At 36.3% G+C, this 72,089-nt stretch overlaps 1 protein-coding gene and 1 long non-coding RNA gene across 4 annotated transcripts; both read left to right on the top strand.

The window, feature by feature from the left end:
• The first annotated feature begins 39,996 nt into the window (after positions 1–39,996).
• Positions 39,997–43,639, top strand: LOC113338927 (protein UPSTREAM OF FLC-like). Of its 3 annotated transcripts, none has more exons than XM_026584321.1 (7): positions 39,997–40,212; positions 40,592–40,801; positions 40,887–40,956; positions 41,064–41,179; positions 41,296–42,184; positions 42,449–42,955; positions 43,069–43,639. In XM_026584321.1, the coding sequence occupies exons 2-7, from the start codon at positions 40,603–40,605 to the stop codon at positions 43,139–43,141; spliced, it is 1,854 nt and encodes a 617-aa protein (XP_026440106.1). In that variant the 5' UTR covers positions 39,997–40,212; positions 40,592–40,602; the 3' UTR covers positions 43,142–43,639. The 3 variants fall into 3 exon arrangements, with proteins under 3 accessions (XP_026440106.1, XP_026440107.1, XP_026440105.1); XM_026584322.1 differs by having other exon boundaries at positions 40,582–40,801; positions 42,449–42,954; positions 43,066–43,639; XM_026584320.1 differs by having other exon boundaries at positions 40,582–40,801.
• A 9,949-nt stretch (positions 43,640–53,588) lies between these two features.
• LOC113338409 lies at positions 53,589–54,581 on the top strand. Its single transcript, XR_003354765.1, has 3 exons — positions 53,589–53,613; positions 54,306–54,457; positions 54,559–54,581. It is a non-coding gene; the product is annotated as an uncharacterized LOC113338409 (long non-coding RNA).
• Positions 54,582–72,089: the final 17,508 nt, after the last annotated feature.

The following is a 72,089-nucleotide window of genomic DNA, read 5'->3' as shown; positions in this document are numbered from 1 at the left end:
GGGGCTTGATCAACATACAAGCTCAGCAAACGATACTATTACCTGATCTTCAAGCCCATGGGACAATAAATGAGTGGGGACTAAGGTGGACTTGTTGTTTGCTGACTCGTAAGTTGTACGTATCCAACTCATTTGTGTATGGCATGTGACCCAAATTTGATTTTCTTGGTGACCAAATTTGATTTATTAATAACTATGTAGAGATTATATGAAGGTATGCTTTATCGATAAGTAATCTATTACAATTTGATTAATACGGGATGGAGTTGTGTAGTCCCATGTCGATGAGCAAAGTAATCGAAATCGCTTTTCGGCCCTACTCAATTGGAAAGCTTGGAGCGAGGAGCAATGAGTTCGGACTTGAAAGTTGCTAAAACTCGAATTAATAATCAAAACCTATTTATTACAGGCTTATATATTTCTACTTATAAGTCGTGACTTGTACCTAATTAAAACTAAAATTTTAATACTATCGTGTAATTAAGTGTGTAATGTTGAACCTATTTATCATGTTTTTAGAGGTTTCTACATTTGATAAATATCACCTGAAGGGCTGTGAAAATACTTTCTTTTTTAATTTTGGTGCACGTAAGGCCAAATTGCAGAAATCGCCAACTTGTTTTGCTGAAAAATCGGTACAAATCGGAAAAACCGGCTACCTTGGTCGCTAAAATCTGAAAGAGAGATTTCAACCGCATCGGTCATGTAGTGAGTAGCGATCACTCGGCGAGTAATCGGTCTTGGAGAGCGATTTTGACTGCACTTGTTGAGAGATTTCCCCGTTGGATGGTATTTGCAGCAAGACTCGCTAACCCGCCGACCGCTTGATTTCCTTCATTGTAGTTGTGCTGGATGGTGCATTGTTGGATTTGGCTCATGTTCAGCTTGATTTCGCCGATCATTCCCGAGATGTACCATGGTGGTTTAGCGTATGAAGTTAGGAAACAAAATGGGTTTTCCGAGTCAGTTTCAAAATTGTACTTTTGGCCTACTCCGTTCTTTTGTTGTCTTTGACACTATGAGCATGACCTAAGATTCAGTTGTTAAGCAGTGGTGATTCCTGATGGTTGTGATACCACTAACAGATTCTAGTTGTCTCATCTCTACATATAAAACATGCTCTTACTATTCTAGGGTGTCATTGCGTTGTTCCGTCCATGTTGATCTTGATCTAATCTAAGTTAGGTTTGATCAGCCCACCAAGATTGTTGTAGACGTTTATGTCTCATTTTCAGGGTTTATGTGAGCTTGCATTCCATGTAACACATGAGGGAGGTTTTCTTGCGCCCAGGAAAATTCTTGTTAAAGACTAAGAATCATTTGTTCTATGTTTCCTAGGTTTGGCTTCTTTTGATGATATATAAATTCATTCCTGGCTATCCATAAGGACCAAAAAAAAAACAGTATTGATAATGGACTGTAGCTTTTATTTGTAGAAATTATGAGATTACTCTAAGAGGCCAGAATGTTGGGGAAATTCTAGAAAGTGTTTGGGTAGTCTCGTTAGAAGTATATTCCATGAGGCTACAATGACTTGACAGTGAAGGATTATGTGACCAGCAGTTTCCGGAACAGAGTTGAATTATAGGAAAATATTGGAGTTGCTGAGGTGGATATGGTGTAGAATGTCGAGTGTCGCGAGGCCTTCGTTGATTGCTTTCCAAAAAAAAAGTCGTACTTTTTGGGAACAGGAAAGTGTCCAGAGGAACTTATATGTTTGTAAGGAATTTCGATGTGATTGATATGAAGTGTTGGTTAAGTATTTGTATCCAGATGATGTGGTGTATTTTCTAGATTTGGTGAAAGGCCATATGATTCTATCGGTGGGGTTGTTTTGGGGAAGGTGGATGTTATGTCATGTGATTCTATCGATGAGCATTATATCATGTGGCCAAAGGAAAAATTGAAGAAGGGCATTAAAAAATAATAATCTCTTATAAACGGGTGACGAGTATGTTTGTTTTTCATACCAAGTTCTCAGAAATATCCGATGACCAAAGTATATCATGTGACTATAAATTTGCTAAATGACACATAATATGCCTTCTGATTCAAATTTATCCTGAAAAGCTACCCCGTAACTCTATAACTTGATCTTAAATAAATAAATAAATTTCATTGTAACATAAAGTTTTATTTTATTTATTTTCTGAAAGCAAAAGGGAAAAAAGGGAAAATTCAATTAAAAACAGAGCTTCATCAGAAGGTTACAAAAGATGGATGTTTAGCTAATTGTTACCAACAACAGCCTCCCAATTACAGATTAAGGTACTCAAAGAGTAACCTTCAAACAACTTTGAATTTAAAAACCAATTACAAAAAGTACATTTGATGAGGTGATAAGCTAATCCAAGTTCCTGAAATATCCCCTATAAAGGCGATTGTTACGTTCATTCTATACAGTCCACCAAATCGCAAAAGCCAAGATACTCCATAGTTGTTGCATGAAAACCAAGCTCTTGTTTCTTGACCATTCCCATATGTTTTCCTTAACCGACTCCAGGAAAACCCACTGATAATTGAAGTTGTCAAGAAAATAATGCCATAATTTTCTTGTTTCAACACAATGCAGAAATAAATGATTATGGGTTTCCTGAGTAGCTGAACAGAAAATACATTGACTACGTTGCACATATCCAGCTCTCTGCAGCATATCAAGAGTTAGATCTCCATCATGGCAAATTGTCCAAACAAGAAATGTAACTTTTAATGGAACCTTTGGGTTCCAAACTTGTTTGTGAGGAAAAGTAAGCAAGCCATCAATATCCAGGGCTTCATAGCAATTAGCAACTGTAAATTCAGGTCCATAAACCCATTTTCTACAGTCTTCCATTGTATTTTCTTGCGAGACAAATATATCTCCTAGAGCATGTATCACATCAGCCACATCACCCACTTCTTGTTCATTCAAAGGTCGTTTAAAATTGAGATTTCACTCTCCATTCCCAGTCATAACTTCATTGATAGTTGCAGTTTTAGATCTCGATAAACCATAAATTCTTGGATATCTATCTTTCAAAACATCATCACCTACCTATTTATCTGTCCAAAATCAAATTCTCCCTCCATTTTTAACAATCAGATTTACTTCATCCTTAACAAATCGTCTAGCTTTTAATATTCCAGACCAAAGACTCCTCCCACAAATTTACTAGATACATTAGGAAAGAAACAAGAATGCATATCTCCAAATCCACTTGCAATGTAGAGCCTTATTGACAATCTTCAGCTTATTAATACCAATGCCCCCTCTAGTCTTTGACAAAACAACTTTAGACCACGATACCCAACTGAAAAAGCAGGGTGTCTAATAACCACATCCAATATTTCGTTCGGCAATCTGTATAGAATAACTCCAATATAATTCCAACAGAATCAACTAGACAGTCAGACTCAATCAAGGAAAAACATCCAAGAGTTGTATCTCAGTTTCTCAATATAATCTGCAATCGAACAGATGCAAATCTGTAATCCTAATTGATATGATAAACAACTTGAGTGGTATCAAAAATGAATGTTCAAGTGTCAAACAATGTCAATCAACAACCAAAGGTCGGATTTACCAATTGATTGAACTACACACAATCTGTGAACTTTCAATTATATAGAAAATATAATGCGGAAAAGAAATAACATAGACACCAGAAGTTTTGTTAACGAGGAAACCGCAAATGCAAAAAAGCTCGGGGACCTAGTCCATATTTGAACACCACACTGTATTAAGCCGCTATAGGCACTATCCTACTACAAGTTAACTTCAGACTGGAGTGTAGTTGATCCCTAACCAAGTCTCACACCGGTTAAGGTACATTCGCGTTTCTTACGCCTCTGAATCCCACCAGGACTCTACGCACTTGATTCCCTTAGCTTATCTCACCCACAACTAAGAGATGCTACGATCTAAAGTCGAAGACTTGATAAACAAATATGTCTCACACAGATAAGTCTATTCTAGATAAATCTGTATATGAAGTTTTGTTCTGTATTTTGATAAATCGAGGTGAACAGTAACCAATTGATAACCCGGTCTTATATTCCAAAAGAACAACTTATAAATATCAATCACCTCACAATAGCTTAACTATATGGTAGTAGGACAAGTTATTGTGGAATCACAAAGAATGAGACGAGGAGCTTTGTGATTACTTTTTTTTATCATACCTATCGCAGATAAATCTCGAGAAAATCTTAAAGAAGATAGTACTCAATACGATACAACAAGTAAGATCAGAACACGTAACTACAGAGAAAATAGTTGGGTCTGGATTTAGAATCCCAATGAACTCTTTAAGTCGTTAACCTATAATGGTTTTAGAAAAAACCTAGGTTAAAGGAGAATCGACTCTAGTCGCAATTAGAATCACACAGGAGGTGTGAGGATTAGGTTTTCCAGTTTCTAGAGTTCTCCCTTATATAGTTTTCAAATCAGGGTTTGATAGCTTTGAAAAAAAGCAATCAATATTCACCGTTATATGAAATCCTGATTTAAGATTCAAGCTAAGTTTGCTTAAAACAAAAGCAGTATCTCTAGATGTTGTTAGCTTGTTACACACAAATGAAATATACCTTCATTTAGATATGGGTAAACGTACCTAAATGTGTATATTGAGTTGGCTCAATAACATTTAGCCGAAGTTAGCCATATGAACACTTTTGTATTAACCACATTCATCTTAACACTTATAGATAAAATGATAATCAAATGAATCTAATTGTGTTACTCATAGAGGAGTTCAATTGTTTATATTCTCATAGAAGTATACAAGACACAATTGAAACAAAATCGGATTAGATTCAAGAGAATCAATTCATGAACATTAATCCACGGTTTGGAAAGATTACATTCCTTAATATATATATATATGTATGTATTTATTCATGAGTATGAAATCATACTTCACCGATTTTAGAACTTAAACCAACTTAGTTTGCAAATGGGTACGCAAACATAAGTTCCGAACATTGGTCTTGTACGACAGTTTGCAAACGGGTATGCATATTGTCGTATCGGACCGCAACTCAGGTGAAACCGTTTGCAAACTGGTATCCGAACTTGGTTCCCATACTTTGACAGTAAAAACCGTTCGCATACTAGTATGCATACTTGGTTCCCGGACCTGAATCACACTACAATTTGCATAATGGTATGCATACTATGCTATATCCAGACAATGGTTATTTGTTTTTAACTCCCATTTCAATCATTGAAACATACTTAGCAGAAGACAACAAATGTCTCACACAAACTATTATCTTATAAGTAATTTTCAAGTAATCGAATGATCAATACGAAACATTCCGAGTCTACATCAAATGACTGTCTCACACAAATCATGTAAGATGTTTCAAGGCAATTTTCACATGATCATCTTTTGACTCATTATTTAGTTTCCAATAAATAAATCGTTTCCAACTAAACTCGTCAAGAATAATGATGAACGTAGTTAAGGCAAAAAGCTTTCCAACACATATTTCGAGAAGATATAAGCGAGTTAAACTCAACTCAAAATATCAAATGTGTATAATGTAAAGTCTATATAACTATACTACTTAGTCTCAATAGGAGATAAAATAAAATAAACTTCTAAGTGATAGATAAGTTTTAGTCTCCATATACCTTTTGTTGATGAAGTTCCTCCAATCTCTCCTGAGTAGATTTTCGTCTTCAATCGATGAACGCCGTGATGTCTAAATCTCAACTACACATTCTATGCTAGTCCGAGACATAGCCATAAGTAGACTAAAAATCAAGACTTATAGTTTTGATCAACTAAACTTGACAAACAAGCTTGGGATAGCAACGCTTGTGAGTTCGACCGAGCAGTGCTCTAACAATCTCCCCCTTTGTCAATTTTAGTGACAAAATTATCAATACATATGGATTAAAAAAAAATTGTAGCTTCTCATCCAACATGCTTGATTTCTTTGGTTCTTCAACGTTCTTTGAATTCTTCGTCACTCCAAGTACTCCAGTGATTCTGAACGTGTTCAATTTAGCATAATTGTTTTTGAAGATATGTATCCATAACAAAAAGAAAACATACGTTCTCAATTATTGTTATACAGTGTCATAGTATTATTACACAACACCAAAGTTTAATTGTATCACAACTTTGACAATAATACTACGGTGATATGTATCAGTCCCTCTTAGTTAATACTTCATCTACAATGAAAACCATTCACCCTTACATAATGATCCGTAAACCATATGTATGTAGTGTGAACTACAAAATAATTCTCCCCCTTTTTGTCAATATAAATTGGCAAATGTACGAAAATTAACGGGATCATAATGAAATTCTCATAGAGATACTTCATGACTAAAAGAGAACATATCAACTTTGTTTCGATGATTTCACATAGTCGAAACTTAGTGTATTCATCAAGGAGTTTATAAAGATACAAGATAACTCCTACAATATTCCACAACCGCACTTCCCACAAAGATTTGGCAATTAAGCAAAAGTTCAATTAAGAACTTTCCCCCATAAAATGTCATTCCCGAAAGAACAACAAGAGCGACCTTACTTTTATGAGAAAAGAAGGATTTCTTTGGACATTAACAAATCACATGAAACATGAATTTGTATCCAGAAAAACTCAAATAAATTAACCACAAGAGAACCTTAATTATTAATTTAATTAGAAATGCTCAACATAAGAGAACTTACGAAGCCATACAGTAATTTCACATAGAAGTGAATCAGGGAAAGATCAATACTAAGGAATATACAAAAGTTCATTCTATCTTTTATCAATATTTTCATAAAGACATAATAGACTTAACTTTTTTCATATGAGATAATCATAGTTCACGGACGTAAACATACATATCCGGTAAAAAGTTTTGCAATATATAAAACCATAAAGATTAATACTGCAAAATCATCTTCCAAATAACTTAGAATTTAAATAAATAAATCTAAAACATTACAAGATAAAAATCATTGGCAATAGGTATGTGTAATCACAATATTTTCTATTAGTTATCCTTCTTAAAACACAAGAATAAATTCTCATAAGAAGTTTCCTGGTTATTATTTAAGCAAGAAACAAAACATAATTTCACTCACTTTGAAGGTTATTCTCATATTCCCTATAATCATCAAGCTCATCTTCGATTAAATCAATTCTGTATTCGAGATTATCCATCTTGTCCTCAAGTCTTTTGGTTGAAGATTCGAGTTCACTCTTCAAAGCACATACTTGTTCCAAGACGAGATTCATGGTTAATGAGAGTTTATCAAAATGAGATACAGTGGGATTCACACCATAAGAGGAATCACGTTTGTCATGACACATCTCATTATCAGACGAATCAAAACCAACTTTCTTAGAGGGAAAGAGAACGGTCCAGACATCATCTTCTTTACTGGAAAGACTTGATGAGGACATGATATAAGAAGATAAATGAAATGCTTTCTTAGAGGAAATAACTCGTCCAACTTAAAAGGAGGAACATATGTGATAAATTTCCAAATTGACCTTTGGCCAAAACCTTAATAGAATTTTGGATATCCCAAAAAGGACATTATTAGATAAACCGTTTATATATAGGAATGGTTCTTGGCTCAATAACAGAAACTAGAGCACAAGAAGGAAAAACAGAAACAAGTCAGCAGAGAAGTAACAAAAATCTTTTCACATCCCTCTTGAAGATTATGGTTCCAAGGGAAAACAACAACACTTCTAAATCTTATTACAAATTGTAATTTCTCCAATCCAATAAAGGATCGGGTGGATTTTTATGAGGAGAGGATAATTTCGTTATTCCTTGTTTCTGATTTCTTTTTATGGGGGAAGGATCAAGAGTAGACGTCTTCCTTTCCTGCAACGTTCTGAAAAACCCGTTTATCGATGTTTGCAAACTACGAATGGTTCTGAATATCTCTTTCGAAAGTGATGTAGATTTTCTTTTCACCTTCTTGTAACGTAAACTAATATAAGAAGTTTTTTCAAGAACCTTTGTGCAAATCATCTCTTGGTGATCCTGGATTTAATACAAGGGTGACAAATTATTTGTCGTGTCATTGCCATGTCTTTCTCGTTACAAGAGAGGTTTGAAAAAGACATGATTTCAGGAGTAATATGTTGAATGGGTTTAAAAGAATTTGTCAAAGATAAACTATTCTTCTTCTTAAAACCACGGTTGCGAGATGTCGCATTTTCTTGTCTCAATTTTTTCAGTTGACATTCCAGATCATCAATCCTTTTAATCCATGCTTCCTTCTCCAGTTGAAACATACTCTTCATTGAGTACATATCTTTGGTCAAAAGATCAATTTTCTATTCTGAGGAAGTTAGATTGTTTATCGTGGAACAATCAGAGCTGTTAGAAGGAGAAGGGTGATTATCAGCAAAGTAGGTAAGAGAACTTTCACAGACTTGTTCCCCATGACAGTAGTCAAGAGTTGCCATACATGCTTTGGTTAACTCACTAACCTCCTTATTAGGATAACCAGAGAAATAATGAATACTTTTATAGCACTTGGAACAAGTCCCATTATCATAGTCTTTGTGAACTTTTCCATCCTTCTTATTGATTGATGACAAAAAAATTTGAGACTTTCTTTTTCTCTGTCTAAGAGTTTTCTTTAATTGTTGTACAAACAGTGAAAGGGTTGAATTAAAGAAATTCTCATCCTTCGAATCAATCAATTCAGGACATAGAGACTTTACATCATATGTAGCAACAGGATTGCAAGACATGTGAAGTTTTTCTCTTTTACTCAGTTCAAGATCAAAGTCTTTGGTTTTCCAACAAGAGTGAATCTGGAAAGAGTTTATTTCCTTCAAAAATGGCATGTTTCTTAGAATCGTATATAGGTGGAAACGACCTGAGAATTTTGATCACAATATCCTTTTCAGGAATGGTCTTACATAATGCAAAAGATGCATTAACAATTTCAGATACTTTGTGATTAAATTCATCAAATGAATCTTCATCATCCATACGAAGGTTTTCCCAATCAGAATTTAGGTTTTGAAGCCTACCTTCATTTTCAGAGGTATTCCCTTCAAATACTGTTTCTAAGATACCCCAAGCATATTTATATCGTGCATGTAGTCACATGGTGCTGAAGATCCGAGGTAATGGCATGTATGATAGAATTTAAGCCATCAGAATTTTTCCTTGCGACGAGAATCTCGTCAGGCTCATACCTACCAATATCCTTTGCAACAGTTACAACGTCTATTGTAACCATTGGAAAATCAAAGCCATTAACAACACGAATCCATGATTGAAAATCACGCGCTTGAAGAAAGGCACGCATAGCAATTTTCCACCATAAGTAATTTGATCCATTGAAGACTGGAGGTACGTTTACAGAGATAGCGCTTCTGTCCATAAAGTCAGATTGCTACAAACATAGACTTATGGGGTCTTAGCATGTTTGCCTGCTCGGATACCAATTGAAAAAGCGGGGGTCTAATAACCACACCTAATATTTCGATCGTCAATCTGTATGGACTAACTCCAATATAATTCCAAGAGAATCAACTAGACAGTCAGACTGAATCAAAGAAAAACATCGAAGAGTTATATCTCAATTTCTCAATATAATCTGCAATCGAATAGATAGAAATTTGTGAGCCTGATTGATATGATAAATAACTTGAACGGTATCAAAAACCAATATTCAAGTGTCAATCAATTTCAATCAACAACCAAAGGTCAGATTTACCAATTGATTGAACTATGCACAACCTGTGATATTTCAATTATATAGAAAATATAATGTGGAAAAGAAATAACACAGACACCAGAAGTTTTGTTATTGAGGAAACCGCAAATGCAGAAAAACCCCGGGACCTAGTCTAGGTTTGAACACCACACTGTATTAATCCTCTACAGACACTAGCATATTACAAGTTAACTTCAGACTGGAATGTAGTCGCGCCCTAACCAAGTACCGATTAAGGTACAGTCGCGTTCCTTACGCCTCTGAATCCCAGTAAGGCTCTACGCAATTGATTCCCTTAGCTGATCTCACCCACAACTAAGAGTTGCTAAGACCCAAAGTCAAAGATTTGAGAAACAAATTTGTCTCACACAGATAAGTCTATTCTGATAGATAAATATGTCTCCCACATAAATAAAGATGAATTTTTGTTCTGTCTTTTGATAAATCAAGGTGAACAGGAAACAATTGATAATCCGGTCTTATATTCCCGATAAACATCCTAGAAATATCAATAACCTCACAATAACTTAACTATATGGTAGTTGAACAAGTTATTGTGGAATCATAAAGAATGAGACGAAGAGCTTTGTGATTACTTTTTATATCTTACCTATCGGAGAAAACCTTAGAGAAGATAAGACTCAATAGGATAGAAAAAGTAAGATCAGAACACACAACTACAGAGAAAATAATTGGGTCTGGCTTCAGAATCCCAATGAAGTCTTTAAGTCGTTAACCTATAATGATTTAAGGAAAAACCTAGGTTAAAGGAGAATCGACTCTAGTCGCAACTAGTATCACACATGAGGTGTAGCGATTAGGTTTCCCAGTTTCTAGAGTTCTCCCTTATATAGTCTTCAAATCAGGGTTTGATAACTTTGAAACAAAGCAATCAATATTCACTGTTAGATGAAAACCTGATTTAAGATTCAAGCTAAGTTTGCTTAAAACCAACGCTATTAGAGCACTGCTCGGTCGAACTCGCATGCGTTGCTATCTCAATCATGTTTGTCAATGTTAGTGATCAAAACTATAAGTGTTGATTTCTAGTCTACTATAGCTAAGTCTCGGACTAGGATAGAAAGTGTAGTTGAGCTCAAGAACTCCATGGCGATCATCATACAAGACGAAGAACTACTCAAGGAATTGGTGGAACTTCATAGACTAAAAGGTACTTGGAGACTTGAACTTATCTATCACTCAAAAGTCTATCTCTATCTCCTATCTTGAGACAAAAGTCGTTTTGCTATATAGACTTTGATTATACACATTTGATATTTCGAGACGAGTTTATCTCGCTTATCTATTTCTCGAAATATGTGTTGGTAAGATTTCGCTTTGGCCAAGTTCATCTTTACCTAGTGAAGAAAGTCATGATAAGTTTCAATCACTTGAAAATGGCTTTGACGAAAAATGGTTTGTGAATAACAACTATATAATGTCCTCTAAGAATGTTTCAATGATTGAAATGAGAGTTTAGATTATATAAACAATGTTGGATATAAGCATTATGTGGCAACATATATATGTATAAGTCCTTATTCCTTGAACCAAAGTATGCGTACTTTGTTGATCAGGAAAACCGAAACAAGAGTCCGCGAACCCAGTCCGCGAACGGTCGGAGGTTCTCACCCCGAGAAAATCTGCTGGAGTTTTTAAACTCCATCCGGGTACTTAAGTCTGCGAACTTAGTCCGCGTACTCGAGATGGTTATTTCTAAAGACGATTATTTGTGAACTTATACTTATATAAACTAAGGAATGCAATTTGCAAACTGTGGCTATAAAGTTCATGAATCGATTCGAGTGAATCAAATCGTTTTTGCTTCGATTGGGTCTTGTATACTTCTATAAGATCTAAGCAATTGAACAAATCTCTAACTAGTTCATTTGAGTCATTTGAACTAGTTATGGTGAAGAAGAATATGGTTGATATGAAAGTGCTCATATGGCTAACCATTTGGTTAACTATTGTTGAACCAACAAATGTACATGTTTGGGTACGGTTACACAAACCTAAAACGTGCATTTTATTTGTGTGTAACAAGCTAAGTTTTTGATCTAACGGTTGAAAGATATTAGCTTGAATCTAATCAGGTTTTCATCTAACGGTGAATATTGAATGCTTTGTTACCAAGCTAACATTGATTGCAAACCCTGTTTTGAAAGACTATATAAGGGAGAACTCTAGCAACTAGGAACCCTAATCCCCACACCTCCTGTGTGATACTAGTTGTATAAGCTAGAGTCGGTTCTCCTTTAACCTAAGGTTCGAGACCATGTAGGTTAACGACTTGTAAACTTTATTGGGATTGTGAATCCAGACCGTAACTACTTTCTCGTAGTTGTGTGATCTGATCTTGTTGTTTCTATCGTACGAGTACAATCGTAAAGATTGACTTGAGATTGATGTCTCTGATAGGAAAGATATAAAAGTAATCACAAACATCTTCGTCTCATCATTTGTGATTCCACAATATTTTTTTTCTACGCGTCAATTAATATTATTGTGAGGTGATTGATAATACTGAGCTGTTCTTCGGGAATATAAGTCTGGTTTATCAATTGGTTCATGTTCACCTTTATTTATCAAAAGACGGAACAAAACTCGTAGGTATTTCTGTGGGAGACAGATTTATCTATTACCGTAGAATTTTTGTGAGATACAAATTTGCTTATTAAAGTCTTCGACTTTAGGTCGTAGCAACTTTTAGTTGTGGGTGAGATCAGCTAAGGGAATCAAGTACGTAGCATCCTGCTGGGATCAGAGACGTAGAATCATAACCGTACCTTGGATCAGTGTGAGATTTTTTGGGGTTCAACTACAGTCCACACCGAAGTTAGTTTGTAGTAGGCTAGTGTCTGTAGCGGCTTAATACAATGTGTGTTCAATCTGTACTAGGTCCCGGGGTTTTTCTGCATTTGCGGTTTCCTCGTTAACAAAACTTCCGGTGTTTGTGTTATTTCTTTTCCGCATTATATTTTGTTATATAATTGAAATATCACAGGTTGTGCGTTTGAATCAATCAATTAGAATATCCAACCTTTGGTTGTTGATTTACATCGATTGATACTTGAACATTGGTCTTTGGTACCGTTCAAGTGATTTCTCTTGAATTCAATTAGACTCACAGATTTCTATTTGCTTGAGTAAGAATTGAATCGAGAAAGAGAGATATAACTCTTTGATATACTTTATTAATATTGAGTCTAGTTGATTCTCTTGAAAGTATATTGGAATTTGTCCATACATATTGTTAATCGAAATATTGGGTGTGGTTGTCGTATACTGGTATGCATACTTGGTTCCCGGACCTGAATCACACTATAACAGTTTGCATACGGGTATGCATACTGTGCTATATCCAGACAATGGTTATTTGTTCTAAATTCCCATTTCAATCATTGAAACATCCTTAGAAGACGACAATAGCTGCCTCACACAAACTATTAGCGTGTAAGTAATCTTCAAGTGATCGGATGATTAATACGAAACATTCAGAGTCTACATCAAATGATTGTCTCACAATAATCATGTAAGATATTTCAAAGAAATTTTCACATGATCATCTTTTGAGTCATTATTTAGTTTCCAACAAATAAATCGTTTCCAACTAAACTCGTCAAGAATAATGATGAACGCAATTAAAGCAAAAATCTTTCCAAATATAAGTTTTCCACATATTTCGAGAAAGATATAAGCGAGTTAAAATCAGCTCGAAATATCAAATATTTATAATGTAAAGTTTATATAGCTATACGACTTAGTCTCAATAGGAGATAAAATAGAATAATATAGACTTCTGAGTGATAGATAAGTTTTAGTATCCACATACCTTTTGTTGATGAAGTTCCTCCAAGCTCTCCTCAGTAGATCTTCGTCTTCAATCAATGAACGCTGTGAAGTCTATAGCTCAACTACACATTCTATCCTAGTTCCAGACATAGCTATAAGTAGACTAGAAATCAAGATTTATAGTTTTGATCACCTAAACTTGACAAACAAGCTTGAGATAGCAACCCTTGCGAGTTCGGCCGAGCAGTACTCTAACACCAACTCATTTTCTTTTGTGTATTTGAAGACCCCCATAAAAAATTGCCAATGATTTTCTCTAGTTCTTTGACAACGGATGCATGCATATGAAACATAGACAAATAATATATTAACAAGCTTTCCAAAACACTATTTATTAAGATAAGTCTTTTCCCCTTTGAAAGATATCTTCGTCTCCAAGTGGACAACCTCTGTTGACATTTCCGGATTATTACATCCCAAACTACTCTACATTTTGACTTGCTTCCCAAAGGTATTCCCAAGTAGTTAATAGGAATCAACTAGTTGGCAACCAAAAACATTAGCGCAAATAACATCATTATGAGATCCAATACCAACTACTGCACTTTTCCGAAAATTCACCTTCAAACTAGCAACCAGCTCGAAAGCAAATAAGACATTCTTCAGATTAACTACTTTGTCCTCAGAATCGTCTAAAAAGACCACTAAATCATCAGCAAACTGTAAAAGATTGACAATAATACCATTTTCTGCCACTTGGATTCCAGAAATTAATCTTGTTTTTGTCTCCTTTTGAATCATTAAAGAAAGTAATTCAACAACCAAAATAAACAAAAAAGATGATATTGGGTCTCCATGTCTGATTCCCTTTTGACTTCTAAACATGGTTGTTCCTTCACCATTTATCAAAATTGAGAACCTTGCATAAGAGATGCTCCATTTAACCGAGCTCCTCCAAACCAAACCAAAACTAAATCTCTCAATTAAAACATCTAAGAAGTTCCAGTTCATGTTGTCGAACGCCTTTTCAAAATCCACTTTGCATGCGATGCTAGATTTATTAACCCTTATCCTAGAGTCAATCAGCTCCGCCACAATCAGAACCCCATCATTTATCTGCCTTCCATGAACAAAACCTCATTGATAACTAGATATAATAGAAGGAAACACTACTTTCATTCTCTCGGGTAAAAGCTTGGAGATAATTTTGTATACTCTACCAGTAAGGCTTATACACATAAAATTATGCAAGAAAACAACACTATTTTTTTTGGGATGAGCTTCAAGGTTGTGCAATTCAATCTCCTATCTAAGGAGGCTGTACCTTCAAATTCCTTAACCACCTTCATCAAATCATCCTTAATAATCTCCCAAACAGCTTTAAAAAACTTCACTGTGAACCCATCATACCCTAGTGATTTGTTGGTTCTAAAATTCCAGATTTCATTCTTAACTTCAACTTTTGTAAAAGGTTTCTCCAAATCAATTATATCGGCTACAGAGATTGAAGGGAGAATAATGTCATCAAATCCAGGCCTAACAACATGCTCTTCAGAGAAAAGGGAAGAATAAAAATATTTGGCTTCAGCTGAGATTACATCTTTATCATAACACATTGCATCACCTATGAGAAGGAAGTTAATGTTGCTGCAAGAGTACTTGTAAGAACCAAGTTGATGATGATATTTTGAGTTCTTTTCAGCATCCTTGGCCCAATCCTCCTTTGCTCTCTGACCCCACTTCCTTGCTAAATTAAGAGTTGGAGAGGCGTGAACAACTTTTGCTTCTTCTCTAGCAACAACATCATCATTTGATAAAATTAAATCATCCTCCTCTTGTAAATCAATATTCTTGGGATATTTCTGGAATATTTCTGAAACGAATTGTAAGAGAGAAAGCATCCACCAAATATTCTTCCATCTGAAGCACTCCATCTTTCCACATGATTATTATACCTCCAGAGGCACCCATTGAAGGTTGAAATAGAATATTACAATTCACATTTCCCCACAGAGAACGAATCAATTAATCATCCACAACTTCCTTTTTTGTTTCCTGAATTGCGCATAAAGTTACATTATTTCTTCTAATTGAGTTTCTGATTGCCACAATTGTATTGTCTTGCCCAAGGCCTCTAATATTCCAGCTCAAAATTCTATGACCCATAAGCAATTAATGAAACCTTAGAAATCTCAATTGAATTTAATCCCTCCATGTCTAAGGAATCATTTAAAATTAAACCGGTAACAACTTCAATCCGACCCTCCTCCAGCAAATCAAGTTGCTCATGCACTTCGTCATCTTGATCAAACAAGCCCAAACCATCATCATCAGCATAATCTGGAATCTCCATATATATTTTGATTCATAGATCTCTTAAGAATTATACTTCGACATAATCCCCTCATATTTGGGTGACTGGAAGGAATACCCAATTCTTTGTTAAACTGAATATGATTATCAATAGTGCTTCCATCTCCCTATCGTCTACTTCTCGGTTCTGTTCGACAGAGCTGATAGTCTTTGGAGTAGAGAATGAATTTTCAGGACAAGATTCAGAATCTAAAGGAGAAAAGGATCAGAATCTAACGGAGAAAAGGATCAGAATCTAACGGAGAAAAGGAATTAGATATAGTAAATTATTTCGATGAAATATCTAATGGCCTTGGAAAAGGACCAGAACTGTAACCCATATCGCTTTTACTTCTTACTGTAATCCAAGGGTATACGTAGCCTCATAACCCGACCCAAAAGCAATCGAACCAGAAGAAGTGTCCCTTAACCGTAACTTAGGTATCTTATCCCAAACCCTATTTAAATCTTTTACCACCGAGTTATCAGAGGAATTCAAATTTGAATTTGAAATACTTTGTGAGGAAGTAAAATGCCAGAAACTAGGGAGATGAGTGAAAGACGGACCTGACTCCGAGCAATTTACACCAGAATGCAATGGTTTAGGAGATGGATAATTGTCACTAGGGAGATGACTGACAACAGCTGGCCGAATTGATTTAACATGAGGGATTGGATGGTCAGGAATGAAATTTTGAATCCAATCAACACTAAGCAAAACTCTTTCATATTTGACTTCGGCTGGAATCATATCAAGTCCATAACGGACCAATAATGTGCATATATTTAGCCTTGTGAGTTATGAGTAGAGCCATGAACTTATACAACCTTTCCCCACGGCCTACAAATTTTGTCAAAAAAATTTGATTCCAAAAAATGGGTTAACAAACCTCCAATTCCAATCCAGTAATGCCTATCAGAATCAGATGCCTTGATAACGAGGGAGTCTTATGGTTTCCAATGACATAAGGACATTTTTGACTTTCCAATCCTGAAAGATAATTCCTTCTTGAACAGATTAGAAATCTCTACCGATTTGGCCATGAAAAAAGCCATCTTCCCATTAATGTTACGAAAACCTAGATCACTATCCCAGTTAAACTTCTTTGAGATCTCATTAGCAATCGTACTCCAACCATTATTGGAGTTTAGGATCTCAACTGCTATACCCAAAGAATAAGAATCATACATTTCCATCATTTCATTACGAGCAGCTAGAGACGGAAAATCCCTGGCAGTTGGAACTTGTTTAGATTTGGAGATAGGCTTAACATAAATTGAAGACTAAAAAGAATTCCAGATAGAACCCTTATTACCACTAGGTATACAGACGTACCTTTGCCTAGAATCTTTAGAAGAGTCAAAAGTAGATATTCTATGAAAATCACAATAATAATTTGAAAGCATTTCCATTAAAATGACTACCTGGTTAAATCGACGTGACCAGGTCATGCGCTCAGAAACACGAGAAGAAACAACTTCAGAAGTAGAATGATATATCCACGTCATAATATCCTCGGGGAGAAAAATCCAGTTACTGGCTCCTTTAACCTTTCCAAAACTTTGAGTTTCCTAGATTTACCAAATGCAACCCAAGAGAGCTCAAAGGATTTATTCGCTAGTAAAATAGTTGAAGAAGATATCATGATAAGATGCGAAAAAGAACTCTATTAATCAATAAATCCCGGCACTAAGGGGAAGGATCAGAGATCCGTCCTTGGACATCAAAGAGGTTCAATTAGCACACTCCTAAACTGAATCAATCAAAATATCGAGACAATTGAAAATAGAACAGAAACGCTAGAAACAAGCATTGACATTCCTCAGAAAATAAGGTCGTGATAGGCGTGGTGAGCCAACTATAAACTAAAAGAGGGTGAAAGCAATACCAAGAAGGGTGACCACTTGGGAAATCCTCCGTGTACCTTTGTTTGGTTGAGAACCAACTATCTTTTTAGGAAAGAACGAGAACAGTACCAAGATGGATGACTACTTGGGAAGTCCACGTGCTTTGAAGAAGGAGAAAAAAATCTGCAAAGTAATCCATAACTTGTCACTCTGGATATTAAATTTGTATATGCCCTGAAACCTGCCCCATGATCTAGAATTTGCTTAGTAACCCAAAGATCGACATGCGACTTAAAGTTTCCCATATGACTTAAAACCTTCTTAATTGTGGAAGTTTATCAAAGTCTATGAGCGATCCAAAGTATGCAACGACCCAAATTGTTTTATCTAGTAGCTAAATTTTGTTATTTTGGCCTGTGAGCCAATTTTGTGAACCTCGTTAACGAAAAAAATTGTCTGATAGCCCAACATCCACCTCATGACCTAAATTTGCCCGAGTCCTAAAAATTGTCATATGTCCCAAAATGGTTAAACAAAACACTAACCTTTAAAACATAACGAAATTAAGAAAACTATGATCTTTATTTTCGGTAAAAAAAAAGATTAAAATGTACTAAAAGTTCTTAACTTCATGTAAGTTTTTGTACTTGGAAGTTAGTTTTCCCACGATTTGGGAGACACAGTCATCTGTAGAGTATATATTTTATACATTCATTTGATTAGTTGATTAAATAACTGATGGTGGAGAATTGACCTTCATTATATAACTTTTTAAATTAAATTAATGGTGGAAATTGAAATATTACGTGTACACTCGTCAAGATGTGCGCACAAAATCGGATTCAAAACAAAGGAACTGCAGTGGCTCATATACACCACACCTTGATAGTATGCATTAGAGCGGTGGTTGACCATTGATCTTGGTGGGGGTTAGAGTTACTTTGAGTTCAGGTAATATGGTGGTGGGGATAAACCTTGTTTGTTCAAACACAGAGAATTGGTGGGGCTAAACATCCTATGTTAATTACCCAACATGATAATGGAAACAAATGCATACCTACTAGTACTAGTACTAAACATAGAGGGAACTGCGATTACTACGATCACTTGCAGCTGGAGGGGATAAAGTTTGACTAATGACCAAGTACGGATTTATAGTTGGTACTTCAATATGGTCTTAAATGATTTAACTGACCGGTACGTACGCTATACGAGCCTGGTTGCTTGAGCATGACGAGCTAACCATAGGCATTCCCAACCTATACGATGAAAACGTGCAAACTTCAACCTAGAGAATCATGAAATATACGTGATCGAAATATATGAATTTTTCTTATACAGGTTGAATATGAAAAATAATTGTATATTTCGAACTTGTAGAGAAAAATGTAAATGAATTAAAATAAACATGCTACTCCAGTTACTTAGTGGATTGTTAATTTTAAATATCATATATGTTTCGGATTTATATTATCCAATTAAGTAATATCTAAAGGATTTTATTATTAATTAAATCTGTGTTTTGGTTTTATGTGTCGGTGCTGTCCAGTTAATTCTTGTAGGGAATGTCGTCTTTATTGTGACAATGGCTGCTCTATTGATAGGTCATCTTCTACTACAACTAGTCGTATCTTCTACTAGCGCATGTGCACGTCAAGACATGAGAAACCATTTTTCTATGCACAGAGCCTATCTAGAGCTAAAGTTGTTCGATGAAAAGATTATATCCCATATCCTTTTTGCCTTTGTTTAAACTTTAAGCCCTTTTATTACCAAAATTAGGTTAAGCTTTATAACTATAAAATTTAATGTCTAACCACTCAATTATGTATTGTGTCTGTTCTGCCGTATTGTCACATGCCCACTTAATCGCCAAAAAAACTTATGGGACATAACCGGTAATACCATGCGGTTCGGTGAATCAATTTCACCCACAAATACTCAACTTTATACACTTGCATGAAAATATGCATCTGCCTTCACTCTTAAGGCTTTATGCAACGGAAGTTTTCATCTCCTTTCTCTTTAATTCTTTATGCCCCCATGAGCATATGAGGTTTACCATGCATGAAACCAATTGATCAACTCACACAAATCAGCAACATCATAACACGAAGATATACTGCAACAAACTGATTTTATTGCACTAAAGGAAGATTACAAAACTTGGTCATCATCCTTTTGGTGATGCCTTATTCTCTCAAACAATGAGACTAACTCTCTTCTGTGTAGCCTACTTATTTTCTAATGTCTCTACACTATTTGTACAATGGTTACAAGGGCCAAAAACCGTGCACAACACTTGCACACGCATGGAACAGTCATGTGTCCCATAGGGTAGTTTCCATAACCGCCAATCTGCTTTTCAACTGCCACCTTTTCTGTTATCATGCAGATTGAATCTACACTTGTATTGAATGGTTAAGGACACTCTACTGAGGTTATAAACTCATTTCACAACCCTTCCAACTTGTCTCGCACCTTTGGCATGCTTATGAAGCCAACAACCAACTTATAACCTCCACCTGAGCCATATTGCACCACTGTTGCGCATTTCTGAACTTGGCCTTAATCCAATACTCAGCCATCTTGGCCCTGCAAAATTCTTTCTATAAGCTAATGGACGAACAATCCTTGCTTAAATCATCAAGACCAACACCTTAAGATCATTCTGGTTATTCATACGTCATATGCTTTACTTAGCCAATTTGCTTGACAATAGCAATGTCACTCTTACATTACTAGCTTGTTTGAATTACTCAAGCTTTGGCCCTGCCTTGAAATAATGCATAAACCAAATCTTGGCCTATTCTACCTTCTTGCATCATCCTTGAGTTTGGTCCAACTCAATTCCATGGATATACTTTAAATCCAACATCGCATGTTACATCTTGTCACTTTGGCTTTGCCTTGCATTTTCCTCAATGAAGCTTCATTGTGTCGGACAATAAGCTTCATTACTTAACCAAATATATTTACAGTGTAGCATTCCTTTGCGCGTCACTGGCGCTGTAGGGTTATGGCATTCTTAGCACTTGATAGTCTATGCAGTGTCGCGTAATCATTGTCGGACACTGACTTGGCCTGCATACTGTAACACGCAACCTTTGCACATCACTTACCTGACCGGTTATAGACCTCCACCACCTAATCTGTTCAACGTCCTCGTTGAACGCAACCAATTATACTCGATATACTGGTCTAAATCTTCGCTGCATGCACTTTCAGAACCCTTTCTGAAATTCAGCAATCTTTGCTAGCTTTTGCAAAACGCACTTAGCCAACTTATATGCTTTAGCATCAGCATTACTTAGCTTTACTGCCTTTCTACTGATCCTACTGATCTTGAAGTTTGTTGTTACGTGACGGCCGCTTTCAACTCCATTACAAATCATATATCAACAACCAAGTGCAAATTGAAATTCTTCTTAGCCAATTCCTTGAATTGTTCTTGAACTTCGCATGAATTATTTGTTCCTAAGTGTATACAAGCAATGATTCTTTTCAACTCGTCACTATGATGATTACCATAGTCTTATGCCTTCATTTCTGACTTTAGTTGCACCACACAACACAGGACTTATACAAGACTTGGTCTCATTCTTCAATCATATGCGCCTATGCCAAATTATGTCATGCCTTAGGGGTTGCACTCTTTGATTCCATACCACTCTTGGTATGCGCCAAAACGTATAGCCTTTGCTGCACTTTGCCAACATCAGCACTTTCACTAGATTTGGGCCTCTAAATCATATTGCAAACTTCACCTTCTTGGACTTGCATCATTTGTATGCCAAAGAACCAGCACCTTGTTGTTCTTTGCTTGCATTGTCGCAACACCTTGATTGAAATGCATGACTTTTGTATAGTCATGACTTAGGACTACCTGGGACATCCCACCGTCACTTTAGATAAGGTATCCTCTTTACGCGCCTTTGAAACCAGCAAAGTCTCGCTTGCTCTTTCAAACTGCTACGCTTTAATGTGGAGGAAAAACAACATCATGTTCTTCCTAACTTTGAATTACTCTTAACTCATATACTTGATGGACTTACATCTTCATTCTTGCTACGTTACTCCATGCTATCGCTGTCAAATGCCGTCGCACTTCCACATAACTCTCTCAACAGCAAACTCGACTATGCCACCAAACTCTTCTATTTACTTCTTTCACTTTCAGCGTCCTCTACTGCATATTTTGGCTTAATATGCTATATAGCATTTTCCACGCGAACTAGCTTTATTTTGAACGAAAGAGACAAGAACTATTGTCCCAAATACCCTCATTCACTATTACCTTACATAGAGAGACAATTCCCAACACCAAGGTCCATTCATCCCAAAATGAAAGTATACTCAAACTTGAGCAAATACTCACACCAACTGATTGCAACTTGTAAGACCTAACAGGTATTGCAATACTGACTTCATTTTTGCTTCTAAGCAACAAACAAGGAAGTGAGACAGCATCTACTATCCCCAATGTTGCAATTCACTTTCCCACATGAACTATTCCAACTATAAACGTTCTTATGCAACTCCCATAACGAAGCACAATATAATTGACACTTAGTTGAATACTCCTTCAAACCGAGGTTCTCATGTTGCTTTAGCTTTCATGAAGATCTCTTCAATATTGGCCTTATGCCATCTTTATGCATCACCGCTACTTTGTCCTTCCTTTTCCTTGCATCCGCAATTCGCCTAACTTGCATCTTCAATCGCATCTTGCATCTTGGCCATGCCCAAATCCTTTTTTCCATGCTATTATTGCAAATTTTCCATGTCAGTCAACACCCGAATTTTAATGCAAACTTGTGCACCGTTGCACAACTGGAATAGACTGAACTTGGTGATTCTGAGCATCACCATAGAGCTCAGCAAGTCATATTACTCAATGACTTTTGAAGAATGCCGCATTCTTCTTCAAACTTGGAACTCATTTTTATGACGGACCGGAAAATTACGCCTTTGGCGCGTTGCCCCGCAGGCCCTAATCTCCCCCGGTGCGTCGTGATGAAGCTACAGTCCGGGATTTAAAGCTAGGAAAATGCACGTTCATTTGCCCTTGCAAGCATGCTCCGTAAGCATGATGCATCTAACTTAGTTTCCACACTGTTCCAACTCACCCTTGATCCGCAAAGGGTTTATTAAGAAAACAAGAACTTTCCTAAAACGCAAAAAATCCCTTTTGAAGCCCTAAACGATGGACTCCTCTTGAGCTAAATTACGACACTCGAGTTTTTTTTTAGCTTCTAGATAGGTTATAGCTTGCTCTTTGTAGCTTGATAGGAAGTATGAGCATCTACTTGCTGGCATGCAACTAAGCCTCATCAAGCTTGATCACAATTATCTCTTGCATCGAGCTACCGAGCTTAGATGATATGAGGGGCTAATCTACCGCAATCATCTCGCAATTAGATGATATGACTGACAACATGCTGGACCGGAAATGTTGCAACTCATTGCGGCTGCCTACGTACCCCTTCCCTACTCTAAAGGGATCAAGCACTTACCGTAGTTCATCCGCGAAGGGACAAAAAACTTAAACCAACTCGTTTGCGAGGCCGTGGCCTAGAAAAAATGGTAATGTCATAATCCGTATATGCCATTTCATCATGATGCATAATGATTATGCATCATCGGGTCCGCGACATGGTATAGTGATGCCTAAGCATCAAATTCTCCATTCGTAAGGCTACACAGCTATAAATGAGGCATAAGCATCATTTATACTCTTCCGTCTAAGCTATGAAGATTACTTGGTACATAGTCCGCATATGCACCTTCAACTCACCACCCCTCCCTATATATGTCTTAATGGAATTTCTACAAGTATGGAAAGGGGAGAAGATTGACATGCCTGTTTCACTATTCATCGCAATGATTTCGCAATGCCCTCTCTGGCCTGATGCACAATGATTGTGCAATACTCTTTCTTACAGCCCTCTATGTCCTGATGCACAATGATTGTGCACAATGATTGCGTTACTTCGTAATGATTGTGTTAATTCGCAATGATTACTTTACTTCGCAATGATTATGTTCATTCAAAACTCACCACCCCTCCCTATATATGTCTTATTGACATTTCTACAAGTATGGAAATGGGACCATATTGACATGACTGCTTCACTATTCATCGCAATGATTGCGTGCAATGATTGCATGTAATGATTGTGCAACACTCCTTTGGGAAGCCCTCTCTGGCCTGATGCACAATGATTGTGCATTACTCTTTCTGCCATCCCTCTATGTCCTGATGCATAATGATTGTGCGCAATGACTGTGCACAATGATTACATGTAATGATTGCGCAACACTCCTTTGGTCATCCCTCTCTGGCCTGATGCACAATGATTGTGCATTACTCGTTCTGACAGCCCTCTATGTCCTGAAGCATAATGATTGTGCGCAATGATTGCGCTGCAACGCTCAAAGCTACCGACCCAACTGGCCTAATGCATCATAAATGATGCAACACTGGCTCCGGGACAAACACATCTTACTATGCAAAGGAAGCTTTAATGAAGCCTCAATCTCGAGCCATGACGCATCTTTTGCATGCGCCGTGCTAAATACACGGGGTGTTACATTATTCACCCCTTTAAAGAATTTTTTCCCTGAAATTCAAAACAAAACTATTGTGGACAATCTATTCGGTCTGTATTTCCTGAGCAAAACTCCCATACCAGATGCTCAGAAATAACGGGTTTCTTCAAGTTATCATGAATAACAATTTAGACCTTCTGAGTAATCGTCCCATACCGCCTTCCCATGAATCCAAAAGTACCCACAACAATACCAAGAATCGCAGTTGGCCAGTGCCAAGAGGATATCTCGACCAGGTATCCTAGATGGCATCCCATAATACCACCCATGAATCCCTAAGGTTTACAAGTTGAAAGGTATCATCGAAATGACAAGATCTTAGTACAATACTGTGTGGAACAGTATCCAGTTGCCCACCGTCCCCGACGGTCATCCAGGTTGCCACTCGTAAGTGGGATGCTAGACGGGCCTGACATCGCACACCCTTGGCCAGTTGCCAAAGTGTGGGGATGATCAGTCCCATTGTCTACCCACCGTCCCAGACGGTCTTCCGGATATCCACTCGTGAGTGGGGTGCCACTTAGGCCAGGAAAACTCACAATACTTATACAAGCTCAACTCGATTCGCAAAGTAACTGGCATAGCAGTTACAAACTCCTTTCTGCGCAAAAATTGGCCTACTCTCCAACTTTAAGTTTCCATTAAGGAAAATACTCGTTTGACGAGTCTACCCCCCACAGTCTCTAGTGTTTTCTCGGAACTTGCTCTGATACCAACTGTGATGGACCGGAAAATTACGCCTTTGGCACGTTGCCCCACAGACCGTAATCTCCCCTGGTGCGTTGTGATGAAGCTACGGTCCGGGCTTCAAAGCTAGGCAAATGCATGTTCATTTTCCCTTGCAAGCATGCTACGTAAGCATGATGCAACTAACTTAGTTTCCACACCGTTCAACTCACCCTTGATCCGCAAAGGATTTATTAAGAAAACAAGAACTTTCCTAAAACGGCAAAAACACCCTTTTGAAGCCCTAAACGATGGAATTTGGATGAATTCTGGTGAGCATGTGGATCTATAGATCGACATGTCTTGATCTTTGGGCCGTTTCCCATCAAAATGGACTCCTCTTGAGCTAAATTACGACACTCGGGTTTTTTCTTTTGCTTCCAGATAGGCTATAGCTTGCTCTTTGTAGCTTGATAGGAAGTATGAGCATCCACTTACTGGCATGCAACTAAGCCTCATCAAACTTGACCACAATCATCTCTTGCATCGAGCTACCGAGCTTAGATGATATGAGGGGCCAATCTGCCGCAATCATCTCGCAAGTAAATGATATGACCGACAACGTGCTGGACCGGCAATGCTACAACTCATTGCGGCTGCCTACGTACCCTTTCCTACTCTAATTGGATCAAGCACATACCGTAGTTCATCCGAGAAGGGACAGAAAACTTAAACCAACTCGTTTGCGAGGCCGCGTCCTAGAAAAAATGGTAATGGCATAGTCCGTATATGCCGTTTCGTCATGATGCGCAATGATTATGCATCATCGGGTCCGCGACATGGCATAGTGATGCCTAACTATCAAATGCTCCATTCGTAAGGATACGTAGCTATAAATGAGGCATAACAATCATTTATACTCTTCTGTCTAAGCTATGAAGCTTACTTGGTACATAGTCCGCATATGCACCTTCAACTCACCACCCCTCCCTATATATGTCTTAATGGAATTTCTACAAGTATGGAAAGGGAAGGAGATTGACATGCCTTCTTCAGTATTCATCGCAATATGTCAATAAGACATATTGCGCAATGCTCTCTCCGTCCTGATGCCAATGATTGTGCAATACTCGTTCTGCCAGCCCTCTATGTCCTAATGCACAATGAGTGTGCGCAATGATTGCGTATAATGATTTCGCTTCATCGTAATGATTGTGTTACTTCGTAATGATTGTGTTAATTTGCAATGATTGCTTTACTTCGCAATGATCGTGTTCATTCTCAACTCACTACCCTCCCTATATATGTCTTATTGACATTTCTACAAGTATGGAAAGGGGACCATATTGACATGCCTGCTTCACTATTCATCGCAATGATTGCATGTAATGATTGTGCAACACTCATTTGGGCATCCCTCTCTGGCCTGATGCAAAATGATTGTGCATTACTCTTTCTGCCAGCCCTCTATGTCCTGATGCATAATGATTGCGCACAATGATTGCATGAAATGATTGCGCAACACTCCTTTAGTCAGCCCTCTCTGGCATGATGCAGAATGATTGTGCATTACTCGTTCTGCCAGCCCTCTATATCCTGATGCATAATGATTGTGCGCAATGATTGCGCTGCAACACTCAAAGCCACAGACCCAACTGGCCTAATGCATCATAAATGATGCAACACTGGCTCCGGGACAATCGCATCTTACTATGCAAAGAAAGCTTTAATGAAGCCTCAATCTCGGTCCATGACGCATCTTTTGCATGCTCCATGCTAAATACACGGGGTGTTACATTTTTACTGCCCATGCACATCTAATTCCTCTTGTATTTCCCCTTCTCTAAAATCAACTTCAGTAGCAATAATTGTTGATTTATAGTCGACAAGAAAATCTGCTTGTGGTTATGATCAAATGCAGGTCTTTGGACATCCTTGTCCAAGCATATTGATCTCACTCATAAACCAGATGCAAACACACTCCTTGTTCACATCTAGCATCAACGAAGGACACTTTGCAAAAGCAAGACCATGGTATATCGGTTTTTCCCTAACTTGTGCTTATTTCTTCAGCCTTTCCATAAGCTTTATGCTAGATAAGAATTAGCCATCCAATTATTCTTTAATGACATCACAACTTCCACAAAATGTTGGTTCGCAGCCTGACTTTGCATTACCACCAAGGTATATGCATTCGAGAGAGATAACTTTAACCTTCCACCAACTGGCTACAATGAGACACCTTCAATTTTATCGCATATACATGTTCTCAATTAACTTTTCCACTGCAAAAGCCAACATCATCTTTGTATTCAGGAATTTTCGCAAAATTCCCATTACCACATGTAATGTACATGGTACTGATAACACAACGAAAGAAATCATAATCTTCGCATACTTGTGAGAAACATGGAATTTCACACCTGACTTGCACCATAAAAGTCAGCATACTCTTGAGTTTTGTCATGCAATCACTTGAAAACCCGGTTTTTAATGACTTTTGCTTGTTCATATAACACTTTGGGAAGGAATTTTGACACCTTTGTCATAAACTTTCATGGAATGTTGCTACTTCAAACTTCAAAGTTCTATCCAATTGATCGTACCAGACAATACCAACTTCTTCTAGTCTCCATACTAGTGAATTCCAAACAATTCTTTACTTAATTTGACAAAAAAATGACACCAACTTGAGTAAAAGAGAGAAAAATCAAGAACAGTGTCCCCAAACACCGCTCTGATACTAGTTGTCACATGCCCATTTAATCGCCTAAAATTTTCATGGTATATGGCCGGTAATACTATGTAATTCAGTGAATCAACTTCACCCACAAGTACTCAGGCTTGCATTGCATCAAAGTATGCATCTGCCTTCACTCTTAAGGCTTTATAGAACGGAAGTCTTCATCTCCTTTCTCTCTAAATTTTTATGCTCCCATAAGCATAAGAGGTTTTCCATGCATCAAACCAATTGATCAACTCACACAAATCAGCAACTATAACACAAAGATATACTGCAACAAACTCATTTTGTTGCACTAAAGGAAGATTACAAAACTTGGCCATCACATGGACCAAAACAGGCCATCACCCTCTTGGTGATGCCTTATTCTCTAAAACAATAAGACTAACTCTCTTCTATGTAGCTTACTGATTTTCATATATCTCTACTCTATTTACACAGTGGTTACAAGGGACAAAAACCATGCACAACACTTGCACACACATGGAACAACCACGTGTCCCATAAGGTAGTTTCCATAACCGCCAATCTTCTTTTCAACTGCCACCTTTTGTGTTGTCATGCATATTGAAGCCACACTTGTCTTGAATGGTTAGGGATACTCTACTAAGGTTATAAACTCATTTCATAACCCTTACAACTTGTCTCGCACCTTTGGCACGCTTGTGAAGCCAACAACCAACTTGTAGCCACCACCTGAGCCATATTGCAGTACTATTGCGCATTTCTGAACTTGGACTTGATCCAATCATCAGCCATCTTGGCCCTGCAAAATTCTTGATCTAAGCTAATGCATGGAAAATCCTTGTGCTTCAATCATCAAGGCCAACACCTTAAGTTATTCTGGTTATTCAAGCGTCATATGCTTCACTTGGCCAATTTGCTTGACAATATCAATGCCACTCTTGCATTGCTAGCTTGTTTGCATTACTCAAGATTTGGCCTTGCCTTGAACTAATGCATAGACCAAATTTTGGCTTATTCTACCGTCTTGTATCATCCTTGAGTTTGGGACAACCCAATTTCATGGATATGCCTTAATGCCAACATCGCATGTTGCATCTTGTCACTTTGGCTTCGCCTTGCCTTTCCCTCAATGAAGCTTTATTGTACCAGCCAATAATCTTCATTACTTAGCCAAATATATTTAAAGTGTAGCACTACTTTTGCACATCACTGGACCTGTAGTGTTATGCCATTCTTAGCACTCGACAGTCTATGCAGTGTCGCGCAATCATTGACGGACACAGACTTGGCTTGCGATACTGTAACGTGCAACCTTTGTACATCACTTTCCTGACCGATTATATTTATCCACCATGAGAAGGCCAGATAAATTACATTTTATAATGGCAAAAGAACAAAAAGATGACTTTTAGGGAGTTTTTGTAAGTATGGACAGACAACTCGACTTTGATAAAAACCAATCAGAAACTTGGGGCGTTCTCTAACACTGGACAAATGGATGTAGATGTAGATGTAGATGTTGCAAGGTGATCAGATATTCGGGATCATTATGGAAAAGTATCTATGAATCCAATTTAGTACACTATGAAAACGTACCAAGTAAAACTTGGGGCGTTCCATCATGCCTAGTAAAATATATCATGTATTCGTATTATTACTCCAAGAGAGCCGATAGCTTTTATAAGTGGCTTTGGTCTACTACTACAAACCAATTTGAGTTACCAAATTGGATTCCCACTAGTAAAACTCGGGGCGTTCCATCATGCCTATGACTATATATCATGTACTCGTATTATTATTCTAGACGAGCCGATAACTTTTATAAATATAAGTTATTTCTTGTTAAGAGTTCATATATTGGTTTGTAGCAATAGACCAAGAAAATCAGAAGAACTCTCGGTTCATTCTCTATTTCGTGTGCTCTTTCTTGTGTTGTCACATCTGCAGGAGCTTAATTTAACAAGGAGTATAAGTTTTAAATTCTCGGTAACACAAAATGAAATTGGAATTCAAGCCATCATCAAAGAAGGATAATTGTTAAGGGGAAAGTCACTTTTACTAGAGGGAAAGTCGACAATGGAGTGGATGTAAAAAGAACTTTCCCCTTATCAATAACCTTTTTAAGTTTTATCTTTCTTTTGATAGCTTAGTACAGTGGTCCTAGACTACTCCTGCATCTATTCATTTAAGTTTTTTTAGTTATTACAAAAGTTTAAATCCCGACCTCCGCAGCGGGAGGGAGCATGAGAACCCTCTACTTGATGGTTTTCTAATAGCTATATAATAAGGGACGAAATTCTTGGCACCCATGGTAATAGGCTCAATTGTTAACAATTTAACTAACTGAATAAATTTTTCAAACTAACACTCTTCATAAAATTATGCATAAAAATAAATTTATATTATTATTAGGGTCCCTTACTATTATTGAATCTGACTTCACTTTATTACGTGAAGGAAAGATTTCTAGTATGGAAAAAGTTGTTACAATCGATCTTGGGGAGCCTACTCTAGGCATTTGGATAACAACTAATTTTATTATAAAAAATAACATTGGTAGAAAAAAAATAAAATGAAATTAACTAAAATGTAAGTAAGTAAAATAGCAAATGCTTCAAAAAAAAAAGGTAAAATAGCAAAAAAGTAAAAGTATGCAAATCTGAAATAATCTTGATCTGCCGATCATCAAAGAACAAAAGTCATTAGCAAAGCTACTGGATTAGGTTTGGGAACTTCGACTCTTAAAAGCTCACATTAGATATTTTTTCTCTTAAACTTAGTTATGAATTTCGGCAAACAAGAGCTTCAATCAGTTAACTTCGCAAATTTCTGCTAGTCCTTAACAAGTTTCATCTTTGCAATCCATACATTACTAAAGTATTTGACTTTGCTATGGTAAATCAAAAGATTGAACATAAAAAAGCTTGAAAAAAGAATTTGTGTTCGTTACTTAATTTATAATGAAGTTCTTTGAAATGATGTCTTCCTGTGATCTTTAATCTTTATTTTCATGAGTAACTTGGATGATTCTAAGACTCCACTCTCTAATGTAATCTAGGACGAAGCTGACTTTAGCAGGTCATAAATCAAGAAATAGTTTTAGTATCTAAATTCGACAACAAACTTGATATATACCACACCCCTGTGAGTTTTACCGAGTATTATCTCTAACAGGTTTCAACATAAAACTGATCCAACACAGGAGCTAAAAAAAACGCAAATCATAGAGAGTCATTAATACAAAAAGATCATGATAGATCTAACCAAATATACAATCCAAATTCAAAATCCAAACATTAAAAGGAGACACATGATCAGTCGTGAGACCGTTTATCCAAGAGAAAAAAAAATCTTTGAGTGTGCAAGTTAACTGGCGGGTTTATCATTAAACACTCTGTTATTATGGTTTTTCCAGACTAACCAACGGGTAGTATGAAACAACAACTTCCATGTAGTGTGCGCGAATTCTTAAAATTATCCTTAGACCGGTTCTCGACCAGCAGAGTAATATTTTCGGGTAAATTTTTTTTCCTACCAGTTAACGTTAGTGAAACTTCACTCGAAACTTCAGTGGCTACAACATAAGAACATGTGGGAGATCGATTCATCTTCTAAATTGCAAAACCCACAAATACCTGAAGTAATGAAATCTCTTTTCTCAAAATTATCCCCAATTCCAATTTTATTTAGCAAAGTTTTCCAAAGAAAGAAACGAATTTTCGAAGGCACTTGATTCGATTAGATAAACTTGCTTGGAAAAAAGAAGTGGCTTCAATGAGGACTCGATCCTTTAGAAAACAATGATAACACTCTTTCACAAAACCATACCAGATTAGGATTGTCAATGGTTTCAGCTTTTTCTGGTTGCCCTTGGAACTATAACCAGACCCGATTAAAAGAATTGGTCTACTTCCTTTCACGTCTGAATCCAATAAAAAAATCGAATACCCGTTGGGTCCTTGACAAACAATTATTTGTGTTGATAAATTTCATTATCTTCCTCCATATGGATCGAATCTAATCGGCTTTCATATAAAATTATCGCTACTTATTTAGTTTCGCGTTCTTACTTCAGAATAAAATTAAGAAAAAGTAGAAACAGATAAAATTATAGCCAAACTAGACAAAACTTTTGGATTTTAGGTGAAAATCCTGAAATAAAGGTAGATATTCGTGCAAAAAAAATTAGGACCTGAAAACTTATAAATGGCTCACTTATCTGGCGCCAGTATCGATAATGATTAATCCCAATTTTAGAATTCGGGAATACCCAGACTGAACTAACGAATTTTGCTCCAGTTCAAGTAATCAGGTTCTAGGTAATTCGTCCAACTGTGTACAAAATTTACAGATGATTAACAAGGTTCACGAATAACTAAGAACCAGCGACGTAGCCAGCTTAGAGCATGGATGTGCAGTTGTTCAGCCGGCCGAGCTGACCCCCACGCCTAATTGGACTTATTCTGGACTTCCTAATTTTTTTTGTTTTTTTTGCACCCCTACCTTAAAAACCTTATTCTGCCATGTTAAGAAGGGGAAGCTGTTGAACTTTTTCTAGTTTAATGCATTTTCCTTATTGCTAAAGAAAAAGAGAAAATTAAGTACCTAATAACAAACTTTTTCTAGTTTAATGCACCAATAATCCAATCAACAATAATAATATCCTCAATAGCACACTAATACTAAACACAACAATAACACACTTCACATGATCCCCTGACAAAATTAAGGCTGTCCAAATAGTCCAAAGATATTCTGTATGGCTCTTGAGCTCTTCCCATGATTAGTTTTAAAAAAATCAATCTACAGTACCAACAACCAGCAAATAAAGATAAAAAGAAAAGAAGAAAAAAAAGATGCAAAATGTACTTGGTAAATTCAATTATCGTTATGGGTAAAACTGGTAGAACGTTGGACAAAAAGATGACAAAGAAAAGTAAACCACTGAAATAGTGACAGAAGATTTAATAATGTTTTCATGATGAAATATATTCAAACCCAAAAATGTTCTGTTATCAGAACCATTTATTATGTTTAGAGATTTGTGCCGTGTAAATGATGTGAAAAGTCAGTGACAGCACTACTTGTTCGAACACTCCCTCACTTCACTGTATAGTGTAGACTGTAGAGTGAGGAACAGAACAAACTAAACTCCAGTATTAGAGTTCACCTTAGGAAGATCATTTAATTCCCGTCATCCCTCATGAACGGAAATGTTCTCTTTTGTTCTATTTGTAAAAAGGATAACCCGTAAAAACTCGCAAGAAATGGCTATACGAGTTAGAGCAAGAACAATGGTGAGTCTTGGCTCAATTAGGATTTCTAACCAAGCCTTCGTTAGTGGAAAAAACAATTATTATGGAATTTGACTAAAAGCCTATAAATAGTTTATAGTATTCGCCCAGTCAAAGTTTAAGCTTGACTGGGCGAACCGCCGGAGTTATAGAAGATAGTCCCCGTTAGTACTTGTTGGAACGAAATATCGGAGTTTTCAATGATAGGAAGCACAAAATTGATTCTGTAATCGTTGATTCAAATGTTAATACATTCCACTGGGGTTCTACTTCTCATAATGGGTTTGGGGTTCATCTTGATGACGTCATTGTTAGTTGAAAAGAGTTTTTTGATCCTACGTAGTTGATTGTCCTTGATCTTATGTAGTTGATTGTCCTTGTTTGCGGGTTTTTTCTTTTTTTCCTGTTTTTCTTTTCCTGTTAGTGTTGGGTGGCTGTAGGTTTACTACTTTGTAAATTGCCTTTCTTCTAAATATTTTTTTTAGACAATTCTCCACAATGTGACCACCATAGTTCAGAATGTCCAAACTAGAACTTACAGTAGAAGGAAATTTTAAAGTTGCGTTGCGCAACACAACAAAACTAGTATAGATGATAATAAAAATTGGGTAAGAGGTCCAAGAAGTAGTTTGGTGTGATTTCCTTCGTTCCTTTGCAAAAACATCTGCAGGAGTATTTCTAGTTCGATGGATGAGCTTATAACCCAAAAAAGTAATGCAAGTTTCCAAAATGAGTTGAGCCTGATTCAAGATAGACTGACATTGCCATTTGATGCAGTTGGATGTGCGTTGTATATAAGAGGTGACTTTCTGACAATCTCCCTCTGTTTAAAAATTGATGATGCCCTTGTCCACTGTTCAATTGTTTCCAGCAAAGCTATAGCCTCGACCTCTTCTGGAGATGCAGCTCTGGAACATCCGGTTCGGAATCTGAGTAAACACATGTGCCATTTCAAATCAACATACCAGCCATATTTAGTTATATGAGAAGCCTAACAAGCATCAAAATTAAATTTGCCACAGCTATAAGGAAAAGACTTCAATTTCTTGTTAGAGCAAAGTTGGTTATTATTTGTTATAAAAGAAATAAGAGAAGACGGAATTATAAACTTGCGTCAGAAATTTAGGTATCTTAGAATAACTAGGAAAAGCTGGACAGTCGATGTTGGAATTCACTAGAAATGTTTTGTCTTTAGATCATACATTATGAACTTATGATCATCATCAGAAGAAAAAATTTCAAGATACAAAAAAATCATATATGCATACAACTCATGCCCATGATAAAAAAATTGCACTTTTTACGAAAATTTCTTTTAAAAACCATTTTAGTCTAGGATGTGAAACTATCATCTGATGAGTTCAGAAAAACTTAATTTATCTTGATTTTCCACGTTATTGTTATTTAAAAATTCTCGTGTATCTTATTGATTTATACATAGTATACAAGTTAACAAAAACTAATTATAATTGATCAATTATATCGGTATATTATGTTTTTGTTTTCGATGATGTTCCATGGCAATCAAAGAAATCAAAATACTCGTTGAGGTTAGTATGTATTGTAAATAACTGCTTGTTAACATATGTTATATTTTAGTGTCTTGTTTGGTATATAAGTTCTCAACATAAAGAATTTTTTTTTTAAACATATCCAAAACCGATTATACAAATGTACGGGTCCCTGCGGTGTAATGACTTGGGCTGGCTTAAGCCAGCCCAAAATTAAGAGAAAACTTAAATTTTATAGTGTAATTGTGTTGAACTATAATTTTGGGCATACCAAAATCTTCCAAGGCATACTGAATGAAGACAAAAAAAGGTTGTGAAATAGCAAAATCAGATAACCCCTTAACCCAAATTTTTTTAATGACAAATCTGCCCTTTACGTATTAGTGTTAATAATCTTGATTAGTGATTAAATATTTTGTTTAGTGATTAAAATAATTTTCAGAATTATAAGAGTTGTTTAGATGAAAAATTTGAGGAAAAAAATAATCAAAGTTTTGGTTTGGTTAAGAAGGAGAGAAAGAGAAGGAAAAAGTGAGAAAATTCTAATTCTTGATTCAATGGAGGATGAGGAGGGTCATCATTCATCTAAAAAACCTAGGAAAATACATATCAACTACAACAATGATCCAGAAATGGCTGATTTCTTAGATTATGAGAATGATTTTACACCCACTCAAACTCAAGCTCAAACTCAAACACAAACACAAACTCAAGATGATGATTTTATGAGCCAAATCTTGATGATGAAGACATTGATGAGGTCCCCAATGCTTCTAATACACAGGTACACTTATATCCTATACTTAATCTCACTTCTATAGCTCCCAATTATCAAAATTTAGGTTTTTTGAATCATGGTTCGGCGAAACAGGTTGAGGTTCGGCTCACATCTATGTGCCGAATCTACCAATTGATGAACGGTTCGACTTACTGAATCTGTTTACTTCATGTGCCGAACTGTTTGCTAGACACTAGTTCGGCTTATATGAAAGTTTCATAGTAAGCCGAACAACATCCTGAATAGCTCGGAAAAAAAATAATTACCGGTTCGGCTTATATTCCGAAAATCGTATGAGCCGAACATCAATTTGTTATTTTTTGGGTTAAAATATTGTTATTGGTTCGGCACATATTGAGAATATCGTAATAGCCGAACCTCGTTAATGTGCTAGGTTCGGGACATATTATGATTATCGAATACGCCGAACACCTATGCATCTCTATCTGTGACTAGGTTCGGCTTGAAATTTCATGAAATTTCATGCCGAACTGTTCATATACACTTACAGGAAGCTTTTGTGAAGAACAGTTCGGCTAAAAACGCAACTCAATTTTGAGCCGAACCCAACACTGTAACCGTCATTTAATCGATGAAAAACAGCAAATAGGAGATTGGGTTTGTAAAACTTGCTTTCTTATCCTCATTTCCGGAGTTGGAGATAGGCCTGTCAATGGATACCGATTTTCCGTTATCCGATACCGATAATCCGTTAGCCGTTACTGCTACCATCCGACATAGCGGTAAACGGATATCCGATACCGATAAGCTAACGGATAATCCCTTCTTAACGTAACGGTAGTGGCAGAGCCTATTTTCGTTAGGTTTAGTTCCGTTATCCGCTAACGTGCGTACTGCACGTGTAAATTTTTATACGTTATGTATTTTTTGGTTTATCTCATCTCATTCTTCTGTTCTTCACTTCGAGTTTCGACACAACAGAGAAGTTCTCAGAGAGAAACTACGGATGCTGAATCAAGCATCGTCTTCTCTGCCTTAGAAATCATCATCTTCTCTGTGTGATTACTGATTAGAAACTAGGGTTCTCTTCTTCAATTTCCTTTGAGTTTAATTTCAATCTTCAAAACTCAATTTCAATTTAGGGTTTCTGAAATTAGGGTTCACAATTTCAGATTTGTGAAATTAATCATGTCCCAAAGCGAAAGAGGAGCATCAAACCATGTTGGGTCTTCACAAAATATCTCTATTTCAGTTGCATCACATTTACCTGCTGCTGTTGCTGCATCCAACCAAGTTCAAGCTTCTGGAGTGAATTCAACACCTGCTTCTATTACACCTGCAATTCGTCCTAGAGAAGAAGAAGAAGAAGATGTAGAAGTAGATGAAGACCCAGTTATAGTTGAAGAGAAGAAAAAAATGCGCTCAGTAAGGTCTGATGTATGGGTTGATTTTGAAAGGAAGGTTGGAAAGAAGACAGTAAAAGGTGGGAAGGAGGTTGGGGTACTGATAGCTGAATGCAAACACTGTCACAAGAGAATACCTGCTCCCAGTAACCAAGGAACCAGCCGCTTGCATTACCATGCCAAAATCTGCAAAGAAAAGCCTGACAATAAGAAAGGACAAAGCAAGATTACTTCTCTCAAAACAGGTAATGCTCAAACCAAGTTAGCAAATTGGAAGTTTGATCCTGTTGTTACTAGGACACTAGTTGCCAAAATGATTGCTAAACATGGTTATTCAATCACTATAGTTGAGCATCCTTATTTTAGAGAGTTTTTTAAGTCTTTGAATCCTACTGCTAAGCTTTACACTAGGAATACAGTTAGGGAAGACATCATGAGACTAACAACTGAGTTCAAACTGCAATTACAAGAACAATTTGAGAATATTACATCTAAATATAGTTTAACAACAGATATGTGGTCATGTAAGCATACAAAGGATGGTTATTTTTGTGTGACACTGCATTACATAGATGAGGGGTGGAAACTGGTTAAGAAAACACTAGCATATACTTTAGTGCCATCACCACACTCTGGAGAGGTTCTAGCATCCGTAGTGAAATCAGTGTGTCTAGAATGGAACATAGACAATAAGCTTTTTGCTGTAGCTGCTGACAATGCTAGCTTCAACAATGTTATGATGGAACAGCTGAAGAAGTGACTTGATGGCAAAGACTGTTTAGTTCTTAATGGGAATATGTTCCAAATGAGGTGTTGTAATCATATATTGCACTTAATTGTTGGGTGGGGAATGAGAGTAGCTGCTCTATTTATAGATGCAGTTAGAGAGTGTGTAAAATATGTCAAGTCAAGTCAGGCTAGAAAAGAGAGATTTGAATGTGCAATTTCCCAATTTAAGCTTCCTGCTTCAAGGTCTGTCGGTTTAGAAGTGTATACCAGGTGGAACTCCACCTTTAAGATGCTAAAGGATGCAATTTTTTTTAGACAAGCTTTTGCTAGGCTAGATGATTTGGATGATGACTTCAAGATACTACCAGCCTCTAAGGAGTGGCAACAAGGAGTACACATATGTGAATGTTTGGAATTGTTTGATGTCCTTTCAACCAAATTTGCTGGGATTAAGTATCCCACAACAAATTTGTATTATAATGGGGTTCAAGAAGTTAATAGATGCATTAAGCTATGGGAATCAAGTGAGCATGAGTATATCAGAGACATGGCCAAGAATATGAGGATGAAATTTGATAGCTACTGGAAAGAAAGTAACACTTTGATGGGAATTGGAGTTGTTTTGGATCCTAGGTACAAATCTAAATGGGTGGAGTTTGTTATGAAGAGAGTATATGGTGTGGAACACTATAAAAGTCACTATAACAAATTTGAGCTTGAACTCAATGCTCTTTTCTGTGCTTATGAAACTAACACTACAGCTCCAGATTACTTTGATACTGGAATGCATTCAACTGCAATTGAGAGCTCTGCAGGTACAACAACATCATATGAATTTGGTTATGATGATTTCATTATGGAAAACAATATGTTTGAGATTGAGAAGTCAGAATTGGAGACATACTTAGCAGAACCAGTTCTTCCTAAAGGCACAACCACTGAAGAAATGAGGTTTGATATCTTAAGTTGGTGGAAGAATAATGCTCCTAAGTACCCAATTCTCTCAAGGATTGCAAGAGATGTATTGGCATTTCCAGTGACAAGTGTAGCATCAGAATCTATGTTTAGTATTGGTGGCAGAGTTCTCACATCTCACAGGAGTTCATTAGCTCCAGATCTTGTTGAAGCTTTGCTTTGTTTGGGTGATTGGCTGCCAGATCTCACTCTCAGTGACAGTGATAGTTGTGTTACAGGTACATCTTAATCTTTCTTTTTTTTGCAATTTATTGGCTTATTGCACTGACAATGACATTGCCAGCTTAAAATGTCTAAAACTTTTGATTTTTCTTTCAAAATACAGAAGTTCAGGACTAAGGAGTAAGGTAAATGCATTTGCAGATGCAGTTGGCACTTGGGACTTGGCAGAGGAGAATCTGGAGATGGAGGAGGAATGCATTTGCAGTTGTTGACTCAAATGGAGATGGAGATGTCTTTTTTTTTGAAAAAAAAACATGAAGATTATGAACTTGTTTTCTTGTGTGGCAATGGCATGAATATCTGTATGTCTTTTTTTGGTGCGGCATGAATTTAGAACATGTTTTGTTGGATTTTAAAGCTGTTATGTGTACTTGTTCTGTAACTTCTGTGTTTTTAGCCTGTTTTGTGGCTGTCCTGTGACTTACCGGATGGCAGCGGAAAAATATCCGTTATCCGGTAAGTCAAACGTAACGGTAACGTTTTTGAATTTCTTATTTGAAATGAACGGTAACGGATATCCGCTAAATTTTAACGGAAACGGCAGCGGCAGAGCCTATTTCTGTTACGTTAGCATCCATTGATAGGCCTAGTTGGAGATGCAGTTGGTTCAATTTCTGGTTCAATTGGTGGTTGATTTTCAGTTTCTACACCTTCATCTTCAATTGGTTCTTCTTCTTCAATTGATGGATTAGAAGACGATTTGGTTTGCCTAGAGCTTTTCTTTGTACGAGTCATTATGTGGTTGAGTTTAATCGACGATCAAATTTTTACGAATCGACAATTAATCACGATGATGAATTTTTTTTTTCGCAGGAGGGGGAAGAGTTCGGCTAGAGGAGGAGGAGGAAGAAGAAGAGATGGTAAGGGAAACTGATTTTGATTTTTTAGAAAACTGATTTTAGATTTTTGTATTAAGGGTATATAGGTAATTGAACTACCCATAGGGTACCCCTTATAATGTCACCCAAGATGGGACTATGGTTTTGTATGCCTAGAAAGATTTTGGTACGCCCAAAATCAGGGTTCATTGTGTTGGGTTAAAAAAATTTAATCCTAAACAATAGGTTTAAGCCAGCCCAAGTCAAGCCCATTTATTTTCAAGCCACCCATCATTTATTTTCTAGTTCCGCCATTATTTACTGAGATGAAGTAAGGGGCCAAGGCCCCTTGCTTGGTCCATGTAGACCGGTTCTTTTTGGAAGGCAACTGAAGTGTGTAGTTCCACATAGAGGTGTTGCCCCCGGAGGCCCGCACCCCGCCACCCCTAAACTAGGCAGCTATGGCCTCGGGAACATTTGAAGTAACGGCAAAACGATCTCCATTTCTAGTTGATATTCTTTAAAATCCAACGGTTTAGAAGTAAGGATGACGAACCCCTGAAGACAACTCCTTAACTTTTTACAAAACGAACAAAAATGTTAGAGACATGGAAAAAAGCTTCTGATTTTTCTTTTCTACTTGGTCTCTTTCTCTACTTTTCTTTTAGTTTTCAACTTTGAAGATCTTCACATCACACCAAACCCATCATCGTCAAATCTATTTTATTAGCTGTGCTCTTCTCCCTTTTCCACAGTAGTAGTAAAAAAACATAACAATTCAACAAATGTTCAGTGTTTCTTCTTTGTTGCAGAAATGAACCTCCTTTAGCCATTAACTTAGTTCCCCAGGTAATTTTTCTGTACTCTTTTCTGATTTCTCTACTTGTTTAAGCTCTAAATAATTAATTTTCAATGCCCCATTTCTTGAAATTTCCATAATGTTTGATTAAGCTTTGAAATTGAGATTTTTTAATTATTTAGACTTTAATCATCATGATTTCAGTTCTCAATGTGGGTTTTGTTTTTTTATTCAAAACGAATTAAGGGTTTGAATGATTTTAGAAGATCTGATCTGTGTCAAATTTTGAAGTGACCATACACTGGGTTTCAAACAGTGATCATTCAAAGCTCTTTTTTCTTAATCATTTTTTGGGGTCAAACTCTGTTTTGAAATTTGAGAATTTGGGTTTGAACTTACTAATGGTTATGTGGGTTTAGATCTGTTTAGGTTTTGAAGAAATGGATGGAAGAATGAGGAAATACAGACAAGCAACAAGTCCAGATAGAACTATAGTATGGACAGAACCATCACCTAAACACCAATATCAACAAAATAGAAAAGTTCCTGTTGTTTATTACCTTTGTAGGAATAGACATCTTGAACATCCTCATTTCATTGAAGTTTCACTTTCATCCACTGAAGGTCTATACTTAAGAGGTACAATTAATAAGAATTAACAGAACCTGTTCGATTAAATTCCGCTTGGTTCAGATTGTTATATGATTTTGAATTGTTTTTGTAGATGTGATTAATCGGTTGAACAATCTAAGAGGTAGAGGAATGGCTTCTTTGTATTCATGGTCTTGCAAGAGGTAAACCAGTCAAACTATTAGTACTAGTATTGTTAATCTTCTTGAATGTCAGTTTTGTTTTTTTTGGTGCTAATTGCATTTTTTGGTTTGATTTGTTTGTAATGCAGAAGTTACAAGAGTGGATTTGTTTGGCATGATCTTTGCGAAGACGACTTAATACTTCCTGCTCATGGGAATGAATATGTTCTTAAGGGTTCTGAGTTACTCGAAGAATCCCATTCAGGTAAGCAGTTTCCTCCAAAAAAAAAAATTCAGTATTACTTCAATAACTATGACCCTATGAGCGAAGATGTGAATGTGAATAGATGATTGATAGTGGTATTTGTTAATGCTTGACAGATCGAATACTTCCGAGTAGTATAGGGAAATTGCAAAAATCGAAACAGTTACATGAACTCGAGTATGTAAGAGGACAAGATGCTTCTTCTTCTCGAGTTCCTAACATGGTTGGAAAAGATATAGATAAATCTTCTCAAGAAGATGAACTGTCACCTCGGCTTGAACCCCCAAGTTCGTCTAGCACGTCACCTGATTCTGGGATTGGAAAGAATCACTCAGCATGTGACACTATGAGCTTGACTGAGTACAAGATCTTTAAAGGAGATTGTGCCGCTGATGCTGCAACTCAGACGGAAGAACATATAGAAGCTAAAGCACTAGAAACTTGTACAAGGGGTGTTTCAACTGATGATAGGTCATCAGAACTAGAATGCAACGAGAATCAACCAAGTGAAATTCAGCACGAAATCCAGAACTCAGAGATTTGCCGAGAGGAAATCTCCCCACCCCCTGCTTCCTCCAGCAACTCTTCTTCGGGTAGAAAAACTGACACTTTGGAGTCTTTGATTAGAGCTGATGCTAAGAAGATGAATAGTTTCAGGATACTTGAAGGTGAAGAACTCCGCGAACCTTCGAATACGAAACTCAAGGCTTCAGATTTACTAATGCAACTGATCTCCTGCGGTTCTATTGGAGTGAAAGATCACAGCTTCGGCCTCATCCCAACTTATAAGCCAAAATTTATTCATTCAAAATTCCCGTCACCATTATTCTCTAACTCAGTTGTGTTAGGAGGAGAGTTTGACTCCCTGTCGGACAACCCGAGGCTAATGAGCATGAGATTGGAAGACAAGGAGTATTTCAGTGGGAGCTTGATAGAAATCAAGTCTAAGGAAGAAGGTGACGGAATTGCTGGTCTGAAACGATCTTCCTCTTACAACGCAGACAGGTAATTTTCGAATACTATCTTGCAATCATTCTATGGCGCTAAAGGTTTTGTATGTACATGAGTATCCATCTAAATATCTCAGTTTAAGGTACTTTAGGTAGTGTTTGTTATTTGTTCACCTAAGCATGTCAAGCAATGCCATTAAACCGTAACAATCCAATTGGATGGACATTGTATTACCTAGGAAGGCTAGAGGTCTCCTGAGGTGATCAAACTTATTTACCGTGCTTGATGAAGGAATAAGAAATTCTTTTGACATTGCAGGAGCTGTAACACATCGGAGTCCACAGGGAACAAAGAGGAGACTGATGCCGCTCGTTCTAAATGCATCCTTCGGTCAATCAAGACTTCATTGACCAAGCAACCAAAGAGTGAGTCAATGAGGTCCCCTATTTCAGATAAGCCAAGAAAGGTTGAGATAATGAGATCTCCTATTTCATTGAACTCGAGGAAAGGTGATGTAATGAGATCCCCTATTTCTGAGAAGCCGAGGAAGGGTGAGGTAACAAGATCTCCTCTTTCTGAGAAGCCAAGGAAGGGTGAGGTACTGAGATCCCCTATTTCAGATAAGCCAAGAAAGGGTGATGTAACAAGATCACCCATTTCGGAGAAGCCAAGGAAGTCCTCGACAGAAGCTGAATGTTCCAGGCCAACATCCATGACTGCATCCACTGACAACACTAGTAGCATTGTCCAGCCTTCTTCAGGGAAGAGACCATCAAGGAGATTAGACTCATTTAGAGAAGATAGAGTGATACAAATTGAAGAGAGTTAAGTGTTAAATCTATCTCAAAATTTCCTGAAAAGATCCAATGTGTTTTTCAAGTATCGCCATTTTTATTCTTGGTTAAGAATTTGGATGCTTCTTTTTTTTGTTCCAGCAGGCTTTCTTCGGGAGCTCGAGTTATAATTCAGTCGAACGTTCCATGTGAGGATAGCGAAGGCAGCTCTTCTTAATCTCTAGTAACTTATCAAGAGAGTAAATATTCCACATGGAATCTCATCAGTTGTCCATTTGACAGAAGATCATGCAGGTACATGGGTCATTCATTAGTTGGTTTTTTGGATGGTAGATAAAATGGGTTTGCTTCTCTAACTAGTGCATAGGAGGGAAGTAACATCTTTTGAATTTTGAAGTGAAAACAAAAAATTTGTGGGGCTTGTTGGAGGGAGATTACTTCATGTTCTTCTGTTGCTGTAAGTGTAAATTTGAAAATTCAAAATCTTTTCCATTTGAACAAGGGTGTGGGGGTAGATTTCAGAGTTTGGTCCCTAGTCCCTACATTTTGTTGGGCAATTTTTTCATTAATCAGTTTTGTTGCTATATGTAATGTGTGTGCTGTACTTAGTACTTTCTTCTAGATATATGTTCCCACTTCCACAAGTAATGACAGCAGTTATGATGTATAGTATATTATTCACCAACTGAAGTTTCTTGGTAAATTTTTTTTTGAATTGCATTGCAAGGTCAATTTTGTCATTTTTGCACTGCATTTGCTATCTTGTAGTACAACAAAGAATAGTAGTTGACTGTTTATGTAAAGTATTACTGAAAAGTCAAAACCAGCTTAAAAGTATGAGAAAAGCTGATATCAGGAAAAAGCACAAGCAGCTCCACTGGAAGAAAACTGCAGAAATATGGGGTTTGGTTGGTGTCCAGAGCAAAAGTAATGCAGGTGAAGATAGAGTCATAGAAAAATGAGCAAATCCATGGAGCAAAAGTGAACTATACTGGAGTAGGTTAAAAACTTGGTTCTTCTATTAAGAATGGTGTTTTTGAAGTTAACAAATTCAACTAAGATTATTTCTTCTAGGTTTCTGATTTACACACATATATAAGTGTGTTGGTTCATATTATACTGTAAAGATCTCAAAATCTTAATTTGTTTCCATCTTGAAAAACCCAAATTCGAACTTAAGTTTTGGATTTTACTCAAATGGGTTGGGAGTAGTAGTATACTCTATGCGCATTTGGTTGTGGGCAAGCAACCAAATTAGTATTATTTACTAATGAGAATTCAGAAACCCAAAACGTAGTTTGTTTTTTACTACACAAGAAAACTAGTTAATCATATAGTTTACGAGTACAAAATAATGTAGTTTCAGCAGATTTTTATCTGTTGGAACTGGTTCTATATTACGACCGGTTTTTACCAAGAACAATATCTTATGGCTAAAACTTTAAACTTTGCAACCTACCTTGATTCTTACTTCCCCTTAAAGTTTTAACAGAATAAAAATTTAAAATGAAAAAGAAAAAGTAAAACCAAATCCCACTACCAAAGGTGAAGTGAAAAATCGGTTTACAGATATTCTGCTGAATATGGGCACATTTTATTACTCCAGTGTTATGGAAAAAATTTACTTTTTTTTTTCATGGTTTTGAGGATTTCTTTTCTGATCGGCGATTTTGAGGATTGATGTTCTTTTATATGATGAAATTAAGGACAGCCTGAAAACTCATTCTTATTTAGTTGACATTGTTTTAATACACACATACAAATATAGTATATATATATATAGAGTGAGCAACCTTTGGATGATAGTCGAAATCCGTACACCAATTTCTACAGACCATCCAAACAAAAGAAAACCACGCAAACTACAAGCATTTTTTATGCGTACATGCATGCATAACTTCATATGTATTACATATTATAAGAACTTCCATAATCATATAGCTAAACGGTGAGCTTCATGAACGATCATTTTCCGGGAGGACCATTGCTATCGCCGTCATATGCTTTCCTTGGAATTGAATGATGGTTGATCATATCTGTTACATCCTTATTTCCTTGAATCTCATGCTGATCATTGCATTCCACCATCTTCAGTTTTCTAATCTTACTAACATTGGCACCTTCGTAAGCACTTCTGTTGGACGATAACATGACGATTAGCACCATAGAAACAAAACACAGTGCTACTAAAATCTTGCCATTATTCCTCATCGTGTTTCTTTGTACCTGCATCAAAACCTAGATATAGCTAGCTAGTTTGAATTAGGAAAGATTGAAGAATGGGTACTTATATAGTGAAAATAATAGGCCTACTTGGGTTGAAAACACACAAAAAAGGAAGAAGAAATCTATAGAAAATTAGATTATGGAGTTTCCACCATAGTAAGTGAAGAATGATGAATTATCAATAATTCATGCTGGTAACAAATGAAAAGAGTGAGTGGATACACTGTTAAATATGAATGCTCAAATAGAGCGGTGGGGAACATCTTGTCTCTGCTTTTTTGGTTCCCCAAATAGGGAATTACCACCTCATGCATCACCTATAAAGAGGCCATAGCCCCGATATAATTAAGGGTGCACACGGTACGGTTCGGCTCGGTTCTTGCTGAGACCGAGTACCTGTACCTTCCACCCTTCGGTTCCCAAAAATTGGACCGGTCCCGGTGCCGAGTACTTCGGTTCCGGTTCCATTCGGCACCGGTCGGTTCCGGTCGATACGGATACCGGTTCCGGTTTCATTTTCAGAAAAAAAAAAAAATAAACAAAAAAAAAAGAACATAAATCTACTGCCTGTTTTTTATTTTTTTTTACCTGTTTTTCAAAACCATAATTTCCTTCAAGGCTACAATTTCACTACTAAACTGTAGTCCAGCCCGAGAAACAAAGATTCACCTACAAAAACAGTACCCAAACCGAACTAAAATTCTCCTAAAAATGTAGTTCCCCAACCAATATAACGTCCTAAAATTCCTCCTTTGATGGACTGTAAATTCTCTTTGGGCAAGTACCAAAAGCTCATTGAAGCACCTATGTTTGAAAGCATTTAAACATATTCAGAGTACCCATACATTTTTAGTGAACAATAAACATCTAACACAAAAAACATCAATGTGAAAAATTAATACTTATACTAACATAACTAGTCTTCTTATCATTGAGATAAATCCATGTAAACATCAAACACCAAAAAGCCATCATGATTCTTATCAAACCCCATTTCATAACTAACCTAAAGGGATAAAACCAGACACATTTTATCAAAACACAATTGGAAAAAAAGTAAAAAATTTCACAACTAAAAGAAACACCTCTAAAACTCAAAACCCCAGATTTCTTAGCTCCATTTACTGCCACTCCAAACCTAAATCACCCAAAACAAAAACACAAGAAAATAATTCAGAAATCAAATAAACATCAAAGAATGGATCTGAAACAAAACATAAGATTTCAAAGAAATAAAATGAACCTCTGCAGAAAGATATACAAAACAAAATAGCTACAACCTTTGAGATTTTGAAATTGATTAGATGATATATGGTTTTCTCTGCCTCAAAGAAGTTGTTGATGAACTCTGCTTTTTCCTGTATGTTTATAAGTGAAAGCGTTTGTTTAGAGCTCAATGGTTAATCAACCAACGGAACACACCCGTTGCAACACCAATTGAAAATTATCAAAAATAAAATAAAATTTGAGAAGAAACCCAAAACTCATGGATTCAAATAAAACTTTAAAAAGAAACTTATCCAATTTCGTTTACAGTAAATCATCATATTGATTATATAGGGTGGTGTTCTTGATTGAAAGATTTAGAGCAAAAACTAACCTGTTTGATATCGGATTTTCCCTTGCGCCCAGAAAGTTCAGAGAGTGAGAAATGAGTGCTTAAAGAAGAAAAGAGGGAAGAGGGAATTCTCCAAGTTGTTTAGTCTTTTGAAGTAATACAGTTTGAACTTTGAATCGTTTGATGTGAAGGTTAACAGAGAAGATTAGAAGAAGTTCTTCTCCTTCTCAGAACTTAGATAGAAGAGGCGAAAAACAGAAGAAAGGGAACTGAAACCCTAACCAGTTAATGTTAGCTTATATACCCCCTTTAATCCAACGGCTGATACTGATCCCTTATCCCCTAAATCTAACGGTCATAATTATCCGGGAATTCGGTCCGGTACGGCACGGTACTTGTATTGGACCGTGTACCTGTACCTCATAAACCTCGGTTCCTATTTTTGGGACCGGTACCTGTACCTTATACCTCGGTTCGGTCCAAAACCAGGTACGGTTCCACCGGTTCCGGTTCGGTCCGTCGGTCCGGCTCGGTTCCTGTGCACCCTTAAATATAATGCAATGTGGTTCTTTTTTCAAGTTTAGCAGCTAGTGCTCTTTACTATTCTGGATCAGGCTCAAATTCCTTTTCTTGCAAAGGCCTAAAAAAGGTTAGTACTAATCATGATTTCAAGACTTCGATTGAGTTTGCTAACTAGTTAGACATTATGACCACTGGTACTATGCAGTGCTTGTTATACAACTGCGAAGGCTACACAGGCTAATAAATGTCAGTCGGGGAGAAACCATGATTTTAACCGAAACTGCTTAAGTTTGTTTTTTGGTAAATTAAAATTATATAGACGAATTTCGACATCTTGTCGTGGTTCTGATTCTTCACACACAATAACAAAACCCTTGGTGCACAATTACGCAAGAGATTTGGTGATGCAGCTTCTTCGTTACCTTTTCAGATAGTGGACAATTAGTCAACAGCAAATTTAGACCCAAAATCATGGGCTTGAAGTAAGATATTTGGGCCTATTTATTATTTGAGGGCATGCCTCTGAATAGGAGTCATGATCACCATATTCCATTACCACTCCTTTCCCCATACATAATATCCTACATCCAAAAGGAATTAGTGGAGAAATTGGCGCAGGAAATGTTAGCTTCAAAAGTCATCAAACCAAGCCATTGCCCCTTTTCATCTCCAATCTTGCTTGTTAAGAAAAAGGATGGAAGCTGGAGATTCTGTGTGGACTATAGAAGACTGAATGATTTTACAATCAAGGATAAATATCCAATACCTGTTGATGAATTATTGGATGAACTGAATGGGTCCAAGGTGTTTACCAAAATTGATATGAGGGATGGATATCACCAGATAAGAGTTTATCCAACAGACACTCACAAGACTGTATTCAAGACACACCAAGGACATTATGAGTTTTTGTGATGCCATTTGGTCATACAGATGCTCAAGCAAGCTTCCAGGCCTTAATGAATGATATTTTGCAACCATATTTGAGGAAATTTATCGTAGTATTTTTTGATGGCATTTTCATCTACAGTCCATATATGGAGACTCACCTATAACATCTGACTATTGCCTTAGAGGTACTCAAGAAGCATTCTCTCTTTGCTAAACTTAGAAAGTGCTCTTTTGGACAACCAGAATTACCCAGGTCACATTATATCTGGAGAACGAGTTACTGCTGATCCTGAGAAGATTGCTTGCATGGTCAAGTTCTTAGAGGATTCTTGGGTCTTACTAGGTACTATAGAAATTTTATGAAGAATTGTTGACTGATAGCAAGCCCTTAACTTATCTTCTTAAGAAGAATAACTTCTGGTGGAGTGATGCAACGCAAACAACCTTTCAACAACTTAAAGAAGCTGTCACTACATCCCCTGTCTTAATCCTCCCCGACTTGAATAAGCCCTTTGAACTGTAAACTGATGAATGTGATGTAGGAGTGGAAGATGCCTTAATGCAAGAGAAAAAACCTATAGCATTCTTCAGTATAAGTATGGGAACTAGATTCTTGGATTTACTTACTTATGAGAAAGAAATGATAGTAATATTGTTGGCAATTACCAAATGAAGATCTTATTTTTTTGGGTAATAAGTTTACCATTTTACAATGATCACCAGAGCATAAATTGTTTCATGGACCAGAGAATTCACTCCATGTTACAACAAAAAGGGCTTTCTAAATTGTTAGGATATATTTATGAGTTGAATTATAGGAAAGAAGCTGACAACCAAGTAGATGATGCCCTTTCTAGAGTAGATTTGAGTGAATTGAAGCTACCTGTCAAGCTATTTCTCAAATAAATCCATCATGGCTTCAAAAAATCCAAGACAGCTACACAAATCACCCCTTAGCTCAAAAAATGCTACCTGAATTGCTAAATAGATAAAAAAAAGGACGAAAGCTTCACCTATCAGCAAGGGATTTTGAGGTACAAAAAAAATAATATATGTTGGCAGTACTTGAGGCATGATGGAAACAGTAATTGTTGCAGTACATTCTTCATCCATTAGGGTCATTCAGGAGGACAAACAAGTTATCAAAAGGTAAAGTTATAATTTTACTGGAGAGGAATGAAGCAACATATCCTCACTCATGTGAGAGAGTGTGATGTCTTCCAACAACATAAGGGTTTTAACATAATGCCAACTGGATTACTTCAGTCTTTACCCATTCCAGATCAAGCCTGGGAGCATATTAGCATGGATTTTATCACAGGACTACTTAAGTCGTAGGGTCGAGAATCAATTTTGGTAGTTGTAGATAGACTCAAAAAATACAGTCATTGATTGCTTTAAGCCACCCTTATATAACTTCTTCAGTGGCTAAGAGGTTTCTAGGTATAATTTTCAAGATATATGGTAATGCCAAAATCCATTGTGTCTGACAGGGATAATATCTTCATCACCTTTTTCTGGTATTGTTTGCTAAAGTGAGAACTTCATTATATTTAAGCACAACTTATCACCCTCAGACAGATGGAAAAACAGAGAGAGTGAATGCATTCCTAGATTCCTAGTTGAGATGTATGACTGGCTATAGACCATCAAAGTGGGTATCTTTGTTATCATTGGTTGAGTGGTGGTTCAACACTTTTTACCATACAAGTTTAAAACTTACTCTCATTTAGGCTTTGTAAGGAAATGCTCCTCTACAATTTGGGATCCTCTCTTCTCAAGATGGAATACATGCTGCAATGGAGGATTACTTACAACAAAGACAGGAAATGAGACTGCTACTCAAGGAAGCTTTGAAATCTTCTCAGCACAGAATCAAGCAACATGCAGATAAGAAGAGAATTGAAAGGTAATTTTCTTTGAGAGATTGGGTATACTTAAGACTGCAACCATACAAACAAAGTAATGTACAACTGAGAAGGAATTTGAAGCTAGCTACCAATTTTTTGGGTCCATATCAAGTGATAGCTAAGGTAGAAGTTGTAGCTTACCAGCTGAAGTTACCGGTTAGCTCAAGAATTCATTCAACCTTCCATGTGTCGTAAATAAAGACCAAGATAGGTGCAGGAGTGGTAGTTCAGACCGGCTACACCATCTCCTAGCCGAGCTGCTTTGAAATGATCAAATGGACAAAAATTGCGGAAGTGAGCTCTCGATATGGAATGTTCTGTTTTGAAATGATCTAATGGCCAAAAATTACCGGTTAGCTCAAGAATTCATTCAACCTTCCATGTGTCGTAAATAAAGACCAAGATAGGTGCAGGAGTGGTAGTTCAGACCGGCTACACCATCTCCTAGACGAGCTGCTTTGAAATGATCTAATGGCCAAAAATTGCGGAAGTGAGCTCTCGATATGGAATATTCTGCTTGTGCTATTGGCTCTGCCTGCAAGACGGGGACAATGCTCTTAAGTTTAAAGCGAATGCCTCTTAACAAGGAATGAAATTTTTACTTTTAGTAGACCGGGTCCTAACTTTCTTTATTAGCTCTTTCGAGCTAGAAGATATAAGGTTTGTCTGATACTAGCAACTGACAACAATGGTCGCTTGCAGATAGCTCCCAAGGAAGTACTAGCAACTAGAAGCATTATGAAAAACCAACAGGAAACAACTCAAGTATTAGTTAAATGAGAAGGCATGACAGACTCAGAAGCAAATTCGAAGGACAAACAAATTGTGAAGAAATAATTTTCTTAGCTGATCCTTGAGAACAAGGATCTTTTGAAGTTAAGGGTATTTGTCACATCCCTGTTACGGGCCATCCCATCTTATAGGGGTGTCCTGAGTAAATCCGTGTTACCGTTAGTGGTCATTGGTTATATTTAATTCCATCAGTTATTTTGGGTTGTGTGCTCCTGTGAGTCTCACACTGGTTTAGTGATTGCTGTCCTTATATTTACCTGGAGGTTGTAAGAATCCTTTATCAAATTATTAATGATATAACTCTTATGTTTCTTATTTCGCCTGTCTCTCTGTCCTTACCTAATTCTTTTTCTAACCCTAAATTCTTCTGAATATTTTCCTTATTCCTTCTTAATCTGTATCGCTAGGCATCTATAATTGTTTCTGTATATCAATTGTAGTGTAGATCATTACATGGATGAGCTCGGTTTCATTGGTTTTATAATCGGTAATTACAAATAACTAAATCAGTTAGGCTTTTCGGTTCTGGTAAACTGATCGTATTAGAAGACACTATTTCGTTCTATCAGTTCAGCATTTCCGACAACTAATTTTTCAAATAGAAAATTTAAGTCAGAGGTGTTTGACAATGGCCAGCCGTATCATACAGTTAGGCCTTAATAATATATAGGAGGGTACCGAATACACCACCATTTTTTTTTTGTTTAATCTATATAAAATACACCTTAATTATAATCTTGTTCGATATAAAATAGACTACTCAACCAATAAAGTGCAATTAACGTATAAGTGTAATTCTCTATATAAAAACAGAGTTTTTTTAAGCGACGTGGTTAACCGGAGCTTCTGGTTGATACTGACCCCACCATTCTAAATTTCAGCCAATAGAATTTCAAGAGAATCTTTTGGTCCCATAAAATATTATTTAGCCAATCACATTTTAGAAAATAGTTTCCTAAAATTATTGAATCTTATATAATCTTAGAAACATATCAAAACAAATATACCAATAAAACGATTTCATAAATATTATCATAAAATGATTTAGAATGATGAAATAAAATAAAATGTGCACTGTTTATCATGATTTTATCGTAAAATTAAATCAATCGTGTGAATAAAAAAAATAATCCAGTGTCCAATGTCCATTTACAATATTTGTAATAAAATCACCTAATTACAGCGCCAAACTACGAATAAAAGAAAATACTTGCAGTTGGTATTAAATAACTAAAAAAAAATCATAGGAATATGCCTGATTCAAAGAACAAATTTAAATCACCGATTAAAAGAAAATACCTGATATGTGAATGACCCGAATGAATCCAGAGAAAGGTTTGATAATCCTGTACAAATAAAAATAATACAAAATCATTAGGATTATGATTTACAGAGAGAAAAAAAACGATGTCAGCGAAAAAAAAATCAAGAGTATGATTTCCAAAGAAAAAAGAAAAATCGTTATTAGCTGCAAAAGAAAAAAATGAAAAAAAATGTGGATGTCAAAATAATGGGAAAAGAAAATATTTTTGATTTAATTCAAAAGAAAAAAATATTTTCTATCAAAAATTTCAAATAAATATGGATATCAAAATAAATGTGGATATCAAAGTAATAGGAAAGAAAATAAATGTGTATGATATCTAATTATTAGGATATATCTCCTTATATGTCTTAGGAAATATTAAATATTTCCTAATAGAAATAAATGTCAATATCAAAAGTGAAAAATACTAGGACCCCCTTATTATATGGGTTCAACATATAGAAGCCCCACAAAATGGATCTTTCACTATCAACTCCATACTTTCACTTTTTGATATTTCTAGGCCCATAACTTTTAATTATCGGGCTTACCAATAAAAATTTTAGATCTGGAATTTTTATATTACCTAAAGTACCCATTTATAAGCAAAAGTCACTGGAGATATTTTCATTTTCAATTTTTATTTCTCTTTCCCTCTCTCCGGAGAAAAACTTCTCTCTCTCTCTCTTTCATTCTCCCTAACCCTCTCGATCGAGCTCTCCAATGAAGAAACAACTCCTCCAAAATAGCAGAAATGAAGAAGCAAATAAGTCATCTTCATTTATCGGTCTCCAAGATCTGATAACACACTAAGATTTGGGGTTTACAAATGATTTCAGTTCATAAACCACATAAATTGAAGAAAGAGATTTGATAAAGACCGTAAAAGAAAGTAAAAAGGGCGATAAACTTGAAATTGAGGTAGTTATATGGTTTTTATTACATTTTTGTTTCATTCGATTTAGGCTTTCATTTTAATTCCGGTTGTTCTTCCATCAGATCTTGAATTCGCAATAATATATTGAAGATTTTTCAGATCTATATTATATCGATTATTCAAATCATAGTCGGAGCTTAGATCTATTTGTGTATCATCTTAATCTCTCTTTTGAGATGGAAATTTCGAGAAAATTTCAATTAATTTCTTTCTAGGGTTCTTGAGTGAGATTTAACTTATCTCTGAATCTGTAATTATTATTGAAAAGATAAGTTCATATTTGAACTCAGGATACTTTATTTTTTATTACCCCTTCAATCGATTTAATTTTGGTCAACTTTTGATTTTCTATCTAATTTAACCCTCTATATGTTCAAATGAAATTTGTTTAAGTTATGCGCAAGTTAAGAATACTAATTTGTTTTTATTTTAGCTTGACGTTATGCAGCCTTCTCACCATTCACTGTGATCAAGAAGAAGCTCGTTAAAAAGATGGGACAAAACAAACTCATCATTGACTGGACTGTATGAAAGATGATAACAATAGGTTTGTTTTTTCATTTCTCTTCCACTCACATTTTTAGTGGATGATGGTCAATTTTTAGTGGATGGTGTAGTACGTGAACTTTACTTTTTGGCTAGTGTGTCTGATGTGAATTAGCTTCTGTAGTATTTCTTGAACTTTGCTGTTGTGAGAATGAATTAGTTTATATTTTTGTAGTTATGGAGTTGATTAAGCATGCATAAGTAGTTGCACTGTTAGTGGTATGATTGACAGAAATAATATTTTGGATTTTAAGTTGATTAAGAAGTGATATGTAGTTAAGTTGTTAGCGATTTCACTGAATTAAATCAACTCAGTTGGGTTTCAGGAATCTGTTGTTATAAGATTTTGTTGGTGGTGTTATGTGTTGGATTGTTAGAGCTAATGAGAGTGGTATGTGGATTGCTAGATCATCATTTCCTTAGCATTTTAGTTGTTTACGTTTACGTTTCTATTTTTTACATATGAATTGTAGGATAATTGGATGTGTAGCTGCTAGTTACACATTATAATTGGATGTATAGTTGTTATATTTTGGTGTGTATCCCATAATTAGTACACCAGTCATATACATGTATAATCCATCGTTACACTAGTCAGATGCAATATAATCTGCGGTGTTTGTTTGGTTTGAAACTTGAATGATGAGTTTCATTCATTATAATTTACTAATTATATGCATGTGTAACTCGTAGTTACACAACTCAGATGCATGTATAGCCCCAAGTTACACTATTCAGTTGCCTCGGTAACTCATAGTTACACATTAAGTTGGATGACACTGTAAAAGAACCCAATCAACTGTTGATATCAGAGAAAGATATCCCTCAGGAAACCTTGGAGAAAGGTAAATAGTAAACAATGTTCATTTCCAAATTTTTTTTGGCATTGGTTCATGTGTGTCTGTTGTATTGATTTATTGTATTTGTTATCAAATGTCAATTGCAGGGAATACAAAATCCTGAATATATGGAGTTTGATAACAAAAGAAAGCTAATTGTGCAAGATGAGGATATGAAAATTCTTCTTTTGTGAAAAGGTGAAGGCAGGTATGATACAATTATATGTCCATCTCTCTGCTTAAACATCATATGCAGGCATCTTAAAAATTAATTGGTTAGAGGAATACCTAACTAATCATGATTGGATATTTTGATGTGTATAAATTTAAGGTACACTAGCCAAAGTGAAACTAGATTTAAGGTATGATGCATGTGTAATTGCCGAGTACTTTAGCCATATTTTTGGTGTGTATCCCTTAATTAGTACACCAGTCACATACATGTGTAATTCCTAGTTACACTAGTCAGATGCACGTGTAACTCATAATTACACAAATCAGATGCATGTGTAACTTCTAATTACACTTTTCATATGCATGTGTAACTCGTAATTACACATGCTAAAACGAAAAAACCTTGCAAGGAAAGATTACATGGGTACACAAGCTTTTTTTATGGATGTGTAACTGCTGATTAAATTTATGCATCTTCCTAGAAAGAGATTCATTGATTTTGGTAAATTCACTAGATCTCCAAACACAAATGTTGGTTAGGTAGTTATGATATTTGTTTCACTGTTCGATTTTTTATTAATTTGTTTTGTATCATATGTGTGTCAGCTGTTGTGAGGAAGGAGATTGGAGATGAGATTGATCGAGAGACAGGACGTGGCAATGGAATTTCTAGTTTTTCTATTCATCTTAGTATTTACTCTCCGAATGGTAAGATTATCTCGTGTAAAGTGGTGCCTTAAGTTTGAATACCTAAAATGATTACGAGTTTGTAGATGTTGCTTCTTTGGTCATCTGGCTCATCTCTTCTGTTGTTTTTTGAACCTTCGCAGTTGTGAATTTGACCCTGATGGATCTTCCTGGATTGACGAAAGTTGCCATTGGTAAGTTTCAGTTAAATTTTCTTTAAGTTTCAGTTAGTGGTGGTGTTTTTGTATGAAGCTGAGAGGTTTGGTATGGATGTTAGAGCTGTGTTAGACATTGTAAGTTGGATCTACTTTACATTCTGCTTGTCTTAGTGGTGGTGTTTTAGTATGGATGTGTAATTTTTAGTTACACAAGCTAAATAGATGTGTAAATTTCAGTTACACATGCTAATTCGATGTGTAACTTCTAGTTACACAAACTAAATAGATGTGTAATTTCTAGTTACACATGCTAATTAGATGTGTAACCTTTACTTACACATACTTTGCTTTAGGTAACTTAGGCTTGCAAGTTCATGATAAATGGCATATTCCATATGCAGGTGTAACTCCTAGTTACACAAGCCATATGCATGTGTATCTCCTAGTTACACATGTTATATGCATGTGTAACTCTCAGTTACACAATTCAGATGCATGTGTAACTACTAGTTACTCTAGTCAGATGCTTGTGAAACTGAATATACATTGTTGTATGTACTGTTCATTTTGATCTTATAAATACTGATTGCTTGTTGTTATATTTCAGGTTTCAGATAACTTCATAAAAGCTAATTGCTTAAACGTGGTAATGATCTCGCTGGAACTGGAGTTGACGCTGAATACACAAGTCAGATGCATGTGTAACTCTCAATTACACTAGATAGACACATATGTAACTCTCAATTACACTAGACAGATGTGTGTAAATTCTAGTTACACATGCTAAAAAATTGTTGTAAATGAATATTAAAGTAATACATGTATTTTTTTTTTGTGTTTTCTTTTTGATGTCTATTTTCTGCGTATATATACAAGTGTAACTTTGCATTACACATATGATAAGGATGTGTAACTTCTGGTTACACATGCCATATGCATGTGTAACTTCTGTTTACACCTTCGCACTGTATTTTAATAATTTCGGGCCTAGATTTAATAATTTTGGGCCTAGATTTAAATTTTATTTAATTATGGGCTTGACAATATGCATAAGGGTATCAAGGTCTTTTAAAAACTCGGGGCCTAGATTTAAATTTTTTTTAATTAAGGGCCTCATATTATGGGTTATCCATGGGTTGGGCCTGAGCCTAATTTTCTCAATTGAATTAACCACAAGGAAAATAATTAATTCAATTGGTAATGCTCAACATAAGAGAACTTACGGAGAAACACAGTACATAGACAAAGATGTGGATCATGGAAATACCAATACGGCAGAATAATCAAAGATTCATTCTATTTTTCATCACTATTTGCACAATGACATATAATAGACTTAATCTTTGTAAACAAAAGTTCATCCTATCTTATATAAATATTTGCATAATGACATAATAGGCTTAACTTTTGTAGTCAAAATTTCATTCTATCTTTTACCAATACTTTCATACCGACATATAATAGAGTTAACTTTTGAACAAATATGGGACAGTCAAGGTTCACGGAAGTAAACAACATATCCCATAACAATTTGCAATATATAGAACCATAAAGATTAATACTGAAAAATCATATTCCAAAATCTACAAATGATCTTAGACGAGAAGTACTCCTAGTATCCAAGTGCCCAAGTCCAAGAGAAGTGGAACAAGTGCGACGAAACGGAGCAAAACACTCAAAAATAAGAGTCGTGAAAAAGACCAATCTTATATCACCCAAATCCAAAAATTCTCATCACCATTTTGAATATAATTCAAAAAGGAAGAGAATGCAAAAAGAATGATATCATTCCGAGTTCGGACGAAGAAGTTGCGGCCAAAACGAGTTTACCGAATATCGACGTCTACATGCCAGTATGCATACCGGTTTGCAAACGGATTTTTGTGACCTGGAGAAGTATGCAAACGGGATTGCGTAACAAAATCCCTGGATTTTGATTTTAAATGATGGTATGCATATCTTGTATGTGTACCATTAAGTCCAAACATCCTGAACTACTATTTTCAAGCCTAAACATTTAAGAACCTTAAAAACGGATCAAGTTAGGTATAAATGAACAATAAGCAAGGTACATGGATCATTAAAAGTACTCTAAGCAAACAAATAAAGACACAAATCTTGATCAACTTTATAGACATACCTTTTTATAAGAATCCAATCGAATTATACGGCGTTACCAAGATTCAAAATCATACCTGACACAATATGTGTGCCCCAATTCTCGTGCTTCCCTCACTGTATACATAAGAGGGCATTCCTTGGTGAGGATGCACTTACCACAAAATAAATTTGTGTTGAGGTGAACAATGTCTTGCTCACCACAAGTGACTGAAACAGACTTTCTTGCAATTACGGACTTTTCACCATCTATAGTTTTTGGATTATTCCGTTTCACTTTTGGATTATCATGAAAGAAATTGCTTTTAGAACTTTTCACATCCAAATCCATCTTTCCAAAGAACTCTTTAAGTTCCAACATCATGGATACTGCTTTCTCCATAGTCAAGGAATTTTCTGGGAGATCATTCCTTTTGACACTCAAAGCATCACTGACTTTTTTTGGAACCCACTTATGAGTGTGTTTAGAAACAACCGGAACCTTCTTCCCATTACACTTTTAAGATTTCTCAAAAGAGAATTGGAATGACTATTATTTTGCAAGTTAGTCTTTCTCCAATTGGGAGCATCGTATCTTGTCTTCATCTTTACGAAGTTATCCTTTTGATAACCATTACGATTGTGAAAAGGCTTCGTATGACGTTTATAAGCAAATCTAGGTTTATCACAACAATGATTCCTTTGCCTAAAGGTTGGAAATTTACAACCTGTAATCTTAAGGGGATTATCCTTAGCATATAATCTTGGTTTCACAACTTCTTGTGATTCCCAAACTAGAACATCATGAAGTTTGTCATTCCTTATACGAAAACGACATCTCCTTTCCAGGTGACCTTTATTTCTGCAATAGTGGCAAACATAAGGAATGTTCTTACATCGATCTGTATGTGCTGATTCTGGAGGTTAATATACATTGCTCTTTCGAACTTTAACTGCCGGTGAAGGTATTTCACTTTTTCCATAAGTGGACACCTTTTGTTGAGAAGAATCACTAGCCTTGACAAATTTTACCTCTTTGCTAATACTTGGATCATTTATTCCCTTATAGCCCAATCCTCGTGTATCACGATGATTTTTACTTGCTCCTAGGGTTAATTTGCTTGAACTAGTATTGAACTTTTTCAAGTCATCTTCGAACATATTGATTTTATCAACAGAAGCAACAAAATCAGTCTCAAGGCGTATTTCTCGAGTGAGATAAGCGCTTTTTCTGTCATCAAAACGTGCTTGTTGGGAGTTAATCCTTGCTTCAGTTTCTGCAAGTTTCTTTTCCAACAAGAAGTATTTTTGATAAACATTATCACATTCAAGTGACTTTCTACTATGGTTTTCCTATGAATCTTTGAGGATCGATTCGCAAGAGCGATTCCAACCATAAAGACCTTCGTAAATCCTTTTCAATTTCTTGTTTTCTCGACAGAGAGGAGTCAGAAGAGGTGTGACATGATAAATTGTAATCTTCTTTATTTTCAATGAATCCAAAAACTTAACACACACTAAGACTTCCTCATCAACATCTCTATCAATATCTGAATCACCTTCATCATAAAGTTCGTCCAACTGTTCTTCTAGGCGTGTTTCCCAATCAACAGTTTCTACATTCAGAGAATGTTTAGATATTGACTTAGATGTGACAGTTCGCTCAGGTGAATTCAAGCTTTGAAAGTCATCTGGTAATTTCTGACCTGATACGTTATTAGAGATAGACTCGTCCATAATAATCATATTGATAGAAACACTGATTTATGAGGTCTTTAACGTGTTTGCCTGCTATGATACCAATTGAAAAACCGGGGGTCTAACAACCACACCCAATATTTAGTTCGGCAATCTGAATAGACAAACTCCAATATACTTTCAAGAGAATCAACTAGACAGTCAGACTCAATCTAGAGAAAATTTTATCAACGAGTTTTATATTTCTGTTTCACAATGTAATCAGCAAATCAAACAGATAGAAATCCGCGAGCCTGATTATCATGTAAAACAAATTAAATGGTAACAAAGACCAATGTTCAAGTGTCAATCAATTTATATCAACAACCAAAGGTTAGATTATCTAATTGAATGATCTTAACGCACAACCTGTGATATTTCTGTTATATAACAAAATATAATGCGGAAAAGAAATAACATAGACACCATAATCCTGTTAACGAAGAAAACCGCAAATGCAGAAAAACCCTGGGACCTAGTACAACTTTAAACATCATATTGTATTAAGCTGCTACAGACACTATCCCACTACCAATGAACTTGGGACTGGAATGTAGTTGAACCCTAATCAATCTCACACTGATTAGAGGTACAGTTGTTCTCCTTACGTATCTGATCCCAACAGGATACTACACACTTGATTTCCTTAGCTGATCTCACCCACAACCAAGAGTTGCTACGATCCAAAGTCGAAGACTTGATAAACAAATCTGTCTCCCGCAGAAAAGTCTATGGAATATATAAATCTGTCTCCCACAGAAATACCTACGAGTTTTGTTCCATCTTTTTATAAATCAAGGTGCACATGAACCAATTGATAAACCAGACTTATATTCACGAAGAACAGCCTAGTATTATCAATCACCTCACAATAATCTTAATCATGGTAGCGAAACAGGATATTGTGGAATCACAAACGATGAGACGAAGATGTTTGTGACTATTTTTTATCTTGCCTATCGGAGAATCAATCTCGAGCAAATATTAGAGAAGATAATACTCAATACAATAGAACAGGGCAAGATCAGAACATGCAACTACAGAGAAAATAGTTTGGCCTAGATTCACAATACCAATGAAGTCTTTAAGTCGTTAACCTATAGGGTTTCGTGAAAAAACTAAGGTTAAAGGAGAATCGACTTTAGTTTATGCAACTAGTATCACACAAGAGGTGTGGGGATTAGGTTTCCCAGTTGCTAGAGTTCTCCTTTATATAGTTTTCAAATCAGGGTTTGCAATCTAAGTTACCTCGGTAACAAAGCATTCAATTTTTACCGTTATATGAAAACCTGATTAGATTCAAGCTAATATCTTTCAACGGTTAGATCGAACTTAGCTTGTTAGAAAAAAATTGAAATGTACCTTCATTTAGGTTTGAGTAACCGTACCTAAATGTGTACACCATGTTGGCTCAACGGTAGTTAACCATAACTAGTTCAACTAACTCAAATGAAACTTTTTAAAGAGTTGTTCAATTGCTATATTCTCATAAAAGTATACAAGAACACAATTGAAGCAAACTCGGTTTGATTCACTCGAATCAATTCATGAACAATAGCCATGATTTTCAAAGAATGCATTCCTTAATATATAAATGTATTAGTGCATGAGTCAACCGATTTTAGAACTTTAACCACTCAAATATGCATACGGGTACGCATACTTAAGCAGAAGGTCTGAGTTTGGGTTCGACAGTATGCAAACGGGTACGCATACCTCAGTACACTTCCAAAACCCAGCAGAAACTCCCGGACCTATAACTATTGAAAGTATACTGACCGGTATGTGTACTTGCATACTATAGTTCCGATCATGGATCAGATACATGCAAGAATGCACACTATGTTTATAATCCAATAGTTCTAAACTCTATTTAAATCATTGAAACTTTCTTAGAGGATGACAATAGCCGTTTTCACACACTATTAACATCAAAATAATTTTTAAGTTATTGAAATAATCATAACGAAACATTCCAAGTGTACACCAAATGATTGTATCACACAAACCATGTAAGATGTTACTCGGAAATTTTTACATGATCATCTTTTGACTTTCGTCAAGAATATAAGATGAACTTGGTTGAAGCGAAATCTTACCGACACATATTTCGAAAAATATGTAAGCGAGTTAATCTCAGCTCGAATAATCGACAACTATAAAGTAATACGACTTGTGTCTCAATATAGGAGATAGAGTAGAAATAGACTTTCCAAGCGATAAATGAGTTTTAGTCTGAAAAGGCGAGTGTACCCAAATATACCTCAAGCTAAAACTTTTCCTATCTATAAGTCCTTTCTCCAAAAGTGATTGTCTATGGACTGAGTCGAGAAAATGCAACTAATCGTTTCACACTTCGTGTGATCGTCTATGGATACGAGATCGAGACAATACAACATCGAAGTATGTTTATTTGATAAAAAGGTTCGGACTTAACCAAACAGAATAGGATTGCTTATCAAGTAAATAGGAATTAACGTTTGTGTAATTTATTTTAAGAATAAAACAATTATAATGCGGAAATATAAAGTAAATCACATAACAAGATTATGTTAACGAGGAAACCGCAAATGCAGGAAAACCTTGGGACCTTTTCCATAATTGGATACTCTCAGGATTAAGCCGCTACACAAAATTAAACCAACTTCGTATATTTGAGACCAAGCAACTAAACCTATAGCTCACCTAGTTCCGTATGTATTTCCACGCCTCCAACTTATGAATAAGTCACGTACTTGGAACAATTCCTTTGGTTCGTATTCCAAACAGTAAAGGAACAAAAAATTTGTTTGGTATCAACTCTCTTCAACCAAGTGATGTGAGTCAGACAAATGATCTTATGTTTATCTTAACATAAACTCCTTCGTCAGGTTCTTAGATCTATCTTATGTTCAACTACCGAAATAATTGTTAATATTTTGCAATCAATACTTTTAATCATAAAGAATTGTATTGATGATGATCTACACAACTAATCAATCCAATCTACCACAAGGATAAACCGATTATAGTTGGATCCTCTTATACCAAAACAAGTATTGTGCACACCAAAGATTATGAACCTCAAATCAGAAATCTTCAATATCTTCTTTGTCTTCAAATCTTCATAGATCTTCAATAAACACCTGCACACAACAACTTGAATCTCTTGTGATCAATCACGCACAGAACGGAGTCTGCTAACACTGGATTATCACAAGATCGTCTTTAGAACTAACAACAGTCTAAAGATCCCTTTCGAAACTTCGATCTAGTTTGAGTGAATCTTATATCAGAAGAGAAGATTCTCAAGCATAAACAAACTAGGTGCAATCAAAGTTAAACCACTGTTTGTCAATCAAGTCAATTGAAAACACAAGATAAACCACAATTATTTAGTTTCCCACCAACGGTACTCGTAGAGATTCTCAATCCCAAAGAAGACTTTAAACTGAGTGGCCGTAAGAGATTTCACCTAATTAGGTTACTCTCCTCTCCGAATAGGCGGCTACACCAGTAACAACACAACGAGGATGTTTGCTGTCACGAAGGATTAGTTTGCTAGAAATGCAAACTTCGAGTATTTATAGACAAGGAAGTTTGGACGCCAAGGAATTTCCAAAATCGAAAATATTCTCAAGATATTAATTAAAGCACAAATTCGGTTTCCATAATTCCTGGAAATGCTCTGTCCAAAAATAATGATCGAAATCTCTCAGAAAATCTCTACTTAGTAAATGCACATTACTTATTCTTATTTTCCTAAAAATGAAATTAATAACCTTAATTAAAAGATTCTTAACTTATTTATGTTTCGATCCTTGGATTCTCTTCCCTTAGAAATTAAGGAATGACTTTGAACAATTAAAGATTAGCGTTACAACACATGTTCAAATTATGTCGACATCTTTCCACATTAACCACATATATTTTCGGTATCTCTAATATTTCTAGAATAATAGAAAATTCGAAAAGATATTTTTGGATAATTTTTTGTGTTAAAAACCCAAAACGTGCTCGGATTTGATTGAGACTTTTTGTGACCGATTGCACATGTTCAAAGGATCGGTTCCCCCTTGTTGCACATGTTCATAGGATCGGTTTTCCTTTGCCTAAAAACATGTTGCACATGCTCATAGGATCGGTTCCCCTTTCTGCTACAAACTTATTGCACCTCATACAAGGATCGATTCCCCTTTGTGATGTGTTGCACCTCTTCATAGGATCGGTTCCCCTTTACCCAGATTCGGTTCAACAAATCACAAACTCGATCATACCATCTCAGGTGATTACTTAAGATCGGTTTCACTAATAAAAGTCATACCAATACATAAGTCATGCCTTTGTGAATAGTTTTACCAAGAATACAAACAAGTTATGAGCGGTTATACTAATCACACATATTAGATGTTCAAAAGATATGCAATGAATAACAATCCCAATAACGCATGGCGATTTCCTTTTCGATTCATAAACAAGTTTATGAACTTACTTCCTTAAAACACATGTAGAACATTATTTTCTAGGATGAAATCCTCACCTCATACCCATACATTATCACGATAACATTTAAACGATTTTGTCGATGTCTTATCTACAAAGTTTAATGGTTAAGAAATAAACTTCGTATTGTATTCCTTAATACTATGTCTATCTAGAGTGTTCATGCTTCGCAGTTTCGTTTTCAATATGCACGACTTGAAAGATACGTTAGGGAATGAAACAGTTCAAGTCAAATATCACTAACCTCAAGTGGAAGGATGATGTTGTCGTTGTAGATTCTTACTTCTTAACTTCTTCAAGTCTTCGCAATACTTGTAATGTCTCATATCGTAATACTTTCAAGCTAACCTATATGAAGTTGACTCTAGTACATAATCAAGCGACTCTTAAAATGAGTTTTGATTTACTGAAATATGACAACCAAGCTTGACATACCAACGCTTGGTGGGTTCAATCGAGCTATGCTCTAACATAGTCTCCACATACCTTTTGTTGATGAAGTTCCACAAGCTCTCCTTAGTAGTTCTTCATATTCAATTGATGAACGCCGTGAAGTCTAATGCTCAACTACACAATCTATCCTACTCCGAGACATCACTATAAGTAGATTAGAAAACAAGACTTATAGTTCCGATCACTAACATTGACAAACAAGCTTGAGATAGTGTTAGAGCACAACTCGATCGAACTTGCAAGCATTGCTATCTCACTAACAGTCCAGTCCGAAGTTCATTGGTAGTAGGCTAGTGTCTGTAGTGGCTTAATACAGTGTGGTGTTGATAGACACATTTTTGTGTCTAATTTGATCTCAATAATATATATTGTTGGCACTCGATTTTGTACTAATTTTGTTATTTTATGTATTTGTAGGTATTTTTTGGAAATAAATATTTTTGGAAAATTCGGCTCGAAAAGTTGATTTTGGCACCCGGAGGACACGTGTTATTCGGACTCCCAAGTTTGGATAAGGGGTAACCTAATTACTAAGGGGCACCCCCAGGTCACCCCCAAGGCATCTGCTATTCGCACCCCAGAACTGGATAGGGGGACACCCTTCTTCAAAATTCAAATTCTGAAAATTGGCGGGAAAATGTTCACAGTTCAGGAGAGATTTCGATCGAGAAAATGAAGGAGTTGTAGGTCGATTAAATGGCTGAAATTTGATAGAGAGATGTGATATAGGTTAAGGAACACATTTTGGGCAGTGGGTTTGATCGGAATTGGCTGGAAAACGCGTGATGATTCACACACCCAAAACAGAGCACGTGTACTGTAACACGAGCAAAATTGAAGTTCTTGTGTGCATGGAGGAGTTCTACTAGCATTGGACGAGTTCTGAGGCGTGGAGAAGGCAGTTGGGAGTGTGCAGGAAGCAAGAGTACGTAAGAATCTTCTATTTTTGGCAATTATTCCCTATTTTTGGACAGCGGCAATAATGAAGATTATCTCGAGTTATGGAGAGATAAAACGCACCTGTTGGGTATAAAAGGGCCCCTTGGGTTTAGTAAGAGGTTGTCGAGAGTTGGGAGGAGAGAAGGAACGCTGTAGAATCGAGAACCATGATTTCTCTCTGCTGCTGCTGCCGCCATTGATGAAGATGAAGAACACAAAGAACGGACTCGCAGAAACAGTCGTTTATCAACAGTGTCTAAGACGCACACCCGTGGGTCGTAGTTCGTCGTACAACAACAGTTATCATTTATCGTTCTTCTTGTAACAGTTGAACAGCGCCTTTGCAACAATTATTTCTGTTGCGATTTTTCTGTTCAATTGTTTTACACCTTTTCATCATTTGTAAACCACTTTTTGAGCAATAAATAACTATTTTGAGAGCATTTTTACTATGATGAGCTAAAACCCAACACTGGGACGACGGAGGAGGCCTAACTTCATACTTGGGGTAATTTCATTAATTCTTTTTAAGACTTTTGCATTAATTTAAAATTGAAATATGATTTGAATTAATTGGTTGTTATTTAATTTGATGATGTATGCTTGGCTTAGGTGTTTTGATACATCATGCTTAGGACTTACAATCAATGTTTTGAAAATCTACTTTGGCAAAATAAGAGTCCATATAATTTATGTTTTGAGCGATTATTGTTGAGAGTAAATCATTGAGCCCTATGTTATGAAAATTGGCCGAATCATTAGTCCCAGTACCTCTCGCCCATTGTGACAAATATTGTGTATATATTTTTATTTTTAAATCTTTACAAGTCTGAGCAACGAACTTTTACTACCACTTTCAAAACTATAATCAAAATGGCGCCGCCGACGCGGACTTGTATATAGATTGATTTATTTTTTTAGGTTTATTATTTTTTTTTAGAATTGTTTGTTCCTTTTTACGTTTCTTTTTGTCTTTATTTTGCAGGTTCAAAGTGAAAACTAAGGACTTGGAGAGGAAAAAGCTTAAAGCGAAAAGCGAAAAGAGAAGAAAAAAAGGACAATTTTAGGATTTAATTTTTAATTTTTAATTTTTAATTTTTTTAGAGTGTGTGAGGAAAACTGTAATTTTTTTTTTATTTATTTTGGACTTTGGACTATAAACAATTGGACTTTATTTTTTTAACCCTACGGAAGGGTATTATTATTATTAAAAAAAAAATATTATATAAACTGTGTGCAGGGAAGGACGACGATTACTATATCGTCTCGGCCCCTCGGGTTCGTACATGACATAGGAGTCGTGGCCCGAGTCGACTTCAACGGTTCATCCCCCGTCTGGTACGGGAGGTAAGTCCATCGAAACACTCGCGAATCTCCTGTAAGCGAGTTATTGTATTCCTTAAGGTGATTCATTGATTGAGGACGAATTTGGACTGTTTTAAATTCCTAGTAAAGGGCAAGGCCTGGCCAATACAAGATAAGGGTTCGGATTTCATCATCGTTCCCTTCTTGCCCGCCTTAGAAAAACGAAACCTAACGCGAACCCAAGCTTAAAATTTGGAATATAACGAGACCGATAGGGTAACGAGCTTAATAGGAAACTCGTTCGAAAAATATTGGTTGCTCTTTAAGCACACTCCAAAGTTCATGATGGTTTCTGTGAGATGAATGCGTGACTGCGCCGCCTTGTGATAGCGGTGAGGCCTTGGGTATCAAAGCTCCATTGAGCTTCCCTCGCCTCAATTCAACTTACTTTGAATCGGATTGATTCCAGAGGGGTTTTCTCAAATTGCAACGAATTCCCTTTCGAAAGATAGAAGATGGTCTAGAAACAATCTAAGTGGAGCCATCATGCTTTTTGTTTGCTAGAAATCTTTAGGTTTGTTTTGGTGGAGTCGAGTCGGCCTTGTTTGTGATTGTATAGAAACCCTCTGTAGTTTATATTTCTTAGGTGATGAATCCTTTTGAGGAGACGCCACCTGCGATGACGTTGCGAGAATATATGTCTAGAAATTCTCGTTATCAAGAGACGTCTTCGGAAATCACTCTTGGTGAATATATGTGTGGGCAGCGATATATGGATACTCCAACTTTTATTGAGGAATCACCTCTAACGATCTATGAGAAATATTATAAACATAGACCATGTAGTTTGGAACAAAGATTGAGAATTCTTGAATTTCAAAAATTGTATCATGATGATGAGGATAGTGATGATGAAGAATCTGAAATATGTTGGCAGAGTAATCAGGAATTTGTTTCTCCAATTGAGCCTTATAATGATAACGTTATTTCTAGTTCAAATCCAAATAATTTTAATAATTATTCACCTATTCAAAAGGACGAGGATTTGAGTAGAGATACCACAGTTTTAGACGAGGATTACGAAGCCGATAATGGTATTAGTCTTAGACGAAGAACATGAACTCGTAGAGATTTTAAATATGAGTAAAGATGCACCACCTGATAATAACTTAGAAGAATCAATTGACCATTTTCAAGAATCTAATGATCCAGAAATTAGGGAGATTGTGACTAGTCTAGCTAGAGACACTGAAAACTCTAAGTTTGGGGGTGATTATCACCTTCCTAGTGCCTTACCTTTAACTCTTAGAAAGGTCCCTCACTTGGGACTTGACATATGTGCCTCAACCATTTTACAAGATTACCTTCATACTCGTTTTCCCGAACCTAATGATGTCCAGGAAGAAGTTCAGTCGTTAGAAACCCATCCTCTGGTTGATGTGGTTTGCTGGTGGGCCCGGAGATGTGTGAAAATTAAGCGCAATAAAAACGGGCCTACAGTAATACCGCAAGTGCACGGTCGTCAGTTGTAGCTCGTGCAAGTACGGGTCGATCCACAGAGACTGGGAGTGTTTTGGAGTTTTCTAGCTATTTTGGGCTCCTAAACTGTTGTTGGTTAACTATGAAGCCTTTTGGGCTTTGGGCTTAGGGTACCTTTGGATTATAGGCTTGTTTGACAATGAAGTGAACTGAGCTTGGGCTCAGTTGGTCTTGAAGTGCACTAGGCTTGGCCTTTGAAGTGCACTGGGCTTTGAGTGTCAATGGGCTTCTAGATTAACCCAAGACTGAACTGGGATTTGTAATGAATCTGGGCCTCAGTAGTCTTTGAAATGAACTGAACTGAGTTGGGCCTTAGGTTTCTAAACAGATACAGTGGGCTTTTGTAATGACTGGACTTGTAGCCCAGAATTGAACTGGACCTGGAGTAGCAGCAGTGGTGGCTTCAGCAGCAGCAGAAGCAGTGCACAGCAGCAGCAGACAAGGCTGGGCTGGAGAAGAAGCAGCAGCAGCAGCAGGGGAGGAAGGTAAGCAGGAAGGGTTGCAGGGCAACTGAGCAGAACTGGCAGCAAGGCCAGGGAAATAAGAAGATGGTAGGGGAGGTGGAGCAAACTAAATGTAGCAGTGGCACTAGGCCAAGGTAAAACATGGATATTTACAATGGCATAAGCAAACAGCAAACAACAATGATGATGGTGAAGGTGACAATGGCATAAAGAATGACAAAGAGATAAACCAAGGCCTAAGCCAAGGGCAATGGCAGGGGAGAAAAATTACAGATACAAAACAGAGAAACAACACAACTAGGTTATGAATCCACCTTGTGACCTAGCCAGATAGTGTAATTCTATGTTAAATCCCTGTCCCTAATGGAGCTAGGTGAAGGTTCAAGCCTGCCTATGTTCCAGGGCATACATAAATGGAATGGAAAGATAAAAAGCTTGCTCAACTGTTTACTCCTAGCATTGACTGTCTTTTGACAGCACAATCAATCACAAGCACAGTTGAGCACTAAATTCCTCCATTTCTCAATCAGCTCAATTTACATGAATTATAACCTAACATTCCACCACTAACAGTGACTTAAGGCATCATCTCAGCCTAGCTATACACATACACATGTGAGCTCACATAACAACAACAAAAACAAAACATTTACTAAACAGAGAACTACAAACTAACATGTGAACTAGAATGAAATGTGAATTAAAACATAAAACAAACTGAATTGAAACAAGATAAACTAAAACTGAATTTGGAATTAAAATTGAAAATTAAAATTAAATCTACAAATACAAAACAGGGAAGAAAAATCTACCCAAGAGGAACTGGCTAGTCCATCCCTCATGGGGATACACTGTCCAGAGATGCCCAAATTCACAACCCTTAACACCTATTTATACACAAACCAACTTTTCCCAAAACAGGACCACATCAGTCCAATTAGGGTTTGGTGAAAATACAAAAGAAAATCCTACCTAACTCTGAAACAACCCTAATAGACTATCCCATACCTCAATTTAACATTCAATTGATTTCCCCCAAAAATTTCCCAAATCAGAAAAATTAGGGTTTTAGAAATTAAAATTAGAAATTTACCTAATCCCTGACTCCAATCAAACTTCGACCCATGCTTAGAATTAGTCTTCTCTTGCTTCCCATACCTTCAATTGCCTCTAGCCGACCTAATTTACCTATTTCACACTTTAGGGTTTTCGGTTGAAATGTGTGGATAAGTAAAGTAGACGGACTCTGGGGAGGGGGAAACAATGATGGGTTATCATTGTTTGACGCTGTGGTAATTATGGTGGTGATGGCGGAGCAGATGGGATAGCACGTGGAGGAGATGGTGGCGGACATGGAGGTTGCAGAGGAGGTGAGGGGAGAAAGAGAAGATGGAGTCGATGAAAAAGAGTGAGGGGGGTGTTTGGTTGGGTAGGAATAGGGTTAGGTATTAGGGTGTTGAGCGGATGTATCAGAATTCGATGTCCAGTGAGTTAAAGCGTTGGATCGACACATCTGGATCGAATCTCATGGCTGAGATGGCAATGCTTGCAGCGACCGTAGGATTGTGAGACACAACAAAACTGATGGCTCCAGATGGAGTTAGGTGCTGTAGTGTTAGACAAGAGCTTCAGAGTTTGATGCACTGTGATGAAGCGACCGTTGGATGATGGAATGGATCCAATCTGACGGTTAAGAGGCGAAACGGGTTTGGGTATTGATTTTAGGCTTAGAAAATGGGTTTGGGTTTAGGAAATGTGTTTGGGCTTAAACAATCTTGAGCCCACTTCTTCTTTAAGAACAATTCTTCCTCTTCGAGCCCACTTCTAGCCTTTTGGTCTTGTGCACAACATTCTTCGCGGCTTCCTTGTGTAATTCCTCCCGGCTTTTCACTACTTTTCTGCTCTTTTCGTTCCGCAATTCATCCAAACTTTATTTACAACCTAAAAATGCAAAATTAATTAATAAAAATATTTATTCTTGAAAACAATGAAAATACAGAATATGGGATAAAATGTAGAATTAATGCACAAAAGATGAGTTAAATGCCAACAAAAATATATAGAAATATGCACTTTTTAGCACTCATCAAATACCCCCAAACCTGAATTTTACTTGTCCTCAAGTAAAACAAAACTAAGGAAATCCTACCTATACCACTGTCGCTGGTCTCTCGAATGCATTTAGCGTATGCACTAAGCCTTTTAAACGACTAAGTGTCCCTAGTGGACGAGTTGAAGTCTCGTGAAGGTTTGCTTAGAACGTACCTACAAAGTTCTAGGTCAAAATATAAGCTCAGATTCCATCAAATGTGACATGTGCAAGACAGTTTAAGCTCACAGCAAAATGGAGATGTCAATCTAGCTATCTAAGGCACAATCCTAGCACTGATAACAAAAAAAGACATGTGATAAGAGTGTAAAGTGTATCTACACATGTGTCTAGAATGACCTGAAGTTATGACTACTAATCACCAAGAGATAGTTTTTAGGCTAAGAACCGAATTCTAAGCCAAGCTAGCTGTCTGGATTTACGAGAATTGTGAATGTTCACCCAATGAGTTGGTGATATTTCAGTTTACCCGCGTTATACATCGATGGCTGCACCCTCCTTGCTTATTACAAGACTATTTACAACAAAAAGATGACTCTTTACATGACTCTTATTTACATTGATTACTCTCTTTTATTTTTGGAACAAGAGAGAACTATTGTCTTTAACATGACAAAACATGGAATAAATAAATACTTGATTTTTTTTTTTTTTGAATTTTTCTGATTTTTTTTTTTTTTTTGATGAAATAACTTTGATCTTTACAACATAGTGACACTTTTGATACATGAACAAAAAGAAAAACATAATTACATGACTCTTAGCAAGAGGTGGCCCTTATCGAATGCATCCGGTCAAATTCTATGGTTGCTTTTCTTAACGTATCCTCCAACTTCTATCCCAGCCAACCAAAGAACAAGCTAGTCAAGTCTCATTCAGTATTCTAAAGTGATTGGCAATCTAACTTCCTATCAAACACCTTGAAGATCGAGGCTATACATGTATTGGTAGATCGTGCGCGTGCAAGTTTCTTATCACTATGTGAATTGTGCTAGAATCAGGGTGCCTAAATATCTAGACTAAGAATCCTAATAAAAATACATATTTGCACAAGAGTCAACATTTCAAGGTAAATGAGCTCCATTTTTATGATTTTTCTATTTTTTATTTTTTTTCAATTTTTTAATTTTTTTCAAAAAGAAGGAGTTCTTGTTTTCAATTATGGCATATTATCGTGGTATCTACTCTATACCCCCAAACCTAAACTAAACATTGTCCTCAATGTTTAAAAATATGGAAAGAATTAAAATGCAACATATGGAAAGGGACATGCTGAGTAGAGTAAAAAGGAGAGAGAATACCCGATTTCGGCGAAAGCAGAATTAAAACTCCGTTATCCAAGGCAAAACTCCAACATATTCGGAGTCACAATGGATGAGCACAAAATATATACAAAAATAAATTTAACTAACACATTATCTACAAGAAAATTTGGTTTTTAATGGGATTGGACTTTTTGGGAAAAATTTGGTTTTGTCGGGAGACATTTGGTT

This window comes from Papaver somniferum, unplaced genomic scaffold (genome assembly GCF_003573695.1).
Source record: "Papaver somniferum cultivar HN1 unplaced genomic scaffold, ASM357369v1 unplaced-scaffold_19, whole genome shotgun sequence".
Taxonomy (NCBI): domain Eukaryota; kingdom Viridiplantae; phylum Streptophyta; class Magnoliopsida; order Ranunculales; family Papaveraceae; genus Papaver; species Papaver somniferum.
This window is presented reverse-complemented; position numbering and strand designations above follow the sequence as displayed.

Bases quoted from the DNA above. Each gene is read 5' to 3' on its own strand.
- LOC113338927 (XM_026584321.1), top strand. From the start codon at position 40,603: ATGGATGGAAGAATGAGGAAATACAGACAAGCAACAAGTCCAGATAGA. The intron at 40,802-40,886 runs GTACAATTAATA...TTGTTTTTGTAG, and splicing joins TGAAGGTCTATACTTAAGAG to ATGTGATTAATCGGTTGAAC. The intron at 41,180-41,295 runs GTAAGCAGTTTC...AATGCTTGACAG, and splicing joins ACTCGAAGAATCCCATTCAG to ATCGAATACTTCCGAGTAGT.